Source organism: Ruditapes philippinarum, unplaced genomic scaffold (assembly GCF_026571515.1).
Source record: "Ruditapes philippinarum isolate M1 unplaced genomic scaffold, ASM2657151v2 ctg270_1_1_1_1, whole genome shotgun sequence".
Classification (NCBI taxonomy): domain Eukaryota; kingdom Metazoa; phylum Mollusca; class Bivalvia; order Venerida; family Veneridae; genus Ruditapes; species Ruditapes philippinarum.
The window spans coordinates 1-60664 of NW_026858176.1; the positions used below are offsets into that span (position 1 = coordinate 1).

Below are 60664 nucleotides of genomic sequence, written 5' to 3' on the forward strand. Positions count from 1 at the left end.
ACACCACTAAATATTTTCCTTCTCTCTATTTATAATAACAATATTTGTATGGGCAATTCTGTTTCGGTAGTAATCTTCTCTCGTTCTTATGTGAACAGCTTGAAGCGTAGATAAATCCTTCAACACACAATCTATCATCCATTAATGTCAAACCCCTCGCAGAATGTAGAATTGACTCTTAGACTTCACAGACAGCTATGAGATACAAGGGAATCTGGGAACCAGTCCCCAGTTCTTATTGAATAGACACCGTGGTTCTTTTAAATGCCCAGTGTATACCTAGATTTCAAGGGTGTTACCCAGGATCGAACCCGGGACCTAAGAAGTGACAGTCAGTGGTTTAACCAACCAAGCTACAATGTCAGTATATCTATGCACTTTTCGTTTTTAAAATACTAAATTTTGATAAAATAACCTTGCTTAAGAAGATAAACTATAAATAAAAGTTTTTAGCAGGATGGTTACCACTGAGTAGCACTATACAGCATTGAGTTCGGCTCTATCAAGGTTGAAGAGTTAATGTCTGACCATGAAATTGTGTAATTATATACATGCATCAGGCTAAAATGGGATGTCTAAAAAAAATTTCATTAATATAGGCCAAAACCAATACAGGCCAACAATTGACTATAATACATGTATCTGCAACTTCATATCAGTATGTAATTTTAAAATATTTTGAAAGAACCAAACTAGACTGTGAGAAATACAGTTGAGTTCACACTAAACTTCCCACCCTTGTGCACTTCTAGTGCACTAGAGCTGAACTAGAAGTGCACACCGTGTGCACTTCTAGTGCACTAGACCATATGACCAGGCTGGCCAGGAAGGTGACACCTATATGGTTTATTGGATGATTGTATATCAAGTGACAGGGGGTATCTGTTGTTAAGCTGCTGTAAGAAAAAAAAAACTTTGGGAATATAATTATGGCCTATTCATGAATATAAATAAGTAAATTTTAACATTTTAGGTGCTTTAAATTAAAAAAAGAAATTTATTTATTGTAATCATATTTTTATTAACCAGTATTTAACTGTAGACCTAAGTGTAAAATAATACCCCTTAAAATCAAATTTATAGAATTAATAAGGTTAAATTTAAATATGCTCGGTAATGGATAATTGCGTAAGTGTTTTTAAAGCTATTTTTAATGGCCATAACGATTTCAATTTGTCTAATGTACAAATAAGAAAATAAATGTGATAATTCTGGCCCAATTAATTTAGTTTGTAACAACATAAACTTTTTTTTCATAAGCTCAAACAAATCAAGGAAAGGTTTATATTTAAGCTAAAATATTATTTCTATAATATATAACTTAGAGACAATTCCTCATGTTCAATATTGAAAGAGTATGTATACATTGATTTTAAAACAATCAATATACTGTGATAATTTAGTATTCAACTGTGTAATGCTTGCATATAAATGATTAAAATATTATCCATAAAATAAATAAATTTGATAACTTTATTCATGATTTCAATATTAAAAATTTAATGTATAAAGGGGATACTTTTATTGAAGAGGAAAATCTCAAGTCATGCTGTGTATTGGTATTTTCTGAGAGGGACTGTTTTCATTATACCAATCTCCTGCTGATAAGAGGGCCTCAGGGTAGTCAATTTTGCAGATTATAAGTATGCATTGAAATTCCCTGGTTTTCTCAAAATGCATGTTAGACATAAGCCTGGGATTCATCAGGCGTTGGCACTCAGGCTTTGAGTTAGTCATATAGATAAATGACCATAATTTTTGTATAATCAAATATACAAAAAGAATCACAATGGCATAAATGCATATTAGATATTATTGTCTCTAAAGCGGAATTTTCTATATTTATCCACAATTCTTGCCACTCTGCATAATAATATATAACTTAAGAGGCAATTCCTCATGTTCAAGATTGAAAGAGAATATTAATTCATTGATTTTAAAACAATCCATATACTGTGATATTATGTTTTTCAACCATGAAATGCTTGCATACTTTTTAAAGATATAAATAATTAAAAATTTTCAAAGAAATCATGGAGCTAAATATAAGTTTATATATCTGTGCATGAAATAAATAAAATTGATAACTTTATTTAAGATTTCTATATTAAAAATTTAATGTATAAAGGGAATGCTTTTATACAAGAGGACAGTCTCAAGTCATGCTGTGTATTGGTATTTATACTAGTCCCCTGCTGATAAGAGGGCCTCAGGGTAAATAACAAAAATGCAGATGTATGCAATATTTACATGTATTTAAAATTTCCTGTTTTTTTTCTCCAAAATACATGTAAGACATATAAGATAAATGACTATAATTTTTGTATAATCAAATGTAAAACATAATAATAATGGCATAAACGCATGTTAGATATTATTGTCTTTGAAGTGGAATTTTCTAATCTTATAAAAAAACTGGTTTAAAATCAATATCAGTGTTAACTATTCTGGAAAGACCTCATATCAATATTTATCCACATTTCTTGCAATTTTGCATTAAAATCATCTTTTAGTTTCTGAACTGGGAAATGTTAATTTTTTCTATCATAGATTTGACAAATTTACCTTGTCAGTGTTAATTAACACATTTAAAAAATAATATATTTTAAAGAAAATTTTTAAATTCATGATTATAAAACTTTTGCAACTTCCTTTTCACTTTAATGCAGATCTGTTTTTTGTTTGTTTTTTTTAATAAAATACTAATACATTGTACCATACATGGAATCCCGGACAATCCCCCTCCCGGACGATTCCCCTTCCATATTATTTTCACAACCCGGACATTTCCCCTCCCGTTATTTTAATAGGGCGGACTTTTCCCCTCCCGTTAATTTAGCAGAGCGGACAATTCCCCTCCCATTTTTTTAGCAGAGCGGACAATTCCCCTCCCGTTTTTTCACATTGCGTATAAAAAAATCTATAACCATTCTTATCAAAGATGACAGTTTTTACTCTTAACAATAAACTGTTAAAGATCGGAACTTTTAACAATCATTATTTCACAAAAGTGACATTATACCGCCTTTAATCATTGCCGCCGCTGCTTAAGATAAACAAACTGTCAATAAAAAATCTTTAATCATTGCCGCCCTTAATTAAATGTGTCCTTGATTGCAAAAATGTATATATACCTTTCAAATAAACAATATTATATAATATATATTAGGGATGTCATTCGGAGTCCGGATATCCGAACGTTCGGATAACGATTAGTTTGACAATACACATCATAACCTCTGCAGTTAACAAAAAATTCAATAATTACTATAATAATTACGAGTCAATTATGAAACATGTTGTTAATCAATTTTAAGTTTTGTAAGATTCTAAGTCCCGTGCGACTGTCATCGGCAACGATGTTACATTTTTTTATGTCCAAATTTAAATATTTAATTAGGTTATTATATTTATATATATTTCGGCTTACCGACCCGCCGACTCCTTATTTTTAGACATTGAAAAATCTGCAGAAAAAAAAATAGCAAATAAAGAAATTCACTTACGCATTATATGTTAATTATCAAAGCTTTTATTGAAATTGATACGAAAATTATCCGACAAAATAACTTTCTCCTTTAGTATTAATCAAACATGTGCATTTTTTTAAAAACATTTTTTTTTTCACATTTCTTTTTTCACTTATGAACACTTAAAATGTGTGTAATTCATGTAAGTTTCGGCACTTTCTTTTGATGATTCGAATCAAACAGCCAGTGCTACATGATGGTAAACATCAAAGATTGGCAGATTCTTTTGAAAAGCCGGCTACACGCGTGTCAAAGGTCATCGTGTGTAAATTGTATGCGTGTTATTGAACAATGGAAACATTATATTTAATTTTTACGGGTATTATTTTGTTTTCACAAATGTGAGCGAATTTTATTGCGTACTATAGCGCTAATTGAGGAATTCAGACAATCGGCGGCGATTTTCGTTTCCATTTCATTTGAAATCGTAAGTACCACACGCACTAAATTTATTAATAAAAGCTAGTCGTATTCTATATAGAAGAAATAAAAATCAATAACGGAAGATTTTTGATATGTATCATTCAATTAAAAAGGAAGAAAAACGAAATACTACAATTTGAAAAAGGTCGCGAAGAAATGGTTACGTCATATCAGACATCTAAGAATATGACAACGACCCGAACATCCGGATGTTCGATTCGGATATCCGGATGGCCGTTTCGGCTCCAGATGACATCCCTAATATATATATTCAACAGCCACGGGAGGGAAATTGTCCGCTCTGACAACAGCGGGAGGGGAATTGTCCGGGTTGTTAAAAGAACGGGAGGGGAATTGTCCGGGTTGATAAAAGAACGGGAGGGGAATTGTCCGCCGTAAAAAAATAACGGGAGGGGAAATGTCCGGGTTGTGAAAAAAACATTCAAATTTACTGGGAGGGGAATCGTCCGGGAGGGGAATTGTCCGGATACCCCATACATGAGCAGAAAACAGTTACAGAAGATTGAAGTGTCAAAAGTCATGTTGTGTATTGGTGTTTTAATGTAGTGCCCTGCTGATAAGAGCGCCCCTCAGGGTAAATAACAAAAGGCAGATGATAAGTAAATTCTGTATTCTCTGGATGTTGGTGCAAATAAATTTCATTACAAGTAGTACAAAAAAGAAAACTGAAATATTTTTGTATTTTATAATAAACTCATAAAAATAATCATATTGCATAATTATGTTACAATGCATGAAAAAAAAAGAAAAAAGATTGGTGTCGTCTCAAAAAATGGAATTGAAAGATTTTCTATTTTTTTTTGTTATTAAATATCCACATGGAGCTAAATATAAGATATATTTGTGATATCCATGTCAGTTAAAGTATACTAGTGTCCCACAGGTACATATCAATATATCAATACTTAATCCACAAAATATCAATACTTAATATACCACCATTAAATATATAAATATTTATTTTTAAAATAACATATATCATTTCTATAAATCTTAGGTAAATCTCAGTTTGAGAAGGTAACAGAGATTATAAATGAGATAAAATTGATAAATTGGTATAATTTGCCCCCCCCCCCAAAACAACAAAAAAACAAAAAAAACTTGATTGCATTTCAGTGTTTCATATTTCATTACCAGATTATAATAAAATAGAATCATATTAAATGCCAATTAATTTTGTTTATTTATGCACTTATCAACATTAAAGTTATAATTATTTATATTTACTTATTTTAACAATTAAGTTTTAAAATCAGTAAAATTAATGACTTTGAAAAATTATTGTTCTAATATTTTACGCCATATTTTACAAAATCCAATATTCACAACATCAAATTTATTATGAAAAACTATTATACATATATCAATATTTATCTATCTTTTTGTAAAAGTCATTGAAATAAAAGGTAACTGCTTTATACATATAATAGGTCTGGTGCACTACAAAGTGCACTTATGAAGTGCACTAGTAGTGCACTTTGAAGTGCACATCTAGTGCACTTTGTGTAACCTTTAGTGTGAACTCAACTGTATGTGTTTCGCTTCTAGATTACCATTTGACTTTAGGCTCTTCCATTTATAGTTAAGCGTTTTTTTGCCCCTCAAATTTTTTAAATTTGGTAAGACACTTCTCCCCTAACCTCATTTTTGGTACCTGGGACCTTTCATATTGTCTTAGGTTACTGTATATTGAGATTCTCATTGACCACTGTACAGAGACCAACTTTTGGCTCAAAATTTATATCTTTGGCAATACTCCTTAGAAATTGTATAGAGGTAAATTGACACCACTTTGTCCTTTAAGGGCATGACTGGTGACATGTCCAGGGTACATACTCAACAGCGAAAGCTAGTGCGTTTACAATTTAAAATGCAGATAGACATAGTATAAATACATACTTATCTGGTTAAATCACCTTGAACTTTTGGTTTAGGTGAACTTAAAAACATGACAAATACACTATAGAGCTCAAACATCATTTTTATTTCATTGGAATGATAAATGTTAATAATGTCCATTTATAGTCCGGTATGACACTTAGAATACCTTTAAAATGAAAGACAAAATTATAAAACAATTATCAAAGATACTAATACACCAATCAAGAAGATAATAAAATCTAATTTTCTGATTCACATTTATATCCTATGGACCCTTCTACAGTGAAACGATAAAACAAATGTGACACAAAAAGTTTAAGTGGCCCCCTTTAATATTGCTATGAAAAAAAATTAAGATTTCAAACTTTTGACAATCATAATGGCATATTGTAACATGTAAATAAATAAATTTATCAAATAAACTGTAATAAACCAATTAAATACAACAATATTACACTTATTTAGAATTTAATCAGAACACTCATTCAATGCTCCACTCTTTTTAAACATTGCTCATTACCAATACATGCCTAACAATATTTATAGAAATGTCTGTTGGTCATGTGGATTTTTGATTATTTTTGCATAGTAAACTATGAAATTGATTAAACTAATGGCAAAATGTAAATTTATTTTGCCATTTACACATGAAAAGGCATAATGTCACTTTAAAGCAATATTTTACATTGCACATGACCCTATGTCTATCATTCTTTGTTTATCTCATCGCTAAATTACTCACTGCAATCAATCATTGAATATTCCTAATATTACATAACATTTCTCATGATTGCTTATCACTCATTATATATCTCTCATAGTGCAATCCTCCTGACAGTGATATATAGTAGATATTGAATGAGTGTAAATTCAATACTGGAATTATTGAACAACTTGAATAAAATTATATTAATTATGAGCCTCTGGTGAGCAGAATATTATCTTATTCAACGAGTTCAATAAATTCAGTAATGAACCTACTCAAATATAATATTCTATTTATCACATACCCAAAATAAAGACTGTTTAAAGTGATTTTTTTTTCATTGATGCACTTATAGTGTAAATTTTGCTAACATTTAGTGCATCTTAACACTTTGTTTATATAGCCCAAATGGCGTCATGTCTAAATATATGCACAGCCATGTAACATCATTTTTACAAAGTCGCAATAGCGGCACAAGTATTATGTGGTAAAAAAGATATAACACAACCCTCTGATGGTGATATACAAAATAATTAATTGACACATTCCTTAGTGATAAACAAAATATAACTCGCTCTTTAATAATATACAAACTATTATACCGTCTTCTGTGAAATATAATAATATTGTAAATTTGAAACAAATTAATGCCCTGTTAATTTAACAAACTGACCAGAATACCATGTAAATAAAACTTTGATAAAATTCTTTTTTGGGAATGATGTGGTCTGAAATGCTTTATTAACCACACAAACCATGCAGATGGTCATGATAATTGGCCCTGAATCCCTGAGCAGAACAGATGTAAACAATAACTCACAAAGTGAGGTATACAGTTCCAAAATGCTGCTATTTTTAGCTCAAATCTAATCTTAAAGCTGCCTTTAATTCAGCTTTTATTTTTTGTTCTGTGTCGTTTCAAACTAATTATTTCAGTAATTTTATCTTGGAAAAATGCATCATATCAATGTTAAGCCTTTTTCAAAACAGCTTTTGAGAGCTTTTTTTAGCACACTAGTTTCTAAAAAAAGAAGATTGGGAAAAGGAATCGTCCCATTCCCTTTTTTGCATATAGAGAGCGGACCAGTAGATTACAGGCATCAAGGCTTTTTTTATTATTGTTTATGTATTTTATGGACGTCAGTTTTCATTTCCCACTTTAATTCTTTTGACTCAACAACATTATATGAAACAATATTTGAAACCTAAGCTATAGTGGTCTCTATAGGGGCTAGTTTGTTAATCATTTAATTGGCATTACAAGATCACAAAAATGTTAGGACTAGTAAACCTTAATGAAATCTTATTAGTTCTTTTAGACAGGTCACTGTTGTTAAAACCAGTCATCTGATCACCCTGTCTTTACTTAATCTGCTTTGTTGTTGATGGTGGGTTTTACATGTAAGTTTTAAATGTAAGTCAACAAGACAGTCTGTAATCAGGTCATACGGTGACTTTCCATTTTCACTTGTGGAGGAAGACATTGCGAGTTATCCAACTTTGAATTTGGAACAATCCATTCAAAGTTTAAGGTATTTCGTTACAAAAATTGAGCTGCCAACAGTATAATTATGGGCAGGTCAGACTGCATGGATATTCAAAATAGGCTGGCTATATACTGGCTGAAAAAACTATATAATAATATTATATTTGAGCAGGTCAAGGGTTTATTAGCATGTGGTTGGTCAGTATTTCATTTCATAAATTTTTGTATATTTCAGTTTACCACACAAGATATATGAGTTATATACATTTACAGAGATATACATACAAAAAAAAATAAATGGACTTGGTCCCAAATTTGTAAACAAAAATATATAACAACATAGAAAAATATATCATACATTGTACATGCACCAAAACTTTGCCCTTAACAATTAAAAAATACAATAATGTTAGTAATTGTTTAATGATACATCAATGTACAAAGTACAGCACCTTTAACAATTTTGCTGCAAATGCTGTTGTTGTATTACTTTAAGTTTCCTTGTTTATCTATTTTTTACGCCAATTTTAACGCATTTTTGGTCATATCTCAGCAATCAGGCCACCTAACCAGGTTTCCTGGATAACTACCCAGTAATTACCAATTTCTTCGCAAGTGATTGAATACTTATCCCATATCAGATTTTTGAATTTGCAGTGAGAGACAAATAACCATTAAGCTCAATGTTCGAAATGAATTGTCATTGAGAAATTTCGCCTCCCCAGAGTATTGAACCAGTGTCTCTTGTGTTACTTATTTGATGCTCTCTCTATTGAGCTTAACCCATTTTCAAGGATCTTAGTAATGTACTTTTACAGAAAATGGATGATTGTTTTTACATCATGTAATGCACTACATATAGAACATAATACACTTACATGTTTGAAATTTAATAGTTAAGAAAAAAAATCACAATTTTTTTTGTTAACATCGATAAAAAAATTATAATAAAATTGTCAAAACAAATCTATCACTCAATTATTGTATTCCAAGACAAATTAACCCGTCCTGTTGACAATTACATGGTACTGTAAATGAGACAGGTTAAACCTGGTAAATTCGTCTTGTAGTTTAAAAGTCAATTTCCAAAATAAAGACCTTTTTTCAAAAAGCAAAAATTTGTGGGTTTTTTTTTTTGGAAAGGTCTTTTCTCCAAAAAACCCACATCTTCAACCATTTTTATGGGCAGTTTCATACAGACAAATTTGTATGCACATGACAATTATGATTTTGGCACTTTGATATTTCTCATTAATAAATTTACAATTGACAACAAAATTTCTCTTAATTCACCGGAATACACATATATCACAAGTGTTAAGCTGTAAATACTCATTAATTTTTCAAAAAGTATACAATCATCTTCTAGCCTAGATATGAGCATTTCTTAAAAAAGTGTAAATTTTATTATTCTATAATCTTTACATATGGTCCTGTCTAAATGAAATCTATTATTTAATTTTTCTCATGAAATATGGTGCTATATAATATCAGTAAAATATATTTCAAATTAAATGTAGTTAAAGAAAAAAAAATCTAGTAAATAAACCAATAAATTATTTTAATCATTGGGTTTACAACAAACAGGCACTGTTAAAGGCCCATGACAGTTTTCCAAGTTTACTGGTGGTGGGGCACGTTGAGCTTGTTGCCTATCTTTGAGTTATTCCAGGCACAAGTTGGAATTAGCTTGCCCTGAATTGCTTTTTTACTGGAGGCTACCTGAAACTGTATTGCAGGGCAAGTATTGATAGGCACATATTGTGAAGTAGGTATTGAAGGGCATGTCTTGTAATCTTAGTATTGCTGGGCAAGTATTGTGAGGCAAGTATTGTGGAGTAAGTATTGCAGGGCATGCATTGTAGAGTAAGTTTTGCAGGGCATGTATTGCAGAGTAAGTTTTACAGGGCATGTATTGTAGAGTAAGTATTGCAGGGCATGTGATGTAGAGAAAGTATTGCAGGGCATGTATTGTAGAGAAAGTATTGCAGAGTAAGTTTTGCAGGGCGTGTATTGTAGAGTAAGTATTGCAGGGCATGTATTGTAGAGAATGTATTGCAGGGCATGCTTTTGTGGAGTAAGTATTGCAGGGCATGTAATGTAGAGTAAGTATTGCAGGGCATGTATTGTAGAAGTAAGTATTGCAGGGAAAGTGTGTTTTTTTTAATTGGCAATCTTAACCACCAAGGAAAGTGTTAAAAGTAATGATTCTGTGTGCACCCTTAGATGATGTCGTGTATGAATTGAATAGTAAGATTTTGTTACACACACACAAATTATTGTCTGATTTTAACATAGTTCTTCCCTCTTGCAAGTTATCTTAGCTGCAACACTAATCAATAAGCCATGGGCAAAAATTTCATGCTAGTTTGAAAATTATTTTAATTGTAAAATAAATCAATAATTCATTGGAATTTTTCATGCAAGTTAGCAATCATATAAAATGTATAATTAATCAAAAAAGTCTTTGGCAAAAATTTCATTCAAGCTAGAAAATCATTTTTATTGTATAATAAAAAAAAACCCACATCAATAAATTCACAACACAGGATAAAATTCCATAAAAGCCAGAAAATCATTTTTAAATTTCAAATTAATCAATATTACATGGCCAAAAAATTACATGCAAGTTAGAAGCAAAATAAACCAATTACACATAAGCAAAGATTGTCATGCAAGCTAAAAAATCATACTCATTGCTGAATTAATTAATTAATAATTAACATGCAAAGATTTCATGTTATCTATAAATCATCATAAAGGTTGCACATCAATCATAAATTTAAATCTTGCGCTTCAATTTAAATGTTAATTTATCAACAAGTTATTAATCAGCTAAAAGCCTACACTACATCATGTGCAAAAAATTTCATCCAACACTACACCATGGGCAAAAATTTTCATTCTACACTACATCATGTGCAAAAATTTCATCCAACACTACACCATGGGCAAAAATTTTCATTCTACACTTCATCATGTGCAAAAATTTCATCCTACACTACATCTTGGGCAAAAATTTCAAAATGATAACTGTATGTAGAAAATCAATTTAATTGTAAATTAATCAATAAATTATGGGGAAAAAAATAGGATAAAATTCAATAATGATAACTTATCACAAATGAAAGAGAAAAATATGGCACTTTTACCCCTCCTCCATACTTCACAAAACTCATTATTGCAACATATATATAAAAACTTGTATAAACAGAATGAAATTGTACATGTGTATCTTATTTATTAAATTATGTCACTGTTTCCATAAATAGAACACCATTTTGTTAACCTTTACCACTATAAATATCTTTAATGGACTTGTCCGTCTTTTAACCTGGACTGAATACCATTTGGGGAAATTTCAAAACAAAAAAAATGGAAAATTTCAAAACATGTAGCAAATGAGGATAGAGAACAGTGAAAAAACCTAGTTTTATACGGCAAAAATGTGCAAGCTGGTCTTGGCCTGATTTGTATCATGGGTTACATGAACAGTTGCTGTCAGCAGGCTAGCGGTTCAAGCATTTGTTTGGAGATGTGTACTTGACTAACTCCCTTGTATCTTTAATTACTGAAACAAGTTATATTATTTACAACAAACTCCTTTAGAAATTTTCCAGAAAATCTGATGACCAAAATAACCATTTCAATACATTGTGGCCTTACTCACAATTTAACACAAAGAGAAAAAATAACAGAAAAGAAAAATCAAAACAAGAGCAGCAAAAACTGTTTTAAATAACAACTTGACACATAATAAAAAATAATCACGACAAAAGATAAAGAAAACCTTATAAATAGCAAAAAAGTAGTATTTGAGACCACACCTGAAATCAAGCCAACTTGTGGTATTAAACCATAGTCACAAACTATATTTTGTGATGCACAACCATTCTGGCCTACTGGTCTGGCACTTTAATGTTATTTATTGTTATCATATTCTATACATAACTTTTTCTTCCAGGGGGCATAACCTTATACTTAGCACATTAGTGCAGTGAATAAAACGTTTTAACCTGTCCCAAATGATAACAAGTAGAGATTTTGATGCTAAAGCATCAAGTCGCCGGATAGAAATATGATTGTATTATCATAAATATAAGTTAATATCAGTTTAATGGTCCGAGTATAAAGAAAAGAGGAACAATAAGTTAAGTAATGTTTATTCATTAACACGTTTTTATTTACATGCCACAATTATATCTTTCTTGCTGAGAGTTTTATGCAAAAAAAATATCTTATGTTATAATTAAACAAGAGCCATGTCAACATGGCCATCCCCCGCCGAATGTGTTTGCTCATTGGAAGAATGTATATGTAGTAGAGCGGAATAATTCCATTTTAAGAGGTCTTTTGGTAATGAAAACTGATGGCTACAGTGATTACAGATTTGAAACCTATGTGAATACTGATGGCTGAAAATAACAAAGGGCAATTACTGAAAAATTATGCAGGGTAGGTTATCATTCTTGTGTGCTGCATCCCTCCTCAGTAAAATCTATCCACCTATGAAGTTTCAAGTTGATACCTCAAATACTTTTTGAGAAAAAAATTGAATTGAAAAATTAAGTATGAAAAAGAACAAAGGGCAATAACTCAAAAATTATAAAAGGTAGAGTTATCATTCTTGTGCAGTGCACACCTCCTGAGTGAGATCTATGCACCTATGAAGTTTCATTTTGATATCTCAAAGGCTTTTTGAGTTATGCTCTGGACAAAAATTAATTTTGAAAAATAACAAAGGGCAATAACTAAAAAATAATGCTGGGTAGAGTTATCATTCTTAAGCACTGCACTCCTCCTCAATGAGATCCATCCACCTTTGAAGTTTCAAGTTGATACCTCAAATACTTTTTGAGATAAGCTCTGGACAAAATAGCATGAAAAAAAACAAAGGGCAATAACTCAAAAATTGTATAGGGAAGAGTTATCATTCTTGCGCACAACATTCCTCCTCAATAAGATCTATCCACCTATGACATTTCATGTTGATATCTCAAACACTTTTGAGTTATGCTCCACTCAGGTGAAAAATTAGGTATGAAAAATAACAAAGGGCAATAACTCAAAAATTATGAAAGGTAGAGTTATCATTCTTGTGCACTACACACCTCCTGAGTGAGATCTATGCACCTATGAAGTTTCATGTTAATATCTCATAGGCTTTTGGAGTTATGCTCTGGACAAAAATCAATCTTGAAAAATTACAAAGGGCAATAACTCAAAAATCATGCAAGGTAGAGTTATCATTCTTGTGCACTGCACTCCTCCTCAATGAGGTCTATCCACCTATGAAGTTTCAAGTTGATAACTCAAATACTTTTAGAGATATGCTCCGGACAAAAATGTCGGACGGAAGGACGGACGGACGGACGGAAGGACGGAAGGTCGGACGGACGGACGGAGACTATTTCTATATCCTCCGTCGAAAATTTTCGGCGGGGGATAATATCATATTTGAATCAAACTTGCTTAGCAATTTTGTCAAGAAACTGTTATCATTATTAAATAAGCAAGTATTGTTTGGCAATATTTACCCGAGACTCAATAATTTTCGGGAGCTGTTTCGTTTGCTTACATAACTTATAACTTATTATGATTAATGTTAACGATTTTATCGTAAGTATAATTACATGTATAATTATATCAATTAATACTGCTCGATGGCCTAGTGGTAAGTATGACAAAGTTGTAACCTACATGTAGTAGGCGCAAGTTCGAATCTCGGACAAATCCTGTGTGTAGTTTTCATAAATTGATTTTTATTATATCTTTTAACTTTTGAAACATGAGTTGATAAATCTTGTGTTTCATTTCTAGCACTTTTTTATTTCATAATTTTGATAAACGGTCAAGTTTTGCAAAATACAAAAAGTATTATAAAAGAAAACATAAAAAATCACTTTATCGAACCTACAGTCTTCAATTTGAAACTAACTTTAAATCTAACACCTTGTCATCGAGGCTTGTAAAGCAAGTGATATGATTATGATTCTATTTGTAATTCTACTTTATACATATACCGTTGTACGTATGGTTTTCTTCAGCATCCGATAATTACCGACAAATTATTACCGATCATCGAATATTTGCAAAGTTACTATGAAAATATATATGCTTAATTATTGCATAAAACAATGGAATTCTACTGTAAAAGTTTTGTCTGCATAAACAAATTATTCTTATGCACTATCGAAAAAATATATCATTTAGCTGAAATCAATATTCCTGTCGTTACATACGATAAAGTTAATGTTATAATCTATACAGTTTACTGTTGAACCAAAAATAAAGTAATGCTTACAGAAGATGTATTTCGTCAAGTTTGAGGAAGTTTTTTATTGAGTTTGGCAGAATAAATACTTGGCCATCTTAAAGAGAAACATTCTTCCTAAATCTTATAAAGTTTGCTATTGTACCAAATATTTAATGGTTATTGAAGAAGTATTTCATTGACTTTGGCATTGTTCAATGGTCTTACATATATACAGTTTATTATTGCAATTAATTAATTTTTTTTTCTTTTTTGTACCAAAAATACTTCAATGCCAACTCAATATGTACTTCGTTGAATTTGGCAAAATACATACTTGGTCAATTAAAAGAGAAAAACAGTTCATTAGTCTCATACAATCTGTTACTGTATTCATCACGTTTTTTGTATACAAGAAATATTTAAATGCTTACTCAAAAAATGCATTTCACTTATTAATGTTAAGGAAGAAAGAGGACTTATTATTGCCTTTGCACTAATGCTCACCATTTGTATATATGGGATGTGTATTTGATTTGTTCATCATTTCTTGCTATAAACATTTGTACAATGTTTAATGCTGAATAAAATCTATTGTCATTATTGTCATATTGTCATTGTCATTATTATTGTTTAAATAATTGCCTTTCAGTGCGATAAACTATCAACCCAAAGATAGTTTATTCGTTTTCTTCGATTCCGACCCCTACCGTCATACCGAGATTTTTCATACAAAATTAATTTGATTTGCACTTTACCATTCACATGTTACCTGCATATCTATCTTATCAGCCATTTAATTGTTACTATTAATAGATTCCATAACAATAACATACAACGTGTACTAGTAGTCACGTGATTCTGGGAGAAACTGTTTATAATAAATAAGATAAAAAATAGAAAAGGTCTCATAAGATACAAACAACCAGATAATTTAAAAGTGTCATTTCAAATATCATGCATGATTTATTTATCATAAATTAGCAACGCTTGACACTTTAAAAAAGTAAAAGCATCCCTAAATTCAATGACTGGTCCATAGGGATACGTCATTAATTCATTTTATAAATATTGTAATGTTGCTTTTTACGATGTCAGTATTTGAATATTTCATTTCATTTGGCAACATTATTGTATGTTTGATTTTTTGAGATTACTGAAAACAATTGTAGTCTTTAATTGTTCAGTAATTGTTATGCTTTTATTTACAGAAATTAATGCCTTCTCCTACCATAGGTATAATATTAAACTGTTACAAATATAGTCGCCGGTTTCTACCGGCGACTAATTATGTAGCCCCAGATTTTTAGATGAGTCTCCGTATTTATTTAAGTGGGTAAAAAACCCAGTATTTAATAACAATTTTTAATACTATTTAATTAAACATAAGAGTGAAAAACAAAAGTAATAACTACACAAAAAAAATATTATAAATCTAAATGTACACCTAGGACCGTTAACTACAAACAAGAGTTTAAAATATACTTAAGAGTGCAGAATACATCTAAGAGTATGAACTTAGACACTAGTGTAAAAAAAAACTGTTTAAAACATTAAAAAAAATATATAAAGAAAATATAACTTAAAAAAATAACACTCTACACAAGGGAGTAAATTACACTTAAGAAAATCAAATGTGAAGCCATACAAAAAAAAATGAATTGAAATTTGCTCCCTTTATTCAAAACCTTTTGAGAATAAAGAACTGATAAGAACAAAAGCAATTTGTTGTCAGTTATGTAAATAAATGTTAGTAACAATGTTTGTTAGTAAATATATGGACATAACAGCTCCCACATTAGTGCCTGGTCTCCCACTCGGGGTCTTCTGTTTGAAGAGTTAGACTGGCCATACGGCTGTAGATTTCCACTGAAATAAAATAAAGATTAAAAGGTAATATCTTAATTTACTTAATTTTCTTCTATAACCCAGTCACTGGTGTTGATTGCAAGCAAAATGTTCCCTAGTGATTTCAACTAAAACAAAAGCCGTCTGTAAGACAGCGTGTTTGACTATTCTCGATGCTTAACAGTAAGAAAAGGGGCATAACTGTTTTTAAAAAGTAACTCAGCTTTATGGTACCTGTGCCCATCATGTAAGATAATCACAGAGACAAGTGTGTTAAGTTTCAATAAATTCTCTTCAGCAGTTTTGGAGATACCAATTTTCTTGCAAAAGATTGGTTTAAACATATTTATTTAAGCTCGATTTGTAAAAGATTAACTGAAGTCTGACAACTAAACACAAAAGTAAGTACAATAGCTGTCCCTTTTCTTTAATTAGTTGAGCTAATAAAATTCTCAACTCAGACAAACATCATGACAAAGTTTCAAACAGTTTCAGCAAAATTTGTGTTTAGTTTGTATTTACGCTGAATTTAACAAATTATTTTGGTCATAAATTATATTGGTGGTCATTCCACCTAACAACTTTCCTGGATAACTAACCAGTGCATGAAAGGGCTAGGTTCAGCAAGAATAAAAAATAGCCCTGTGTCAGAAAGTTATCAAAATTTCAGTAAAAGTTCACATTTTTGTGCTTTATCAGAAACAAGAACACACTTGGCGATTATTTTATTTATTTGGTTACCATAGCAACCAAGCTAAATTCAGCATTTTTAACAGTTTTTAACAATTGTTTCAGTCTCATATTGTTTTTTTTTTATTCTCAAATACGCAAACATATTTTCCTCCAGCTTTTGTACGGTTGGTGTTGATATTTAAACACTACATGAATTCATAAACGAAAATTTCCATGGTAACTCAAACAATTTCATATCTTTTGACACTGCAAAACAGCGAGATTTACCGAATTGCTAACATTATTGCAATCTGGACTAATTTGTTAAGTTTATTAAATGAATAAACTTTAAGTTCTTAGTACAATGGTAGATTTTACATATTTTTGCACAATATGGAATGTGAATGTTTCGATGGTCACATTGTTGCTATGGAAACAAGAACCAGTTTTATAAGCTTGACATTTTTTCGAAGAATAGAGGAATGATAACAGGCATGGCGGCGGTTAACCTTGATCATAACTTTTTAAATTTTTAGTTTATTGTCTTCATACTTGGGGACAACAATCTTTGGGACAAGACTAGACTAAAATTGATAGGTGGCGCGATAGCTCACTTGGTTAGACCACTGACTGTCACTCCTGAGGTTCCGGGTTTGATCCTGGGTAACACCCTTGGGATTTTTCAGAAACACTTTCAGTGTTTCCCACCTAATTAGAGGTTTACTGGTACGAAACCCAGGTAATTCTCGCATGTACCAGTGCTATACACTTGGCATGTAAAAGAACCAAGGAATCTATTCAATAAGAGCTAGGGACTCAGTTCCCGGATTCCCTTGTATCTCATAGCTGTCTCTACAGTCTGCTGAGGTAAGGACCCTACTGGAAATAAGTGCTTGCACTTTTGTAGGTTATCCTTTACCGCCTGGTCTAAAGAAAATCAATCAATCAATCAAACGACCTTCATTTATAAATGACCATTGACCTTCAAGGTCAAATATCTAAATTTTGCTTATTGTTTTGCTGATTTTTGCTATAAGCAGAGCTGCATTACTGGTACTGGTACTGCAGTGACTTTGCAAGTACTGGTACTGATACTGAATTACTCTTACAAAATTTTGCTTTTACTGGAACTACATTTACTGTCTTAAAAAGTGGTACTGCTACTGCATTACCCAGTACTTTTGGTTTTGATAAAAACTAAAAAAAGCATCAATTTTTCTCATAAAATAAAGCTGTAAATTACAATAACTTTATTTTATTTTTGTGAAAAAGTAATTTATCAAATCTTGAGATAATTTGCTGCAATAATCCTTCAAATGTTAACATAGTATTCATCATTTAAAGCACCAAAAACTTTAAGTAAAAATTAAATTAAGATAAACAGACTCAATAACTCTTTACCCTAAAATATCCTTTAAGTAAAATCTGTTATTACTTTGTATTTAATATTAAAAGAGCAAAACAAACACTAATTTCTTCTATTCTAAATAATCCCATTTCAAGTGAAAAAAGTGATAAATTGAAAAGAGGTGTGAAGGTGTGAAAGGCAACAAAAGACTGCTGTGTTTTAAATGAAAGATGTTTGCATTGTATATATACAGTTGACTGGTTACTAAATAATTAGATATGAAATGAATATATGTTGTAAAAAGTATGTTAAAACTATAAAGTTGTAAATATGTTATATTAAAACTACAACTACAAATACTTTATTGCATTAAAACAACATGTTCCATAGCAATACCATTTTTTTATACAAAGACATGGTTTACAGAAGAGCACATTAATATATATATGTATCTGCATAAAAGATGACTAGTTATTTCGCAAGTTTGCATAGTATATATTTTTTGCTAAATTATTGATTATTGCTTTTGATTTTGCACAATATGAAATTAACAAATTTCTGTTTTAGTTGGCCACGTATATATTAATAATCTCGTTTATATATATTTTGCGTATTAAACTTTTAAAGTACATTATGATTTTATTTCTTTGCTGAATAATTTTTGGGCAATTATTTGTTTGACAATGTATATTTATTCATAACTTTGATGAATAATTATAAAAGTAATGGTACTGATACTTAATAGAACCAATTCATCCAAAAAAAGTACTGGTACTTGCAGTACCGAGCTAAAATCTAGTACTGGTAATGGTACTGCATAATTTGCCAAGTACTGATACTGGTACTTAAGTACTACACCCTGAGTACTGATGCAGCTCTGGCTATAAGTAGCTATTCCTTTGTTAATTTTACAGTCATGAATTGTCTTCTAACTTGAACAAAACAATCTTGTAGGATAGAATTGCAAGCTAACTAGACAAGACATTGACCTTCAATCATAAATGACCTTGATCTTGAAGGTCAAATTATTTTAAAAGTCTTTTTTTTTTCTGTATCTGGCTATAACTTTGTTATTAATGGATTAACTTCATAATTAGACATAACATCTTTTTAGGTCAGGACCTTCATGGATATCAAACTCATATTGACCTTCACTCATTTATGACATTGACCTTGAAGGTCAAATTATAGAATTTTTCACTTCTTATATATATTGCTATAATTGCCTGTAACTTGCTTATTATAAATCAATGGATTATCTTCATATTTGGGCAAGTCCTTCTTAAATGGCTGAACTGCCTTGACCTTGAGTTTTCAATGACCTTGACCACCAAGGTCATACAATTGAATTATGGTTAAGTTGTAATAAATTTTGTTATTTATCTACAGACTTAATTGTGTCATACGTGGACTAAAAAACACTTGTCACAAACTGTGACCGTCATATGATTGAACTTTTCTTATATTTTCTTAACTTTGCCATTTTATTTATGGAAATCATTCATACTTGAACAAAACAACAAGTATTACTAGACAGATCTACCAAACTTTGAAAAAAAAGGACCAACAATTTTTTATTTAATTTTCTCTTTAAAGGTTTGTTTAAACCATTTATTTGTCTGCCTCTAGAAAAAGTATAAAAAGTCAGCGTTGTCCCACTAGCTCTTGTTTCACAGAATACAAGTTTATTGTAAATACTTAATAATTCACATGGTCACCTATTTAATGTACTGAACCTTTACCAAATTATGCATTTGATTTTCAGAGGTTTGCACTTCTTTATTTAGCAAAGGACACGTAAATTCAGTTATATGATTTGAAAAAAATGAGAAAAATATGTTGAACAAGAGCCGTGTCAACCATGGCCATCCCCCGCCGAATGTGTTTGCTCATTGGAAGAATTTTTTATGTAGTATCAGCAGAATAATTCCTTTTTTAAGAGGTCTTTTGGTAATGAAAATTGATGGCTATAGTGATTACAAGATTTGAAACCTATGTGAATACTGATGGCTGAAAATAACAAAGGGCAATAACTTGAAAAATAATGCAGGGTAGGTTATCATTCTTGTGTGCTGCATCCTCCTCAGTAAAATCTATCCACCTATGAAGTTTTCAAGTTGATACCTCAAATACTTTGAGAAAAAAATTGAATTGAAAAATTAAGTATGAAAAATAACAAAGGGCAATAACTAAAAAATTATAAAAGGTAGAGTTATCATTCTTGTGCACTGCACAACTCCTGAGTGAGATCTATGCACCTATGAAGTTTCATAATGATATCTCAAAGGCCTTTTGAGTTATGCTCTGGACAAAAATTAATTTTGAAAAAAAAAAAAAAGGGCAATAACTAAACAATTATGCAGGGTAAGAGTTTATCATTTCTTGTGCACTGCACTCTTCCTCAATGAGATTCATCCACCTATGAAGTTTCAAGTTGATACCTCAAATACTTTTTGATATAAGCTCCGGACAAAATAGTATGAAAAAGAACAAAGGGCAATAACTCAAAAATTGTACAGGGAAGAGTTATCATTCTTGTGCACAGCATTCCTCCTCAATTAAATCTATCCACCTATGTCATTTAATGTTGACATCTCAAACACTTTTGAGCTATGCTCCACTCGGGTGAAAAATTAGGTATGAAAAATAACAAAGGGCAATAACTCAAAAATTATGAAAGGTAGAGTTATCATTCTTGTGCACTGCACACCTCCTGAGTGAGATGTATGAAGTTTCATTTTGATAATCTTAAAGGCTTTTTGAGTTATGCTCTGGACGAAAATTAATTTTGAAAAATAACAAAGGGCAATAACTCAAAAATAATGCAGGGTAGAGTTATCATTCTTAAGCAATGCATTCCTCCTCAATGAGATCCATCCACCTATGAAGTTTCAAGTTGATACCTCAAATACTTTTTGAGATAAGCTCTGGACAAAATAGCATGAAAAAGAACAAAGGGCAATAACTCAAAAATTGTATAGGGAAGAGTTATCATTCTTGCGCACAACATTCCTCCTCAATAAGATCTATCCAATTATGACATTTCATGTTGATATCTCAAAAACTTTTTGAGTTTTGCTCCACTCGGGTGAAAAATTAAGTATGAAAAATAACAAAGGGCAATAACTCAAAAATTATGAAAGGTAAAGTTATCATTCTTGTGCACTGCACACCTCCTGAGTGAGATATATGCACCTATGAAGTTTCATGTTGATATCTCATAGGCTTTTGGAGTTATGCTCTGGACAAAAATCAATTTTGAAAAATAACAAAGGGCAATAACTAAAAAATTATACAGGGTAGATTTATCATTCTTGTGTACTGCACTCCTCCTCAATGAGGTCTATCCACCTATGAAGTTTCAAGTTGATAACTCAAATACTTTTAGAGATATGCTCCGGACAAAAATGTCGGACGGAAGGACGGAGAGGACGGATGGAAACTATTTCTATATCCCCTGCCGCCTTTTCGGCGGGGGATAATAAATTCAAAAGAAAGAGGTTACAACATTTTGAGAATAGACAATTTAAGTAGCCAAGATACTATGTTAACCAGAAACAGAATATTCCATTAAGTATAAGATTAATAAACAATTTGATGTCAACTCCAATAAACTAGAACTATAGCTGAATGCGATTCATACCCCCACCAATGTCCTTGACAGAAGACGACTTGGAAAGGTGGTTAAGAGAATAACTTATGTGGCACAAATACATAAAAAGAAATTATCTCTGGTGCAAAAAAGACTAATTGTACAGGTAATAGTATAAATATATATTATCAAATCATGTTCGAAACAGTTACAAATAACCTTTCATTTTCCCAATGTACTTAACATTTTATAAGTCAATTTTTGACCTTCAAGTGTGGCCTTGACCTTAAGGTGGCACAAGAGAAGATGGGTTCTGCACATCGCCCAGTTGGGGTAAACATTTGAGTAAAGTTTGAAGAAAATCGTTCCATTAGTACAGAATTTATAGAGCAGACACAACATAATATTATTGTCTAGTATTGATTGTATGTAAATTTAAAGACTTAAAAAGGGGCATAACTTTGTCAAAATGCAATACAAGTTATGAAACTTACCTGCATATCTTATTTGTGACACCTCATATATCTTTTAAGTTTCAAGCAAACACCTGTGCTAGTTTCAGAAATAATCAAGTACATGTTAAAATTTATGAATATTTTCTAAGTCAATTTTTGACCTTCAAGTGTGACCTTGACCTTTAGCCGGCACAAAGGTGACATGGATTCTGCACATTATAAACCTTGTTGAGGTGAACATTTGAGTAAAGTTTGAAGAAAATTCTTCCATTATTATAGGATTTATAGAGCGGACACGACATATTGTCTAATATTTGATTGTATTAGATATGAAGACTTAAAAAGGGGCATAACTTTCTTAAAATGCAATACAGAGTTATGAAACTTTACCAGCATATCTTAATTGTGACACTTCATATATATTTTAAAGTTCAAGCAAATACCTTTTCTAGATTCAGAAATATTCAAATAAATGTTAAAATTTAAGAATATTTTCTAAGTCAATGTGACCTTGACCTTAACCCGGAAAAAGAGTGACAAGGGTTCTGCACAAAATCTTTCAATTAGTGTAGGACTTACAGAGTGGACAAGACATACTGTGTAATATTTGATTGTTTGATATTTGACCTTCAATTGTGACCTTGACCTGACATATGGGCAACATGGGTTCTGCACATCCCCTTGTTAAGGTGAACATTTGAGGTAGTTTGAAGAAAATCTTTCAATTAGACTAGTGTAGAACTTACAGAGCGGACACAACATACTGTCTAATATTTGATTGTTTGATATTTGACCTTCAATTGTGACCTTGACCTTAAGCTGCAACATGGGCAACATGGGTTCTGCACATCCCCTTGTTGATGTGAACATTTGAGCCAAGTTTGAAGAAAATGTTTCAATAAGTGTAGGACTTACAGAGCGGACACGACATGCTGTCTAATATTTGATTCTGTTTAGTAAGTAAGTAAGTAAGTAAGTAACGACTTTATTTAATGAGGCTAGCACATTCGGTTTCCCGATCTTCCATGTGGGCCTCAGCATATACATACAATGGAACATAACAACATATAAATACAATGTGACATAAATTAGATACAGTCAACATTTACAAAACAAAATTTAAGAAATAAACTGTTATTTTTTTTTTTTTTTTTTTTTTTTTTTTTTTTTACACTTTGTGGCATTTTCAAAAACTTCAATATTGAAAAATACAACTTATGTTAAAAAACAACACAGTTAGTCATCCTGGTATCATATGATGTTTGATACTTGACCTTCAATTGTGACCTCGACCTTGAGCTGACACAGCGGACACGACATGCTGTCTAATATTTGATTCTGTTTGATACTTGACCTTCAATTGTGACCTTGACCTTGAGCTTACACATGAGCAACATGGGTTCTGCACATCCCCTTGTTGAGGTGAACATATGAGCCAAGTTTGAAGAAAATCCTTCAATTGGTATAGGTGTTATAAAGCGGACATGAAAATGGAGACGGACGGCCCGACGGGACCAAGCAAATCCATTATAGGCCCCCCCACATTTTGTGGTGGGGGTATAATTATCCAGTAAATTGATATTCATAATACTGCACTTTTATACAGTTTTACAATATAAAATAAATATCATTAGAACTATATATGACATAATTATGAATGTATATCAAACCGCATATTTAAAAGTTTTCATACATGTTTTAGTTGCGAAAGACAAACAATTTTATATCACTGTTTAGTCTTAAATCTCCCACTTTCTTCTTATGAAGAGGCCTTTATATAAAAATTTCTGACAGTCTATAATTATATTAGACGTGACTAGTTTATCTGCATTGTAACTCTGTCTGAAATAGCATGATACCCTTCCTTTATTCACAAATCTTCTGACTGACTCATAACAAGGCTATATTATAAATGTAAACAATAAATTGTTATAATACCTGTTACCGAAAAGAGTTTCCTATAAGTTGTCAAAAATGATGACAGTGAGTCAAAAGAAATAAACTCTTCTCGCAAGATATTAAGTCTTTGTACATGTTAGAAACATTAGATTTAGCATACAGTCATGGTCCCGGGGAGCTAGCTTTAACCACTTTTTAATGTTTTTTAAACTATATCACTGCGCATGACCATCGTAGGCGATGACACACTGGTGATACATGATGGCACAATAGTACAGACGCCATGGTATGATCATGTCATCGTTTTTACATCATCGTAACATAGCATTTACACCAGTGTGTTATCATAGCATCTCATTTTCAAAGTCGTAGCCTCTGTACATGTATTGCAAGTTAGGGTAGAATAAAAAAGTCATGATTTTCCAAACAGAACATGTACAGGACTAGTAATAAATAGCATTTAGTTAACCATCTAAACACTGGGCGAGTAGGACCTACGAACGACCAGGTTGGTTAGACACTAATAAGAATAAATATTAGTTGAAATAGCTACTATCGGTCATACTCCTTTTTTTAACTATTACCTTTTAATTTTTTTCCCTTTATAACATTTACTCTTTACATATTAGTCTCTATAGCTATAACAAAAATAAATACCATTTATTAAGTATTAGAATAAATTAACTTACATACATATCAAACTGAAATTAAGAAAACATTGTTACATACATTTAGCCACTTTATTATAATTCGCTTTTTGATAGCCTTAAAATTGCTTGCATAAAATATTGTCAGTTAACAAATCATTATTTAAAGCACAGCTTAAATTGAAACTAAAGCCATGATTATGCCTATTAACTGTACAATAACTAAGGTTTATACAGATTTTTTTAAACAGATAAAGGTATGTTCCTGACTTATAATTAGTGAGTTTTTCCTTGAACAAGTGGTACTGCTATTGTTTACTGATCTTCCCTTCTTCGGTGCAGTTAAATGTTTTTTCCGCAAACTTTGAAAGCGCACGTCTTTTGGATAAAGTTCAACCATGAAATGTGATTTATATCAAGCAGTTATTGTAGCTTAAAATTCACTGTACACAGACACAGTATATATCTACATTTATTTTTGTTGAATGCATCCAAATTAAAAATATGTTGATCTAAATAAATTTTTTCAGTTTCTTTTAGTTTTGATATTACCAGTACATTATAACTATCATAACTATTCATTTAATTCACCCGCTAGTTTTGAACTCCGATTTCTTAGGTGACAGTTATCATCAACATCCACTAGGCCAGAGAGTCTATAACTAAGAGTGCTTCAAAAATAAAACTACTATCTTCCGTTACTTCCCTCATTCAGAATCAATAATTTCAAATTTCTATGTCTAAAACTAAAGATATTATAATATAGAAAAGATGTAGAATACAAACATTTTTAAATTATTTTCACACCTAAATCGCCGGGAATGGTGGACAAGACAGCAATTGTCTACCTTCAGTTTTAAGTGTGAGTTAATTCCCTTGAATTGTGAATAATTCTTATTCAAACAAGAGCTGTCGGTAGGACAGCACGCTCGACTATTCTAAGTGCTTGATAGTAAAAGAGCCTTTATATTGTTAAATTTTTTAAGTTCACAAAAGGGTTAATTTTTTTTTATAAATTCATGTTATAGGCCTTAGAGAGAGTATAATTATACAGTATTGACTTGACTATTCAGAAGGTAATGTCACAAGGGTGTTTTATTGAGTATAATAATACTAATTACCTATGAATACATAAATTTGACAGACAAGGTACAAAGGCTTGTTATTAAGATGTTTTATCAAGTAAATCACTGCTTTATTATTATGAATGCATAAAATTGTCCCAAAAAAGGCACAAACCCTTCAGTAGTTATTGAGACAACAGCTTACAAGCAAAACTTTACCATGAATTTCTAAGTTGAAAAAGGGGAGAAAAATCACCCTAAATGCAAGATAGAATTATGGATCTTTGTCAGTGACCTACAATTATGACCCTAAATGCATATGTGAAGTTTTAAATAAATATCTTTAATAGTTATTGAGATATGTAAAACTACCATGTAAACATTAACCAAGAGACTAAGTAGAAAAGGGGAGATGAATCAGCCTCAATGCAAGATAGAGTTTATGGAACTTGGTCAGTGACATACAATTATGACCCTCCAATTATGACCTTAAGTGCATGTGTAAAGTTTCAAGTAAATATCTTTGAAGACCTTTAACCTTTAACCAAAATTTCTAAGTTTCAAAGGGGCAAATAATTCTGCAAATATTGAAGGCAGAGTTATGCAATTTTGCAAACTGATGAACATTGTTACTATAAAAGAGTATTTTAAATTTCAATTGAATATCTCAAGCAATAATTGAGATATTTGACATAAAAAAAAAACTGTAACCAAAATATCTAAGTTCCAAAGGGGCATAATTCTGTCAATATTGTAGGCAGAGTTATCCAACTTGTCAATCTGATGTACCTTGTTACTATAAATAAGTATTGTAAGTTTCAATTGAATATCTCAAGCAATAATTGAGATATTTGACTTTACAAAAAACTTTAACCAAAATTTCTAAGTTAAAAAGGGGCATAATTCTGTCAATATTGTAGGCAGAGTTATCCAACTTGTCAATGTGATGTACCTTGTTACTATAAATAAGTTTTGTAAGTTTCAATTGAATATCTCAAGCAATAATTGAGATATTTGACTTTACAAAAAACTTTAACCAACGCAGACGCGGACGCCGACGCGACTACAATAGCTCTCATATTCTTCGAATAGTCGAGCTAATAAAAAATTAGTGTGCATTTATATTCTTCCTTGTCTTAAGACAGAAGGAATAGATAGAAATGAAGTATGTTATATAAACTTTCGATTTCACTCATCAATAAAACATGAAAAAATGTTTTCCACACTTGTATGTCATTCTTTCTAATGTACCATATTTTCGGACAGGAAATGTTCGGATATGATTTAATAATACAGTTAAATGCTATAAATCAGTTGTTATCGAAGGTTATTGTATTTCTATTAAGGTCTTCATGTCAGGAATATTTTTAATTAAAGTTGTTTAGTATACACAAATGCATTGGTACAAGCCAGAAAATATGATTATTATCAGCTGACCCGATTTACCATAGCAACAGCCAATGTTAGATTAACAGTATTTTTTTAAATGAAGAGCCAAAACCGACACCACCATATTTCTGTCGAAGCTTTGTTATATATATGGTTTCATTTAATGAAAAGGACTAGGTTTCGCTTGTGGCTCTTCATATCGTATTTTAAGCAAGTGCAGCAGCAAATGACCGATAATTCGCCATTTTGGCAAATATGCATGGTAAATGACATATACTTTCTAGATATGAAAATATCTTTTACTGTAATACTTTGCGATTTTTATATAGATAATAAGTCATTTTTTTGAGAAACTTGTATGATTTAATTTTTTTTTATTGGTTTTGAACTAATAAAATTACAGGGCTAAAATGCTTTGTTAGTGAACCTTGTCCTTTCTCCACAAGTTATAGACTACAACTCCAACAAAATTTCTGAGTCAGCAGTGAAAGATAAATGACTATTAAACTCAATGTCTGAGACCATTTATCACGAACAAATTCACTTCGCCCCAAGATGGAACAAGTGACCCTTAGATGACAAATCTGATGCACTCCCTTTTGAGTGAATTATAAATGATGCTGCTGGATGGTCAATAAAGCTTAACTTAAGAATCTTTTCATTCAGCTATATATACACTCAAAATTTCACATCAAAACTAAATTACCACTTTCAGTTTCAGCTTCCGAAGACTCGTCAGGACTACCTCCCCTACCACCACTTCCTGTCCTGCCTGTGAAACCATGTTGACCTTTGAACCCTCCATTAGCATCACAGTAGTCTATAAACCTAAAAGTGAAGAGCAATTTTGCTGGTATTCAAACAAACATATGTTGAAGTGTCAAAACAGATCCAGTGTTTTAAATTCATCATTTTGGTTGTACTGTATAAAAGAGTTGGAAAATCTATTTTTAGCCTCTATGACCTTGACTAGGGTTAAGGTTCATAGAGCTCTAGATTATCAGGCTATAAATAAAGGGTTTATGGGTAACATAAACATTTTTTATTTACTGTGATCATAAGCTATACAAAATAATATGAGCCGCGTCTTGACAAAACCAACATAGTGCGTTTCGACCAGCATGGATCCAGACCAGCCTGTGCATCCGTGCAGTCTGATCAGGATCCATGCTGTTCACTATCAGTTTCTCTAGTTGTAATAGAGTTGGTAAGCGAACAGCATGGCTCCTGATCTATGTTGGTTTCGTCATATTATATCTGATAATTTTTTGAGAAATTTTGTCCACAAAGTATAACAATTAAGTAAAGTTACTTTTTCCAGTTGGGGTCTTTTTCCAGTACAAGAGGATCTCCAATTACAATAAGCAGTGCTCTTGCCCTGGTCAATGCGACATTAAACCTCTAAAAATATAAAATATATCTCCAATTACAATAAGCAGTGCTCTTGCCCTGGTCAATGCGACATTAAATCTCTACAAATATAAAATATATCTCCAATTACAATAAGCAGTGCTCTTGCCCTGGTCAATGCTACATTAAACCTCTACAAATATAAAATATATCTCCAATCACAATAAGCAGTGCTCTTGCCCTGGTCAATGCGACATTAAACCTCTACAAATATAAAATATATCTCCAATTACAATAAGCAGTGCTCTTGCCCTGGTCAATGCGACATTAAACCTCTACAAATATAAAATATATCTCCAATCACAATAAGCAGTGCTCTTGCCCTGGTCAATGCGACATTAAACCTCTACAAATATAAAATATATCTCCAATCACAATAAGCAGTGCTCTTGCCCTGGTCAATGCGACATTAAATCTCTACAAATATAAAATATATCTCCAATCACAATAAGCAGTGCTTTTGCCCTGGTCAATGCGACATTAAACCTCTACAAATATAAAATATATCTCCAATCACAATAAGCAGTGCTCTTGCCTTGGTCAATGCGACATTAAACCTCTACAAATATAAAATATATCTCCAATCACAATAAGCAGTGCTCTTGCCCTGGTCAATGCGACATTAAACCTCTACAAATATAAATATATCTCCAATTACAATAAGCAGTGCTCTTGCCCTGGTCAATGCTACATTAAACCTCTACAAATATAAAATATATCTCCAATCACAATAAGCAGTGCTCTTGCCCTGGTCAATGCGACATTAAATCTCTACAAATATAAAATATATCTCCAATTACAATAAGCAGTGCTCTTGCCCTGGTCAATGCTACATTAAACCTCTACAAATATATCTCCAATCACAATAAGCAGTGCTCTTGCCCTGGTCAATGCGACATTAAATCTCTACAAATATAAAATATATCTCCAATTACAATAAGCAGTGCTCTTGCCCTGGTCAATGCTACATTAAACCTCTACAAATATAAAATATATCTCCAATTACAATAAGCAGTGCTCTTGCCCTGGTCAATGCGACATTAAACCTCTACAAATATAAATATATCTCCAATTACAATAAGCAGTGCTCTTGCCCTGGTCAATGCGACATTAAACCTCTACAAATATAAAATATATCTCCAATTACAATAAGCAATGCTCTTGCCCTGGTCAATGCTACATTAAACCTCTACAAATATAAAATATATCTCCAATTACAATAAGCAGTGCTCTTGCCCTGGTCAATGCTACATTAAACCTCTACAAATATAAAATATATCTCCAATTACAATAAGCAGTGCTCTTGCCCTGGTCAATGCAACATTAAACCTCTACAAATATAAAATATTTATTACATGCTTTTTGGTGGTTTATAGAAATATATCAGTGAAATAAAACTGGTAATTTCACTGTTTGAAACAGTGAAATTACCACTTTGATAATTTCACTGTTTTGAATTTAAGCCCCTTATGTTGTTTCAGTGAAATGCCAGTGTGCACAGTACTGGGTACCAACTTAATGACGTGACGTCGTAAATGACGTCACGTTGTATTATTATTTGGCGCGCTTTTCATTCAGTATTAGGTTTAATGTCTTTTCAAAACGTTTCTTTGCATATAATAAAAAGAAAATTTGTTTAGTTTAGTGTAAGATCGAAATATATTTCACCTTGTGAACACCAAAAGTTCATATTTCACTCGTGGCTGCGCCACTTGTGAAATATACCTTTTGGTGCTCACTCGGTGAAATATATTCCGATCTTACACTGAACTAAACAAATATCCTCTATATCTCCAATCACAATAAGCAGTGCTCTTGCCCTGGTCAATGTGACATTAAACCTCTACAAATATAAAATATATCTCCAATCACAATAAGCAGTGCTCTTGCCCTGGTCAATGTGACATTAAACCTCTACAAATATAAAATATATCTCCAATTACAATAAGCAGTGCTCTTGTCCTGGTCAATGCGACATTAAACCTCTACAAATATAAAATATATCTCCAATTACAATAAGCAGTGCTCTTGCCCTGGTCAATGTGACATTAAACCTCTACAAATATAAAATATATCTCCAATCACAATAAGCAGTGCTCTTGCCCTGGTCAATGTGACATTAAACCTCTACAAATATAAAATATATCTCCAATTACAATAAGCAGTGCTCTTGTCCTGGTCAATGCGACATTAAACCTCTACAAATATAAAATATATCTCCAATCACAATAAGCAGTGCTCTTGCCCTGGTCAATGCGACATTAAACCTCTACAAATATAAAATATATCTCCAATTACAATAAGCAGTGCTCTTGCCCTGGTCAATGCGACATTAAACCTCTACAAATATAAAATATATCTCCAATTACAATAAGCAGTGCTCTTGCCCTGGTCAATGCGACATTAAACCTCTACAAATATAAAATATATCTCCAATCACAATAAGCAGTGCTCTTGTCCTGGTCCATGCGACATTAAACCTCTACAAATATAAAATATATCTCCAATCACAATAAGCAGTGCTCTTGCCCTGGTCAATGCGACATTAAACCTCTACAAATATAAAATATATCTCCAATTACAATAAGCAGTGCTCTTGCCCTGGTCAATGCTACATTAAACCTCTACAAATATAAAATATGATAATTAATATTCAGAATGTTTAGCTCATTTACAAATCTGATTTTTATTCATTTCAATTTCTTAAATGTAATTGAAAAAAATGTCTTGCCTTTGTTAGCAGCATACAACTAGACCAGCCTGCACATTCAATTCAAATTAACAGATTATTCATTGCTTTGCTTGTAAAAATGATGAATTCAAATTAACATACAATTTATTGCAATGCTGTTAAAAAAATTGTTAATAAAAATAACAGATTATTTGTTGCTTTGCTGGTAAAATGATTAATTCAAAAGAACAGATTATTTGTTGCTTTGCTGATAAAAATGATTTTAAATTAACAGATAATTCATTATTTTGTTGGTAAAAAGGATAACATCAAACAAACAGATCATTTATTGCTTTGCAAGTAAAAAGGATATACCAGTATTCAAATTTAACTCAGTGTGTGTTACTGGTAGATAACACATGGCTTTTACCACAAATATCCAATCAGCCTCATGTCAGCAGGCAAATACACCCAGTCTGACTAGTCTTTAAATTGGTATCTGTTAAATTGATCCTTTTTTTAATTCAAAACTTATTAAAAATGACAACAAGTCAACAATCCCTAATCGAAAGCAGCACAAAGCTGCACAACAATAATATAAATTTTACCTTTGGATTCCTTACAAAGCCTAGATGGTATTTCAAATCAAGATCAACAAAATTTTCGTTACTTCTCACGGTTGATATGATAATGACCTTGAACTCTTGACCTTGAAATTCCTCCACTGACCCCACAGTAATCTCACCTCTTGCCCCATAGTGCTTTTTCTGCACCATCTTGCGTATCTTTTCCACCTGAAATACACAAAATAAACTTACCTGATTACATTCAGAGGAAAATTAACCTTAAAACCTGATGATCTTTTAAATGAACTTGTCCAGCTTCTATTTTTGGAACTGTCCATTATCACTGTTGGGGATAGAAATGTGTCGTCACCCCACGGATGCCCCAGCATGCAGCCACAATTTCAGATGTTATAATATTTAGTTCAAAAATTGTTTGCACAAACTATTTTTTTTCATTTTAAGTTCAAAGCCCTTAAAACTATTCAATTTTAACACAAACCATATTTATACAAAGTTCAAGACACTGAAACTATTCAGTGTTAACCTTTTGTAAATTGCATATTGCATACTTGTAGCCAAAATAACGACTACATTGGAACATGCTGCAGAAATAGTTGAGCGCGGCTAAACTGCCATTTTAATTTTTTCAACAAATTCTCTAAAGGTTTAACATCAAATTTACATTGAAACTGGGCCTTTATTAACTCTAAAACAATGACCCTGTCTACCAGATTTGGAATAAATAACATTATAACAAGGATTTACTGTAAATTCACTTAATTTTCTGGGCATGAAATGTGCAGTTTAAACTGTAAGTTCTGTGGATTCATTTGCTAAAAAGTAAAAAAAGAAGTAGTGTACAAAGAAAAATGCTTGTCTGAAGCAAAACTTTTTCAAAGAACTCTGAGTAAAACCTTGACCTTTGACCTAGAGATCTGGTATGTGCATGACAAGGATTCTCATAGTGGTGAACATTTCTATGAAGTTTCATTAAAATCCCTCAATGCATGTTAGGAGATATGCTCCGGACAAAATTGGACACCACATGTCAACCCACCTGGAGTGTTCCCATAATATGTCCATTTTTGAAACCGGTTTAACAAAAATGATAGCTAGTGTTACAAATGTTTGATGAACACAAAATTTACATAACAATAAAATGTTTCAACCACTATTTTCTACAATACCTGTTTTCTGTAGGGAGATATAATTCCTATATCTGAAGGCTTCAGTTTCTGTCCTCCTTTCTTCTCCTTTAACAACATATCTAGATATTTCTGAACCTGTGAGATCTCATCCCTGTGTGAAATATTGAAGATTAAATCATATGTTAAAGTGACTGGCTTTTGAAAGTGCGTATTTAAGCATATCTTAAAGTGACTGGCTTTAGGAAGCGTGTATTAAATCGTTATAGGTTAAAATACACAACAAAATATGGACTAAAACAGTTTTGATGAATTTTATAGGTTTTTTTATCAAATGATATATAAAAATCAAGTTCATAGTATTGTCATGAATTGCATCAGTTTTCCAGACTACTTAGCATTAAATGCATTAATACTGTGAATTCACTTAATTTCGTTGTTTTAATACAATGAACATTTTAGTGTGTACTTAAATTCTTGGACTGTTTATTTTTCTAAAAGGTAAAATGTAAAAATGTACGCAAAATATTCCTACAGCTGAAGAAATGAAATTTTGTTGCATCTTAACTTTGTGGATTGAATTTGACCTATCCACGAAAACCACGAAAATTAGTTCCCAATGAGTAATAATTACAAAATCAGCAAAAAAAGTAACCCACAAATAACAATGATTTTGCAGTACATGTTTATGGTTTTACAAGGATACTGACCTGTTAAAGAAAGACGGGCTTGATTCTTCTCTCTCGTCTTTGCCAAACACTGAGTGAAATATCACCGGAAATTTCTTATTTGGCAGATGTTCCCACCCGATCATACTGTTCAAGATCATCGGATCTCCACACGGCTGCAGTTCTCCGTCATAAAATAATTCCCGCGGAACTTTGAGAATTGCATCATGGGAACGGTAGTTTCTCACCAGCTTCGTAAGGTAGTGATTATCGTACCCAGAATTCTGTGCTCTCTGATACTCTGGTATATCTGTCATAAGGCGCTCCAAAATGGACTTATCTATTGACAAAAGAAGGAAAAAAATAGTGAATCAATATGAAAAGTAAGTAATATTATTTTCGGAACATCCCTCGTATGTCTAAATTGCCTAATTTTGATCCGAGTGGCATGATTTATAATAATATTGAAGAGAACCACAAAGTAATGAAATACACCAAAGAATTAATCTCTGGGCATCATAATTCTGAAAATAAGATAATTTTTTAAATGTTTCATTTTTAAAGAGGAATCTTAAGCTCTTTCTACCTACATCTGCTCAAGTTTTCATAAAACTTTTTGTAGACGGCCACCTAAGGATCATTCCAGTGAAGTTTGCATCAAATTCTACCACGTTTTTTTTCTACCATGAGTTTTAGAAAAAGATGTTTTGACAATCTCGGATGACAAACGTTTTGCAAGAACAAAAGCTCACCTTAGTCTATGCACTCTGCACTCCGCTAAAACAAACATTTTGAGGCCGCAACAGGCCTCGTACTTACAATATCCAACTAAAATTGGCAAATAACTTAATCACCGAGGTCACCACTCATGAAAATTTGATCCATAAAAAAATAACATTTTAACCATACCTAATCCATAGTTTAATGAGAACTGAGATCTTAGAATAGGTCCCAATTGTTTGGGGTCCCCAGCTATCACCAACTGGCCGCATGCTTGATAACGTGAGTCTAACAGTCCAGTAATTGGTACAATACACTCTGGCTCCACAGCATGGGCTCCCTCATCAATGAAAATGTGCGAGAAATGGTTTCGTGGAAATCCAGCTGAGACCAATCTGCAAAAATAGTAATGTTTAGATTTTAGAGATACATTTACAAACTTAAACAAGCAAACAATCCATGCGAATTCAAAAAAAGCTGGCTAGAATCCAGTAAAAGCCTCTTTTTTTCCGTCATTTTTACAGGCTTTTCTTTATGTTTGTTTGCTCAATCAGTGGCTAATTATCTTTAATTACGTAATACATATAGTGAAAAAAGTCGCATAAAATGTTTGAAGTTACAAAATATTTAAAAAAAAAATCTGAGACACGGTTCCCCAGATATTATAATTATGTTTATATTCCAAAAGTTTGATGACAAAAAAAAATAAAAACGACTTTGATTTGACAATTTAAAATTATAGAATTTTTGTTCAAAATAGATTATTTACATAGGCATTATTTCAAATATGTTATTTTTAATGAAGATCAAAGACATTTAATGCAAAAAAATTAAATAAATAACACTTTTTACTAAAATAAGTTGGTTTAACTGACATTTATGGTAGTAACACGGGAAGTGTCTGTTGTCCCCTTAATTGTCAAGGTCAAATTAAAGTCAAGGTCAAGTTTAATAAAATCTTCTTTAATGTCTTGTCCCAAGCATTGTTGTGTGCAATTAAAATGATATTATAATTTTATTGCTGTACTAAAATCAGAAGCTGTGCATAGGTCTGTGGTGAAATATAATCGATATCATAACCTTCTGAATGTTCTAGTGTCTTCGGTGAAATATACATTTTTATCTTAATGCTGTACAAAAGTCTAAAGTGAAATATGAATTATATCACTACCTTCCAGCTGTACTCAGAGTCACAATCAGGATTCTATGTTTACTAAGTTCAACTCGGGCTGGATAGTAAAAATCCCTTTCAGCATCATCATAATTATATCGTCCCGACTCCTAGAAATAAAAAGTTTTTTTTAAGCTACTATACCATACATTGTAGTTTGGGCGTTTTTGGATTAAAATGTCATTAAAAGTTAAAATTTCACCAAAAGCTTATGCATTTACATGGAACTAGATGATAAATACATGTCTTGTCCAACGAAAAAACATCTTATTAAAGTAATTGTAATGTTTATCCTGCAGTCATTTTTAACTGTTGAAATGTTTTATTTTGTAAATAGTCATTTATATCATAAACACATCCATTAAGCAAGTAGATCAGTTTGTAGCGGAGAGAAACTTTGTGCACTTTTTATACTGCAATCAATTGCTGCACAACACATCATAGAAAATTATGTCTATACAGAGAAACAAAAAAGGAAAAAAAATATCTTGATAATCCAGTTAAAACTGACTTTTATGTAGTAAGTTTGACCTGCATTAAGTTAACAGTATTTGAAAACCTGAAGGGAACCACCAATGTTCTGATGTTCTAAAACACCGTAAAAATAGTGTAAAATTTACCTTTACATAACTAGGGATAGCTACATAAGGTCTAGATACTGCATACATCCGGAAAATTGTGTTCAGTGACACAGTACCAGGCTGGTTCCGATTTATCAGTTTCTTCATAACATAATCGGCCGCAGTGTTCTCCGGACAACACACCAGAATCCTGGCATCGGGCTGGTTGTGGTATACCTGAAGGATAAATAAGTCATATAGTGGCATTCCTTGAGATTACGGTTTGCTAATTCCGTGAAAATTTTGAAAATGTATTAAAAAGTAAAATATTGTGAATTGAACAAAGAAAAAAAAATTCATATTGAAAACCACACTTACAACATATGTAAATTATGGTTCCAAAAGGCCCGAGATCAAAATATGCAAAAAATAGCCTTAATTGCATTAGTAACACAGAAAATTATGACCAAAATACTGTTAAATCAGTCATAAATTGCACATAACATGGAAATTATTCCTGCTATCTTGATTGTTTTGTACTTTTCATAAAGTATGCATATTTATGAGAGTGAACATAAAAGACTTAATGATAAATATGATAATTTTGTATTGACTATGAAATTGAAAAAGCACCTGTCTTATAGCTTCTGTAACTGTTACAGTTTTTCCGGTTCCCGGTGGTCCAAAAATCAAGTAAGGACCTGGACGACTGGTTCCCTGTACAATGTTTGTAACTGCCGTCTGCTGCTCAGGATTCAAACTCCTGTCAAACCATGGCCTGAAAGTTAAATGATGTCATTATCATAATTATAGTAAAAGTGCTCACCATGTCAAAGGGGGTCTTGACCTTGGTGACCTTTACCTTTGACCCCATTCCTGGATGGGTAAAGCTAATCAAGGTGCATGCACTTATAAAGGTTTGGAGGGTGATTTTCATCGTCAATATTCAAGTTCTGTGACAAACAAACAAACAAACAGACAAAATGCCATCTACATTGTATCTTATTATCCAGGGGCATAAAAAATTGTTTCGTCTGAACTTAAGTCGATATCTTTTTTTTTTCCATCAGGCTTTTTCTTTAAACATGGCCACTGATTTCACTCTTATTAGCTAGTCTGTTTCAAAAGCTATAAATCTTGGATCCCGTCAGGCACTTTACATAAATTCATGTTAGGAAGCTATCAAGCCAGCTTAGTAAACATTAATGGTTCTACGCAAGTGCATGCTTATGCCCAAAATAATTCACAAAGAAGCACCTGAAATCTTTCTCCAGCAGTAAAGCTGGAAGGTCACCTTAAGAGTGCCAGAGTACATGTATTTTAAAAACCAACAAAACAAACAAGCATATTTGTCATGCCACCAACACTTAGGGACTGCAATGGAAATAAGGATTTACCCTTTATTGTGTTATCCCTGGTGTTGGTGCTCATGTCATGGTTTGTGTCCCACTCCATGAGTTATATAACCATGTATATACATTATGCCAAAATAAATCTTATCTTATCTTAAAAAACTTACTTCATTTGGATACCTTCTGTCTTGATGGGGAATCTTGATTGAGATGATGGAAAGAGAATAGATTCTGCAACTTGGACACTGTTTAATGCTCGATGTTGCACCCACAAATTGAACTTCATAAAATCAAACCTCACATCATATCTCAAACCTTTGACCCACGGCAGTCTGTAACGAAGAATAGGAAAATAAGTTAGATCAGTTATTAAAGTTACATATTTCACACTACATAAAGGGTGTACTCTTTAATTTTAATCTTTACACCCCTAAAATTTTATAATGGAATGGCCCTGTTTTAAATATATTACTTTCAGGGTTTTCTGAATACGCCAACTGTTGGAAACAGGCAAATGCCCTCATGACCAAAAGTCCTATTTTATAACTAACTCTTCATAAAATAACCAAAAGCCCCTTTAAATGTATCATATTATTTTTATTGAAAAGCCTTTTTTTTGGACTATCAAGGGGCTTGTAGCATTTCTCAAAAAGAGGCTTTTTCCTTAAAGCTGTATGTCTCCAGATCAGCCAAAATATTTCAAGAAAATCCACCTTGGGAAAGTGTACTAAGATTTTTAGGTCAGTAAAAATATTAGCAATTCAAGAAAATAAGTCATAGAAAGAGCATCTGACAAGGCTATCTGATTTGTACGAGGGGGCGTAGCCGACCCGAGTATTAATTGGTTTGTCGAGTGTTTTGATGTTCTTTCTCTTTTGTATCATAGTCAAAAACATAAAAACACGTTCTCTGTTGTCACTATATGAATCTCAAGAAAAAAGTAACCAATGAATGAGCATCTGAACATGTTAATTCTATCGCTTTCCCTTTCTCTGCTGTCACAATAAGTAAACCCCAGCAAAAATGAGCCAATCAATGGGCATGCTCTGGAGTGCGAGTAACTAATACCTGCACTCCAGTTAACGCACTGTGCATTTACATGTATACGATTAAACTCTGACACATTTTCAACAGAAAAGTCACTAAACTATGAACAATGTATGATACAACTGCATGTTTTACACAATTATTATTGGACCAATTTAGAAGTATTTATCACCATATTTCTACTGCGTGACTTACACACACAGTAAGGGCTAAATTAAGATTAAGGGAGTATATTACTTTCTTTGTTACGTTTACAATATTTTTCTTTTAAACACAGTTTTAAAAAATTCATGAAAATTAGCATGAATCTGAAAGCATGCTACTTTAATGCAATTCAGATTTTTGGTGAAAGTTTTTTTTTCCCGTTTTTTTTGTATTCACTCACTTACAATATAGAACCTTACTTTCATCATCAATATTGCTGTTACTATTCAGGAAGTAAAGTGAGTGACAGGTGTCTTTCATTCTCATTTCTTTCAAAATATAATCCTTCTCTTTAAGCAAACATACAAATATCCTCATGTGTTAATGAATAGTGACTTATTTACTTAAATACCTTTGTCCCGCACCAAGGAAAACATTATTCAGTTCCACTCGATGGACATAAGCTTCATACTGAACTGTCCTGTCACCATCGACATACAAATATACCCTGTCTCCCTTTAATATTGACGGTCTTCTTTCCATCAGCCCTGGTACCTGCATTATCAAAACAAGAAAATATTATTTCATATTCATTTACCCTGGTACCTGCATTATCAAAACAAGAAAAAATATTATTTCATATTCATTTACCCTGGTACCTGCATTATCAAAACAAGATATGTTTGTAAAACATGTATGCCCCCTATCAGCAGCCAATTAGTCATGTGATAAGGTTATTATGCATGACTTCTGACCCAGTGATCAAACAATTAATAAGGGTTATAAAGTATCTACTGGTCATGACCTTGACCTTTGACCCCTTGACCCAAAACTCAATAGGGGTCATCTGCTGGTCACGACCAATCATCAAACAAAATTTGAAGTTCCTAGGCCTAGGCGTTTTTAGTAAATTGATCAGAAACCGTTTTTACAGAGGCTCATAGGGAAGACTGGGCTTGCCTAACTATGTTGCCTCTTTAAATAAAGTCTTTATTATTATTATTATTATTATTATTATTATTATTTACCTACAAGGTCAATGTGACCTTGACCTTTGACCCCTTGACCCATAAATCAATAGGGGTCATCTGCTGGTCATGACCAATCACCATGCCAAGTTTGAAGTTCTTAGGCCTAAGGGTTCTCTTATTATTGATAGGAAACCGTTTTTAACATACAAGGTCAATGTGACCTTGACCTTTGACCCCAAAATCAATAGGGGTCATCTGCTGGTCATGACCAATCACCATGCCAAGTTTGAAGTTTCTAGGCCGAAGCGTTCTTTAGTTATTGATCAGAAACCGTTTTTACTTACAAGGTCATTGTGACCTTGACCTTTGACCCCTTGATCCCAAAATCAATAGGAGTAATCTGCTGGTCATGACAAATCACCATACCAAGTTTGAAGTTCCTAGGCCTAAGCGTTCTTGAATTATTGATCAGAAACCGTTTTTACTTAAAAGGTCAATGTGACCTTGACCTTTGACCCTTCACCTAAAACTCAATAGGGGTCATCTGCTGGTCATGACCAATCATCACACAAAGTTTGAAGTTCCTAGGCCTAAGCGTTTTTTAGTTAATTGATCGGAAACTGTTTTTACCTACAAGGTCAATGTGACCTTGACCTTTGACCCCTTGACCCCAAAATCAATAGGTCATCTGCTGGTCATGACCAATCACCATACCAAGTTTGAAGTTCCTAAGCATAAGGGTTCTTAAGTTATTGATCGGAAAGCATTTTTACGTACAAGGTCAATGTGACCTTGCCCTTTAACCCCTTAACCCCAAAATCAATAGGGGTCCTCTGCTGGTCATGACCAATCACCATACCAAGTTTGAAGTTCCTAGCCTAAGGGTTCTTTAGTTATTGATCGGAAACCGTTTTTACCTAAGAGGTCAATGTGACTTTGACCTTTGACCCCTAGACCCCAAAATCAATAGGGGTCATCTACTGATCATGACCAATCACCATCTCAAGTTTTGAAGTCCCTAGGCCTAAGGGTTCTTTCATTATTGATCGGAAACTGTTTTTACCTACAAGGTCAATGTGACCTTGACCTTTGACCCCTTAACGCCAAAATCAATAGGGGTCATCTGATTGGTCATAACCAATCACCATACCAAGTTTGAAGTTCCTAGGCCTAAGGGTTCTTTTGTTATTGATCAGAAACCGTTTTTAATTAAAAGGTCAATGTGACCTTGACCTTTGACCCCAAAATCTATACGGGTCATCTACTGATCATGACCAATCACCATACCAAGTTTGAAGTTCCTATGCCTTAAGGTTCTTTAGTTATTGATCGGAAACCGTTTTAACCTACAAGGTCAATGTGACCTTGACCTTTGACCCCTTGACCCCAAAATCAATAGGGGTCATCTACTGATCATGACCAATCACCATACCAAGTTTGAAGTTCCTAGGCCTAAGGGTTCTTTTGTTATTGATCAGAAACCGTTTTTAATTAAAAGGTCAATGTGACCTTGACCTTTGACCCCTTGACCCCAAAATCTATACGGGTCATCTACTGATCATGACCAATCACCATACAAGTTTGAAGTTCCTAGGCCTTAAGGTTTTTTAGTTATTGATCGGAAACCGTTTTTACCTACAAGGTCAATGTGACCTTGACCTTTGACCCCTTGACCCAAAAATTAATAGGGGTCATCTACTGATCATGACCAATCACCATACCAAGTTTGATGTTCCTAAGCCTTAAGGTTCTTTTGGTATTGATCGGAAACCGTTTTTACCTACAAGGTCAATTGTGACCTTGACCTTTGACCCCTTGACCCCAAAATCAATAGGGGTCATCTACTGATCATGACCAATCACCATACCAAGGTTGAAGTTCCTAGGCCTTAAGGTTCTTTAGTTATTGATCAGAAACCGTTTTTGCTTACAAGGTCAATGTGACCTTGACCTTTGACCCCTTGACCCCAAAATCAATAGAGGTCATCTACTGATCATGACCAATCACCATACCAAGTTTGAAGTTCCTAGGCCTTAAGGTTCTTTAGTTATTGATCGGAAACCGTTTTTGCTTTTAAGGTCAATGTGACCTTGACCTTTGACCCCTTGACCCCAAAATCAATAGGGGTCATTCAACTGGTCATGACTAATCACCATACCAAGTTTGAAGTTCCTAGGCCTTAAGGTTCTTTAGTTATTGATCGGAAACTGTTTTTGCTTTCAAGGTCAATGTGACCTTGACCTTTGACCCCTTGACCCCAAAATCAATAGGGTCATCTACTGGTCATGACCAATCACCATACCAAGTTTGAAGTTCCTAGGCCTTAAGGTTCTTTAGTTATTGATCGGAAACCGTTTTTGCTTTCAAGGTCAATGTGACCTTGACCTTTGACCCCTTGACCCCAAAATCAATAGGGGTCATCTACTGGTCATGACCAATCACCATACCAAGTTTGAAGTTCCTAGGCCTAAGGGTTCTTTAGTTATCACTCGGAAACCATTTGGTCTACGGACCGACGGACCGACAAGTGCAAAGCAATATACCCCCTTTTTTTCAAAATGGGGGCATAATAAGAAATTGTTATTAAATTTGCATTAGCCCGGGTACATGCACTTTCAAACATGTCAAAGTGTTAAAAATGTAACAAAATTTAAATTAGCCCCGGTACATGCATTATCAAAATAATCAAAATATCATTTTAGTTTCCTCAAGCCATGCTATCTGTATTGTCAAAACAACATAATATCATTAAATTTTCCATCATTCTTAGTAAATGCACAATCAAAACATAGAAAAAAAATATCTGTATAATTTTTAATGAAAGATTTATTTGTCTATAACTCATGTTACTACGAACATGTCTTAACTAAAGAAAATTAGTGAATTTATATGTGCTCAAAATCAAAACTATTCACCACAAAACTTTTGTAAGGTCTCTTTATTTTATATTAGTTACTGCAGTTTGGCTGTCAAGCCTTGATAATTATGCCAATTATCTATATCAATTATAAACCTGAGGGTAAAATCACATGTCTGTCATTTACTGAAACACTATCCACATGAGAAATATCTCACTACATGAAAATATCTCACTACATGAAAAATATCTCACTACATGAAAATATCTCACTACATGAAAGTATCTCACTACTAGAGAAATATCTCACTACATGAAAATATCTCACTACATGAAAGAATCTCACTACTAGAGAAATATCTCACTACATGAAAAATTAATCACTACATGAAAAGTATCTCACTACTTGAGAAATATCTCACTACATGAAAAATACATCACTACATGAAAAATATATCGCTACATGAGATATATCTCACTACATGAAAATATCTCACTACATGAAAAAATCTCACTACACAAGAAATATCACACTACATGAGAAATATCTCACTTCATGAAAAATATCTTACTACATGAGAAATATCTCACTACAGTACATGAGAAATATCTCAATGCATGAAAAATACCTCACTACATAAAAATATCTCACTTCATGAGAAATATCTCACTACATAAGAAATATATCACAACATTACCTCTAGGATTTTGAGATTTGAGCCCCTGTCTTGCTCCAGTGTAACATTTAACATGTCATATCTTTTGATGTCTTCAACCATCTGCAATTCTTCAATCCAAAGCAGGGTATCAAATTTATTCTTTGTAGTTTTTCGGAGTTAAATCACGTCGCAAGTACATTCCTGTGAATAGGTTATAATTAAAATTAATGCCATCAGTTGCCATGGTAATAGATATTTTTGTTACCCGTAGACTGTGAATAAAGTTATATGAAGGAATACAAAAAATTGGAGGTCTGGCAAATATTTTTAAAACAAGACATACGCACAGCAGAATGTCGAGCCACTCATCTTAATTCAAACCTGAACCTTTAAGCTTTCGATCAAGGAGAAAGATGAAATACATTGGTTTGAGATGTGCGCAACACATCCTCTACACAAAGAAATCTTGACATTGCATCATCTTAGGTGACCTTGACTCGGTGATCTGGTTTATGTGCATGACACAAAGTTTCATGATGAATATTTGTGCCTAAAAAACTCATGTTATTTGAAAATTCCTGGATGCGGCATGGACAAGTTTTGACGCACACACCCACTCACACAAAACAGGTTTTTGACATTTATGTCGAGCTCAGCGCAAAAGGGCCCATCACATATCACCTGACCACTAAGCATAAAACTTCAAAGCATAAGCAAGATACAGTGCTTTCAAACAAATTTTATATTCTTATTTGGCCTTTGACCTGTTCTGAGCTTGATTTTGCGCAAGACAACTCAACTCACCATGGAGAACATTTTATTAGTTATATCTAATCCAGCCACACATTAGAAGTAACGCTCCAGACACGGACTTTGGGCCGGCCCCAAGTGTGACCTTGACCTTTGAGCAACAGACCTTTGTTTTGGGTATGACACACCACCCCAAATTGAGAACATTTTTTTTCAAAATTTTGTTTCCCCTTTTAAAGAATGAAAAAAGGTTTAAAGTTCAAGCTTTCAAATTATAAAAAAATTAAAAAGTTTTAAAAGGGTAAGCATTTTAATTCCATTTACAACAAGTTCAAATTTAAACTTATCCCTTAGTTTTTAAATGAAAATCCCCATATTTCCTGTGAGGGACCCGTTAACTTGGGTTTGAGATTTTGGTCCCGGCAGGGGCACAAGTTTTTTTCCGTGAAAAGAAAATTTTCTTTGATGCCCTTAAAAAATCAGATTTTTATGTTACTTTGTACTTTAATAGGGCTTTTGGTACTTTTGTTTTCTTTGGGAAAATCGTGACTTTAAAGTTTAAAAATAAACGCTGTGAAATTTCATAAAAAAACTCATTTTTTTCTCTAAATAGGAATTTTTACATTTTATTAAATTCTTATAAATATTTCTGACAGGTTATATGGCCGTATAAAAATGGCTCTATGCAATAAACACTGCAAATAGTGGCTCAGGCTATATTTCTGAACAACAGTTTATTTGAGCCATACAACCTGTCAAAAAAATCTTTATAACTGATAAATATACAAAACAGGGCTTTAAATTTGATTCAGGGCCTCCGTGGTTGCTGACTTGGAATCTCTATTTCCAGTTCAAATCACACTTATGGTTTAAATTGTTCATGTGAGGAAGATATCCAGGTGTTTTACAACAGGTCGCTGATCAGTTTTGGTACCAACTATGCCTCAATATGTACACATTCTTCTTCCACCACTAAAGCCATTAAGATGCCTTATGTTATTCACAGAGTAGATGTCTCAAAAACCGTACCAATAAACTTACTTAAAACACTCTTTACGTCCATGCCACAGACTAGACCTAGCACTGGTTTCATATGCTGGAAATATAGGACATGACCACGATAGGTCTCAAATCCATAACCTCTGTGTTGAGTGGCATTTAAGACCACTGCACATCTTTTGCATATCATTTGGTGACTAAGCAAGAAGATATCATACAAATACACCAGTAAAGAGCCATGTAAGCCTGTACATCCACATGGTATCTGACCAGGTTCTATAATGTTGGTAGGCTGGCAGCCTGGTTGCTTGATTTTAGGATTTTGATATTGAAATTCCTTATCAAGACACAGCCACTGCCCTGTGACCAGTCACTGTTTCCAGTCATTATTTAAACTTTGAGTGGACTGTTACAAATTCAAAGTTAGGCAATCCATTACACAAATTCAGTATGGTCAAACTTACTTAGGCAGTGGTTCCCCTGGTATTGTCTGTTCCACTAAATCATCTGAGATTTGATCCGGGTACCGGAATGGTGCAACTGGGGCTAGATCATCATGCATGTCACCTGTTAATAATAAAACTATCACCATGTTAAACTGATCACATTTAAGACAAGAAAAATTATAAGTGGGTTTTCAAAAGGGGGAAAAAATTTAAAAATTTTAATTTGGTAAAATTTCCCCCTTTTTTTTTAAAAGGTAAGGGGCCTAATAATAAAAAAAAGATCCTTTTAAAAATTTTTATTAAAAAAATTGGGCAACAAAAACGGAGTTTGAAAAAACATTAAAAAGGGGGTAAAAAAAGGTTTTTGGTTTTTGGCCACCCAAAATTTAGAATCATTTTTTTAAAAAAAAACCCTTAAAAATTAAAATTAAAATTGTTTTGAAAAAAAAATGGAAAAATAATTTTATTGGAAAAACTATTCAAAAAAGGAAACCCAAAAAAAGGGGTTGATTGAAATGAAGCCCCACAAAATTTTTAATTTTTTAATGCAAAAAAAAGGGAAAAAAATTTAAAAAAAAAAAAATCAAGGTTTAATTTTTTTTTGGGGGGTTTAAAGGGAAATTGCCAAGGAATTTCAAATAAAAAAAAAATTTTTGGCAGGGAAATTTTAAATTACAAAAAAAAAATTAAAAAAAACAGAAAAAAAAAATAACCTTTTTTTTAAATTTTCTCACAAAAAGAAAAAGGGGAAAAATCGTTAAAACCCCAAAAAAGATTCCCAAAAACCAAAAAAAATTTTGCCAAAAATAAAATTTTAAAATTTTCCTAAAAGTACGGGAAAAACTTTTAACACCATAATTATCACCAAAGACACCCCCCTCACTTCCAAAATAAAAAGCCAGGGGGAAAAATATCCAAAGTTTTCCCCGGGGCCTTATTACAGTTTTTTAAAAAAAATACCTAATAAATTATTGCCAAAAAAAATTTTTTCTTTTTTAAAAAACCCTTTAATTTTCCCAATTTTAATTAAAAAAAACCAATTTAAGTTACAAAAATAAATTTTTAATCTTTTAAATTAAGAAATTTTTTTTAAAAAAAGGGGGAAAAAAAAAAAAAATTTTTAAAGGATTTTTTCCCCTAAAATAATCAAATGCTTTTTTTTGGCTGAACTTCCCCTTTTAAAAAAACCCCAAAAAAAAAATAAAAAATTTTAAAAAAGGCCCCTTTTTTCCAGAAATTAAGGTAATTTTTCCAAAAAAAAACAAAAAATTAAAAAATTAAAAAAAAATTTATTTTGAAAAAGGGATTTTGAAAAAACCTTGGGGGGAAATAACAAATAATGGTTTTTTTTCCCTTTTTTAAAAAAAAAAAAAATTTATTTAAATTATTAAAATTTAGATTATAAAAAAAAATTTATAAAATACCAAAATTTTCCCTTTTTTTTAAAAAAAATTTAAAAAAATCTTAAAAAAATTTTTAAATTTTTGTGCAAAAAGGGGGGCCGGAAAATTTCAATTTTTTAAAATTTCAAAAGGAAAAGGGGAAATTTTCCCAAAAAAAGTTAAAGAAATTTTTTAAAAAAAATTTGAAAATCGCCATGGCGAGGCTTTGACCTGGTGCACTGTCTTTCTCAATCATACCGGCTGCATTGGGTTTTGGATCCGACGTTATCAGTATATCCTCAGGACAAAAATTGCGCTCATCTCTAAAAAAAAAGAAAATGACTCCAACTAAATATCAAGTTCAACAACACTCTTTTTTTCCATAAGTATACTAAAATGGAAATGAAAATGTAGATAATTAATTTCTCTGTCAAATAATATTGCACAACTATCTGATAATATTAATAAAACTTTACATATCAGAACTTGAACCAGGCCCGGCAAAATCTGATTTATACTTGCCTGTAAGTTTTACCAGATGCATTTTTTTATTTGGCGATATCTGGAAAAATTACACTTCTCCGTTCAGGCTGTGGGACACTCTAAGCAATAAGGACAAACCCTGCAGGCAATATCATAGGAAAAAGCACTACGAGGGCTATTTAACTAATGAACTAAGCACTTTAACCATTAGACTACTGGAGGCAACTGGTTATACCCATACAACCAGTCCAGACACCACCATGCCATCTGGTATAAATGGTCTGCACCTGTTTGCTATTCATACAGTTGGTATTTTAAAAAATTCCCTAAAATAATAAATGGTTTTGTCCAGATTAAACAATGGACAAGTCTATTTTAGATATTTAGCATGTTAATGGTTAATTACTGAGTGCAGAAAATAATTATCTTTTCATTGATTTTTGCTTTCAGTTCTAACAGTGGAAATCCTTTGAAATAAAGCATAAGTGCTTGACTTAATATTATTTTGTTGATTGACATTCTATCTTGCAACATTACCTTGCAACATATGTTCTTTTCATTGAAATCAGAGAAATCAAAAACACATAGCTCTGTGTTTTTCTTTTCTTTCTATAACATAAACAACTACCCCAAAAAGGTACTGTTCCCAATGAAAAATAGAAATTAAAATTCCCAATATCTAATGCTAAAATGACTGTTCAAAATTCCCACAAGGTCTTGAGATTTCTCTGAAATCATTTAAAATCAAACATATTTATATGAATCTCCACTCAATAGTTCTACCTGGACAGTGGAAGCTGTTTATAGCTGTCTTTATTCATGATGACTAATCTTATTTGTAGCTGAAAAAATGCATTTTTGAAAATTCCCTAATTAAGTCAAAATAACGCATTTTCCCAATCTGAATCTGGTACCGGCACCATTCCCAAAGTAAAGAAAAAAAAACGCTGTAGCTTACTATGATTTGGTTTAAGACCCACTATTTCGCAGAAATGGTTTTATTTATATTTGTCAAAAGCTTTTTTTTCAATTTTGAGGTAACATGTTATATAGTTATTAGTTACCAAAAGTTACTCTTTAATCAATCGGCCAATTTACTGAACCATCTTTTAATTTTGTAAACTAGTACAGTTATAGTGATTTAGTATTTTCCATTTCAGTCCAAATACTACATTGTTTACATTTGCCTTAATGAGAAATAATTTCACATTCATTTCTTATCTTTCTTCAATGGTAAGCATCTAATATGGTCTAAAACCATTATTTAAAGGCACAATATGCCTCAGAAATAAATTTTTACTTCTATGGAAAGGGCAAACATGAATATATAAATAATTTCTATATAAAAGCTTTAGAGAATGTTAGATGCATGTTACCTCTAGGGAAAGTAGTGATAAATAAGAATAAATTATCATGTATGAATAGCAAAATGTAAACTGAAGTAGTATTTTTGTCTTCCAAATAACCTTAGCTTCCTATATTGTTTATAAACATTTATACAATGCAATATCATACCATTTGTAAACCTGTCAAAAATCTGTAGATCAAAGCTAAAACACTGAACAATTCCTAAATTTGAGGAAAAAATGAAAATTACTTTAATAAATTATATAAATGTCACAATTATCCAATCAAAATTGATGTTAACTTAAAAACATGCTGTATAATTATAATTATCATCAGTAAATACCTTTTACTATAGATCTGCAAATGAAGTTTATGAATCCTATGACGATTTCCCATCACATGTTGCTCAAAGCTCCTCTCTGAACCACAATCCACACCACAGACGTCGCAGAAAAAGGGATTTTCTTCCGCAGTAGCTTTCCATTTCTCTAAGGTTTCTTTAAACTCTTTAGAGACTTCAAGGTCTTCATATAATGCCTGAACATCTTCGTTAAATGAGAAATAGTCGCCCAGTTCATGTAGTGATTTGGTGTCTCGCAGTTCTTTGACAATATCTCGAAACGGCACATATACATATCGCTCAGGTCCTGCTTTACAGGCCTGAACAAAACCAGTACTATAGACGGTCTTTAAGTCTTCTCTTTTAATAAGGTCAGGATAATTGTTATCATCTAAGTAGTCGAGGAATTTCTGTGTTTCTTTCACAACCAAGTTAAACGTAGGTCTTCTTCTCTGAGGCATTCTAGATAATAAAACAAATTCACTATTAATAATTACCAATCATTTGATTTGAAACATTTCAAAATGAGTAGCTGAATAATTTATGATAAAAGATACAGGATAAGTACATGTATGTAAGTAAACATAAAGGAAAAGAATGTTACAAGGAGGTTGTGAATTGCTTACCTGAACCCTTCCAAGTAATATCAACACTGTTAAGTTCATATGGCAACTAGCAAGATGAACAGGTTGTGATTTGTCAATTATCGGATTACTCTCCTTTTATCATTGCATTACGGTGCCCAACAAAAAATGACTCTGAAAATTTCGCTGATAGGTATAGAATTCTACATTATTTGTTTTTGTTTTTCTTTTTATTCTTTTTAAATATAAACATGTAGTCTATAGCAGGGCAAGCCAAAGCCCGGGGCCGGCCCCAGACTTTGACTTCCCTTTTTTATGATTAATCATGCAAGCAGACAGCGTGACACAAACTGTTGACCTTCTGTAAACTTGTTGATGAAAATTAATCACTGAATACTACTGTAATCTGGGTTCATCATCAGGCATACCCTTTACTGTACTCAGTTATTTTTAATATAAGAAGCTGAGGTTTTGACTATAAAATGTCTTCCCAGTGTTTTTTTCCATCATGCAGTTTTTTCTAAAAATCTACACAAACACTGGTCAGCTTTCTTACATTAGATCTATTGTGCTTTGAAGTCTCTACTTACACTTATTAGCAAATTATGCGATAATTTTCCACAACATCAAGGCAACTTTTCTAAAGTCAGTAGGCCTATAGACACTCAATTATTAGTCTCGTAACTTCATGAACTTTTTGTATCTATCAGCGTCTAAAAACGACCTGTTAAAAAAGGAAATGAAAAACTTACTTTCAAAATCAATTTTTTTCTTCTTCTTTGTTTATCAATCATAACACATCACTGAAGTGCATGTATACACAGTGACAAATTGTAACGCTGTGAAGATATCTATTTTTAAAGAAAAAACATGACCCAATTGGACACTTTTCTCAGAAATGAAAGCGAAAGTACAGTACGAGTTATTCGATACGCCTCGCATATGATCCTTACAAAAGTATGTGGTAATCCGAAAAGTTGCGATCAGTCAAGCAGACCTTCATCCGTGTGACGTCATTTAACGATCTTCTCTCAGTTTTGAACAGCTACATAGAATCTAACGCAAAACATATACAGTAGCTCTAGTCATTATTTTTTTTTAACCTTTTCTTTAAAAATTCGTTTTTTTTTTTTCAGAAATAGCTGATAGGATTTAATACAGTGATACAAGACTAGATGGACATTACGCCGCCTGTCAGTCAAGCTGGATAGAATCGGTTATCTAGAGTGACCTCCCCTGAATACAATGCAAATGGCATAAGGGGTCAAAGGGATGTTACTGTTGCACTCTAAATAGAATCGTTTAGAGTGTCCTCCCCTGATAACATTGCAAATGGCGTAAGAGTTCAAAGGGGGATGACGGTTGCGCTCAAAATAGAGTTGGTAACAGTAACCTCCCCTGATAAATTTGCAAATGGGGTAAGGGTTCAAAGGGAAGTTACTGTTGCACTCAAAATAGAGTTGGTAAGAGTGACCTCCCCTGATAAGTTTGCAAATGGGGTAAGGGTTCAAAGGGAAGTTACTGTTGCATTCAAAATAGAGTTGGTAAGAGTAACCTCCCCTGATAAGTTTGCAAATGGGGTAAGGGTTAAAAGGGAAGTTACAGTTGCACTCAAAATAGAGTTTGTAAGAGTGACCTCCCCTGATAAGTTTGCAAATGGGGTAAGGGTTCAAAGGGAAGTTACTGTTGCACTCAAATAGATTTTAAAGAATGACCTCCCCTGATAAGTTTGCAAATGGGGTAAGGGTTCAAAGGGTAGTTACTGTTGCACTCAAAATAGAGTTGGTAAGAGTGACCTCCCCTGATAAGTTTGCAAATGGGGTAAGGGTTCAAAGGGATGTTACTGTTGCGCTCAAAATAGAGTTGGTTAGAGTGACCTCCCCTGATAAAATTTCAAATGGGGTAAGAGTTCAAAGGGAGGTTACTTTTGCGCTCAAAATAGAGTAGATTAAGATTGCAAATGGGGTAAGGGTTCAAAGGGGATGACTGTTGCGCTCAAAATATAGTTGGTTAGAGTGACCTCCCCTGATAAGTTTGCAAATGGGGTAAGGGTTCAAAGGGAAGTTACTTTTGGGCTCAAAATATAGTCGGTTAGAGTGACCTCCCCCAGGTAGCATTGCAAATGGCGAAGGTTTCAAAGAGGGGTGACTGTTGCGTTGAGAATAGAGACGGTTATCGTAACCTCCCCTGATATCATTGCAAATGACGTTAGGATTCAAAAGGAGGTTACTGTTGCACTCGAAATAGAATAGGTTTGACTTTGAAGTAATAAAAACTTACTAGGAGAAATAAACTTCTTATTTGTACTTTGTATAAAAACGTAATTAGAAGGTACAAAGTTCAAGTTTGGTTTTTACTTTACATTTTGACTTAATAAGACTGCTAATAATGATTTATTTCTCCTAATAGGACTTTAAAACTTCTTATTAAGAATTTCAAAGTTGTTATTAGGTTTATTTCACCTAATTATAAAACGTTATCATTGTACTAGATTTTCGACCATGCGACCACATTCATGCATCGAGGACATGTTTTAAGGAAAGTGACCGTGCGACCACATACACGCATCACAGGTTTGCCCTTCTCTTACGAGAAAAGCACAAAGAGTTGTCCGCCCTTTTATTAAAGGGCAGACTTAAAAATATGCCTTTGCCTTATTGTTATTAATAAGGAGGCTAATTTTCACAGATATGTCTTGAATTGGTTTATATACAACAATAGTAACACAAACCAAGCGGGTTATTAGTTTGCCTCTTTTTAAGTCCGCTATGAAATTTTAAAAGGATCGTATAACTTCGTGGAAAATTTTGAGTTTAAAGTATTTTCTACTTTTCATTCTATTTATATAACAGAATTATTTTAATTTTGCAAAGCATGAACGTTTCAAATTTTTTTATATATGCGTTAAATATTGGAGATATATTTCACGCTTTGTTCAAATTTTAACCTTGGGGCATTTTTGCCAAAGTACTGTTCCAGGTCGGCAACTTTAGCCTTTGTTTACAAAAAGATTAAGAACAATTCGAAAAATAGGCAAGGCAGACTGAAGCCTAATGAATAAAACACAAAGTAAATCGTCATATTTTCATGTACCTTGATAGCGCGGTCGGCATAGTGTCCGTGTCAGTGTCGTTTCATGTATTAATTAATAAAAGATGCCCGTATCATGATTAGGTACCATTACGTTTGAGTGTTTATGTATCTTTTTTATTTGACCAGTTATTAAAAAAAATACAATACATGTAACATATGTAGTCAGGTAGAATAGAATGCATGAGATAGAATATTTTTGTACACGGGTTGATATGCAGTTGTGAACGTCAAACATCAGGAAAAAAAGAACTATCAGAAATGTAAAAGAGTCCAATGAACTGAAGTGTGTTATATATTGATCCATATATTCAAATTATTAATACTTCGTAATTGTAGTTTGCTTAAAATAGTTAAAAATTAAAAAAAAAATCACTTGACATATGTAGTTGGTTTCTTTATAAAGAGATGAAAAAAGAACAAAAAAAAAGAAACTTACAAGTAGAAATTTAGAACAATAAAATATATTCAAATGATCATACAGAAGACAAAGTAAAAAGGGAAAACAACAACAACGACATCATATAGTAACATGGCAGAGAGTAGGGTTCAAACCTATGAGTGCAAACCATTAAAAAGTTACAGCGACGTTGATTTAACTGAGTTACTACGATGGTACACATTTTTAGAATTTAACTATACAAAGTTGTTGACACTTGCAATCTCATATAATATGCAGGCTTCTCCTTTAATGGACTTTCCCATGAACCGTTAAGACCAAATTATCATCAAAGGACAATATGGACAATTCACGTTTATAGTCGTCTTAATGCGGATGTTTCTAAATTCAAAATTTTACTAGTTCATGTTTAAATGTTGAATTATGCTTAAGCCGGTGCTAGGGGGCGTGGACGGTAACTTGCACTTTCCAGTACCGTCCATGAACAGGCTCAATCAAACCGAGCCTGCAACATTTTCAATTTTGCCGTGTTGGGCTTTCTTTAGGGATTCTGTATTTATCTATTTAATGGTGACGCCGGTGAGCGGCGTCGTCTCTTATGGAATGCTTTTTATTTTGGCCTATGGAAGGATCTGTTATAATTAGCAGTGAATGTCATGTTGTGTTAATTAGTTTTATTTTGATTCGTAAAAATCAAGTAAACAAATATGTTGTTATATTTGTATTTTATTAATTTATGTGCATGTGCATTGTGATATTATTTTCATGAACTTGCGGAGTTCAACAGCTTGTTCTACTTATGATAGGAAAGGCAATGCGATGGGCTGCAAGAAAAAATAGATTAAACGTGAGCAACTGACAATAACTGTACATATTCGCATATGTCTTATCATACCAGTTTGATGTTACAAAGGTATGAAGTAGGCCAAAAAGTTGCGACCAGTCACGCAGACCTTCGTCCGTGTGACGTCATTTAACAATCGTCTCTCTCTTAATAACGCAAGACTAAATTCTAACATCTGACAAAGGTCTAAGTTATTTCCATGCTTTCTCGTACACTTTAAGGCATGGCAGTTGAATAAATAGACAAGAAAATAATAGGCTTACCGCTTACAAAACGAAATTGTTGCTGGCGATTTTGCTGAAATGGCATGATGTGTAACGCCGCATAACATCGCTGACGTACAAACGTTGTCGGATTCGTTTATGCGGTGACTCTCCACGCATAAATATGACCTAATTTTGTGATAAAAGGCCGCAAAATAAACCTTTAAAGCATAAACGAATAGGCATTGTGACTGAACAAGGATCACTTTAGTTATTGAGCAACAAAGTGACAGTCTTTTTATATATTGCATACAAGCGTATCATTCATACAAATGTGTTAAATGCAAAGAACGGCTTAAAAACTAAAGAATATTTTTGGATCATATAAAATTTCTCATAATTAATAAGTTACATTTTTACATGATCATTCTGTGAAAATATGAATATATATGTTATTTCCGCTTTTTTTTTGCATACTTATCTTCAGACGAAGTGAATTTTAAATTAGTTATTCCATTATCATTCAAATTCAGTGCGGCTTTCGGTGCTAGGGGGCGTGAGGAATGCTGCATTTTTCCATTATCCCTCATGTACAGACTCAATCAAACCAAGTTTTTTTTTATAATTTTGTTGTGATTAATGCTACCGAGGGATCACACTTTATCCAGATTTTTATACCTTCACAACAGCAGATAATGTTGTGTGGCAGCTGTAAAAAGTTGGCCCGTACTTCGCTATAGTGATGTTATATTTATTCTGGTTCTTCGGGACATTGATTCCAACATTTTTAAGTGTTAAATATTGAGTACCGCTCAAGCCGGTGCTAGGGGGCGTGAGGGATGTTGCACTTTTCCATTATCCCTCATGTACAGACTCAATCAATAAACCGAGTCTGCAATGTTCATGTAATTTTATTGTGATTAATGCTTCCGAGAGATCACACTTTATCCAATTCTTTATAAGATTCAACCCATAAAATATAATTCCATTATCTGCTTAAATACATGCAATAAAATTACACGATATTACAAGATGAAAGATTTCTTCAAAATATTAGGTAATGATTTATAAATTTTGCTTTAATAAAAAAGCATGAATTCGAAAAACTAATCTTTATCGAGTAATGGCTGAACAGAATATTCATAACCTGAACTGTAAGGTTATCCAGAAATATACAAATAATGGAAAAAAAACCTTTTGCAGAGCGTTCAAAGAAAGGGAACAAGTTGAAAGTTGAAGGTCTGGAATCATGGTGAAATTAGCTCTTGTCCTCGTGCTACCGTCTGCATCAAAGAATGCATGATTGAGAATTATTTTTTTTCAATCAAAATACAAAAATGGTGTTATTTAAACTTTAATAACGATATGAGTGTTCAACAGCGGTAATCAAGCGATATTTGATGTGGCGTTTTTTTGCTTTTCTGCGGAAAGGTCTAAAACAAAGTAATTTGTCCTTCAAGACCTGTGAAGTTTTTGGCCCGCTCTGGCGGCGTGAATATGTCGACCTAGCAACATAAAGTTTGCGGCCTAAGTGGCACGGCGCTTCCGGAGCCTAAGCATTTAAAGTTGTTTACATTTGTACAAATAAAAAGAAAATCAATTAAGAGCTCTTAATGAGGTTTTTAAAACATATCTTGTCATTTGAAACATATATAAGCAAAAATCAATTTCAGAAAAAAAAACAAAAAAAAAAAAAACACAGTTTTGTCATTTGTGTCTTCTTTTGAAGCAAAGCGGCATAAACTTTTACAGTTGAAGAATTTAGAAGAAAAAAAAAATTAAACAGCTCTAAATGAGGTTTAGAAAATCACTTTGAGAGAACTTTTAGGATTTTATTAATATAAATCTTTTGCGGGACTAAATTAATCACTGACATGACCATACTTTATTTACCACTTAAAAAATAAGCGTGTATAAATTATAATAAGCCTGTATCGATTATAAATCTGTTTCGAAAATAAGCAACACTGTTCTATCAGACAACTTTAAGTCATATTTCTTAAGTCATATTTAGTGTTCTTAACTAGCAATAAACTTGTCCGAAATATGCTGCAAAGCAAGCCACATATTGCTTTTTCTTGTTTTTCATAAAGATATGGTCTATTGTTAGTTTCTTTATGTTGAGTACACGATAATTAGTAAAAAGTATTTCGTAGAATTAGATGTGCAGAACGTGTTTAAATTGCTTATCTCCAGTAATAAAAGGGGAATAAATCGTGAGGACATAGAATATATTTCAGCTTTTAAAACAGACATGGTATTGACAATTTCTAGTCCTTTTTCCACATTTAGTAATTTCCATAATATGTCCGGCTCTTTTAATTCATTATTCCTAGGTTATTGCATGTTTGTTCTTATTGATATATTTAGATGGTTCTATAATGTGACCAGCTTGTTATGGTTGTTATATCTAGGTCCTTCATAATTCGACCGGCTTTATGTTTTGCTTGTTACATAAAGGTCCTTTTATAATGCGGCCAGTTTTTATATGCCCGAAAGGGCATATTATGTTATACCCCCTGGCGTCCGTCTGTCTGTCTGTCCGTCCGTCCGTACGTACGTCCGTCCGTCCGTTAGCAATTTGGTTTCCGGAGCATAACTTAAGTTCCATTTGGCCCACAATGTTCAAACTTGATAGGATGATTGTCCATATTAGGTAGAAGACCCCTATTGATTTTTGGGTCAAAAGGTCAAAGGTCAAGGTCACTATGACCTTCAAACTGAAAACAGTTTCCGGAGCCTAACTTAAGTTCCATTCGACCAACAATGTTCAAACTTCATAGGATGATTGTCTATATAAGGTAGAAGACCCCTATTGATTTTAGGATCACAAGGTCAAAGGTCAAGGTCGCTATTACCTTGATACTGAAAACAGTTTCCGAAGCATAACTTAAGTTCCAATTGACCCACAATGTTCAAACTTCATAGAATGATTGTCCATAGTGGGTAGAAGACCCCTATTGATTTTGGGGTCAAAAGGTCAAAGGTCAAGGTCACTATGACCTTAAAACTGAAAACAGTTTCCGGAGTATAACTTAGGTTCCATTCAACCCACAATGTTCAAACTTCATAGGATGATTGTCCATATTGGGTAGAAGACCCCTATTGATTTTGGGGTCACAAGGTCAAAGGTCAAGGTCACTATTACCTTGATACTGAAAACAGTTTCCGGAGCATAACTTAGGTTCCAATTGACCCACAATGTTCAAACGTCATAGGATGATTGTCCATATTGGGTAGAAGACCCCTATTGATTTTGGGGTCACAACGTCAAAGGTCAAGGTCACTATTACCTTGATACTGGAAACAGTTTCCGGAGCATAACTTAAGTTCCATTTGGCCCACAATATTCAAACTTCATAGGATGATTGTCCATATTAGGTAGAAGACCCCTATTGATTTTGGGGTCAAAAGGTCAAGGGTCAAGGTCACTATATCCTTAAAACTGAAAACAGTTTCTGGAGCATAACTTAAGTTCCATTTGGCCCACAATATTCAAACTTCATAGGATGATTGTCCATATTGGGCAAAAGACCCCTATTGATTTTGGAGTCACTAGGTCAAAGGTCAAGGTCACAATTACCTTAAAACCAAAAACAGTTTTCGGAGCATAACGTAAGTTCCATTTGGCCCACAATATTCAAACTTCATAGGATGATTGTCCATATTGGGTAGAAGACCCCTATTGATTTTGGGGTCACAAGGTCAAAGGCCAATGTCACTTTTACCTCAATACTGAAAACAGTTTCTAGAGCATAATTAAAGTTCCAATTGGCCAACACTATTCAAACTTCTTAGGATGATTGTCCATATAAGGTAGAAGACCCCTATTCATTTTGGGGTCACAAGGTCAAAGGTTAAGGTCATTATTAATAACTTAAGTATTAATCAATCTACAGCTGTAAAATTTTATAGGATGAACAGCGAATTCCCATGTCTTACAAATGCTTCATCCTTACTAAAAAAAAAAACACTTTCGGGCATATAATGCTCCGCCTAGCGGTGCTCTTGTTAGGTTCTGTGATCTTTCCCTAATGCTGCGCATTGTTATATTAAAGTTCTTTCATAATACGACCAGCATGTTTTGGTTCTTATATATATGTTCTTTCATAATGGGACCATTTTGTTTTGTTTCTAATGTGAAGGCACTTGTAAAATGCGGTCCACTTTTGTTTTGTTTTATTACGCATTTACTTTGACAATGCGTTTATTTTGTTTGTTTTGGTTGTTATATTTAGGGTTTTAATAAAGCGGCCAATGTGTTGTTGTTCTAAATTCCAGAACCTTTATAATACTGCTTGGTTTGTTAGTCCTTTTTATAATATAGCCAGTTTTTGTTTTCATATACAGGTACTTTCTGCGGCCATCTTGTTTCATTTGGTTGTTATATTTAGGTTATATTATTTGTTATTTTGAATGTAGGTGTGACATTCGGCAAAATCTGTTCGGATCAGAGAGGTTAATTTTAGAGTAAAATAAGAACATAAATTGAAAAAATCGTCCGAAATTTGGAATAGACAAGTTTTTTACTTTTGAAAATAGAACGAATAAAATCCGGACCGGACACTTCGTTCAGATAAGAAAGGATTCCGGATTAGAAGGGTTCGGATTAGCAAGGCTCCACTGTACATTTATAATGCCGCCAGCTTTTCATGTTTCTTTTTGTATATCGAGTCATATTAATAATGCAACTAACTTGTTTATTATGGTTTTTCTTTCTAGACAACATCAGCAAAACGTTTCTTTCCTAGTTGTTCTGGTTAATATATTGTACCTCCTTAATAATTGTTTTCAACATTTTGCATCTGCTTCCCTAAATGTAGAGAAACTTGTCGAGTTCAATCTTGTGTGTTCTGTAATTCCTGGACTAACCAGTACTGGTTCCACATAATGATTTTTCTTCAGCAGCATACTCATACAAAATAATTGTGTACAGCTATATACCCCAAATTAACCTTTCAACGCAACGTACATTTGTATATATTATAATAAGTAAAACATAGATTTTGTTTCAAAATTTTATTTTTACTAAATATATGGACTATGACTTTATAAAACATTCATAAAAATTACCGTTTGCATATACTTTCAATCCGCACTGACAGTATAATTATTATAATACATGTATATATTATAATATGTATTTGTACATATTTATCAGTAATATCTTAATTATAATCATTTTAAGACTTAAAAAATGGTTAAATCTTATCAAAAATTTATTTTGTAAAACTAGATTGTTTTTTAACCCTTTTAAGAAAAACATTATAACATTTTATCATTACAATATCAATTCTTCAAAGAGATTGATATAACAACCTCTTTTTTAGTGTAAATACCTTTGTTTGCCGTTTAGTCAGAAGGATGATATGAAGGGGCATGTTCAAACACCATACATGTCATATGGACTAAAAGGTACATGTGTATGCTCTACACAAAAATGTAGTATTACTTTGTAAAGAGGGGAATAACTACAAAATTATACCTCAATAAGATATAATTAGTGTCCCGGCAAAAAGTAAAATGTAAAACTTTTCAATGCAAATTGGGCAATAACTCTAAAATTGTGCACAAGGAAGCACTTTACCTCAATGGCTCAGAGCAAAAATTAAGCATTGTAAATTTGAAAAAAAATGATTTATTATGCGTATAAGTTTTGAACTTCACACTTTTTAACACGTTTTGACCACCGGACAAAACTAAATATTAAAAAGCACGTCAGAAAATAATGAGTTTTAAGTAATATCATTTATCTATTTAACTGTGAATTTATATTTCAAAAGCTCAAAAGCTGTTCTAGATGTGCCGTGGAACTTTACTTAGTTTACAGTACATTTACTTTAAAATCAAGCAATATAGAGTCATGAATCTCAAGCACTGCACTATTCCTTAAGGACATATGTTCATCTTCTAAGTTTTATGGTGATACATCCAACACTTTTTGAGATTTTTCAACAAAAAGGGGACAGTCGGACAAAGCGGCGACAATGTACCTATCCTTCGGGGAGAATAAAAACTATATACATGTAATACTATACAAAAAACATATCTAAAAATAACAACAGGGCCATAATAAACCTTATTCGCTCAAATAAAATCCAGTGTTATTGGCATACTGACTTTGAATTTAACAAGACAATGCCACATATAAAAGCTCTTTGGAATGAACTTAAAGGGTAGAATTACTTAAAAAGGTGTTCCCTATATGTCTCTTTGTAAAATAGAACCAAAAGGCGCTGTCAGTTTTAACCCAGGGCATGATTTGAATATGATGATGGAATGCTACAAAACAAATATCTTAGGTCTTTGCCCTTTTGTAGTCGAATTTTTTACAGTTTGCAGTTCTAACCTAGCATCTGTGACCCAGTAGAATGGATGTAACCATCTGATTTTGACTTTGAAAGATCATAAATAGGAATATTCATGGACAAGCTTAACAAATTTGATCAAGAGGTTACAGAGGTGACTCATTTAAGACGCCAGACATTCAACGATCCTATTAGCTTACCGCGATTACTATGCACTCAAGTGAATTAAAACACAGGAGATACATTGGTTGTTTTTTATCAATAAAACTTACATATTTTAATCAATTTTGAAAATAAAAAATAACATTTTATTTCTAAATATCTAAAAATTGT

At 32.6% G+C, this 60664-nt stretch overlaps 1 protein-coding gene across 1 annotated transcript; it reads right to left on the reverse strand.

Annotated features, from left to right (window-relative positions):
• Positions 1–15591: 15591 nt before the first annotated feature.
• On the reverse strand, positions 15592–43335 carry LOC132752412 (putative helicase mov-10-B.1). Its single transcript, XM_060742732.1, has 13 exons — positions 43195–43335; positions 39081–39223; positions 37645–37809; positions 36759–36903; positions 36186–36362; positions 35566–35675; positions 34584–34789; positions 33717–34014; positions 33049–33160; positions 31904–32089; positions 28527–28615; positions 27921–28042; positions 15592–16169 (listed from the first exon to the last, which is right to left on the reverse strand). Exons 1-13 carry the CDS (start codon positions 43273–43275, stop codon positions 16099–16101), a joined length of 1905 nt encoding a protein of 634 aa, XP_060598715.1. The 5' UTR covers positions 43276–43335; the 3' UTR covers positions 15592–16098.
• Between the last annotated feature and the right edge of the window lie 17329 nt (positions 43336–60664).

What these genes read in the sequence shown, in the direction of transcription:
- LOC132752412 (XM_060742732.1), bottom strand. Translation starts at nt 43,275, where the DNA reads ATGGTTGAAGACATCAAAAGATATGACATGTTAAATGTTACACTGGAG. An exon ending in CAAATCTCAAAATCCTAGAG is followed by an intron (nt 39,224 to 43,194) that starts GTAATGTTGTGA and finishes TTGATAATGCAG; the next exon opens with GTACCAGGGCTGATGGAAAG. An exon ending in TATCTCCCTACAGAAAACAG is followed by an intron (nt 32,090 to 33,048) that starts GTATTGTAGAAA and finishes TGTGTATTTCAG; the next exon opens with GTGGAAAAGATACGCAAGAT.